Source organism: Coffea eugenioides, chromosome 1 (assembly GCF_003713205.1).
Source record: "Coffea eugenioides isolate CCC68of chromosome 1, Ceug_1.0, whole genome shotgun sequence".
Taxonomy (NCBI): Eukaryota; Viridiplantae; Streptophyta; class Magnoliopsida; order Gentianales; family Rubiaceae; genus Coffea; species Coffea eugenioides.
The window spans coordinates 4,871,134-4,943,222 of record NC_040035.1 but is presented as its reverse complement, the minus strand read 5'-3'; the positions used below and the strand labels follow the sequence as shown (position 1 = coordinate 4,943,222).

The 72,089-nt window shown below is 36.1% G+C and overlaps 4 protein-coding genes and 2 pseudogenes across 4 annotated transcripts; all 6 read left to right on the top strand.

Annotated features, from left to right (window-relative positions):
• The first annotated feature begins 3,102 nt into the window (after positions 1-3,102).
• On the top strand, positions 3,103-5,649 carry LOC113757996 (annotated as a pseudogene).
• Positions 5,650-17,523: 11,874 nt separating this feature from the next.
• LOC113766139 (serine carboxypeptidase-like 2) lies at positions 17,524-21,805 on the top strand. The gene is made up of 14 exons (XM_027310361.1): positions 17,524-17,678; positions 17,778-17,923; positions 18,124-18,200; positions 18,371-18,493; positions 19,100-19,202; positions 19,692-19,729; positions 19,900-20,001; positions 20,126-20,212; positions 20,395-20,556; positions 20,789-20,863; positions 21,162-21,280; positions 21,382-21,495; positions 21,574-21,619; positions 21,722-21,805. Exons 1-14 carry the CDS (start codon positions 17,524-17,526, stop codon positions 21,803-21,805), a joined length of 1,431 nt encoding a protein of 476 aa, XP_027166162.1.
• A 15,748-nt stretch (positions 21,806-37,553) lies between these two features.
• On the top strand, positions 37,554-38,824 carry LOC113766131. The gene is made up of 2 exons (XM_027310353.1): positions 37,554-38,671; positions 38,728-38,824. The coding sequence occupies exons 1-2, from the start codon at positions 37,554-37,556 to the stop codon at positions 38,822-38,824; spliced, it is 1,215 nt and encodes a 404-aa protein (XP_027166154.1).
• A 6,561-nt stretch (positions 38,825-45,385) lies between these two features.
• On the top strand, positions 45,386-47,973 carry LOC113766123 (feruloyl CoA ortho-hydroxylase 1-like). Its single transcript, XM_027310349.1, has 3 exons — positions 45,386-45,894; positions 46,198-46,543; positions 47,722-47,973. Exons 1-3 carry the CDS (start codon positions 45,386-45,388, stop codon positions 47,971-47,973), a joined length of 1,107 nt encoding a protein of 368 aa, XP_027166150.1.
• Positions 47,974-58,354: 10,381 nt separating this feature from the next.
• Positions 58,355-60,076, top strand: LOC113766112 (feruloyl CoA ortho-hydroxylase 1-like). Its single transcript, XM_027310340.1, has 3 exons — positions 58,355-58,863; positions 59,088-59,433; positions 59,825-60,076. The coding sequence occupies exons 1-3, from the start codon at positions 58,355-58,357 to the stop codon at positions 60,074-60,076; spliced, it is 1,107 nt and encodes a 368-aa protein (XP_027166141.1).
• A 432-nt stretch (positions 60,077-60,508) lies between these two features.
• Positions 60,509-67,323, top strand: LOC113766101 (annotated as a pseudogene).
• The last annotated feature ends 4,766 nt before the right edge of the window (positions 67,324-72,089 follow it).

Here is a 72,089-nt window from a genome sequence, read left to right as displayed (position 1 = left end):
TCAAGAGACATACCTGACACGGAGGATGATTATTGAGACTCTTGTTGTTGAAAATCCATTGGCCCGGTCGCATAATCAAAATTGGAATTATCCCACCATCCTTGATCATACCCGTTTGAATAAGGGTCATACTGCGTTTGATAGTGGGGTGGAAAATCTCCAAAAGTATCAATTGGAGCGCTTAGATTATCTTGAAATGCGGGGCATGTGTCAGTTGAATAACCTGAATCAAAATAAGTTCCACAATTTGCAACAGCCCATTGATCATTAGGGAAAACATGAGTCTCATAACCCCATTCAGGAACAAAGTCCAGTCTATCATCAAAATATGGAATGTTAGCAGCCATAAAAAATAATAAAAAAAAAGAAAAAATAAGAGAAAAATAAATCAAAAAAAATGAAAACAAGATAAACTCAAAAAGAAACAAATTAATCAGGCACCAGTCCCCGGCAACGGCGCCAAAAATTGACAGGTGCCGAACCTGTGCAATAATAAATACCTATTCGAGAAAAATACAGATTTTTGTATATAGCGGTGAGTAGGGTCGAATCCACAGGGACTGGGGATAATTCGTTTCTTCTAGAGTCCAAAGTATGGGGGGTTTTTGGATTAAATACTAACTAAATAAATTAACTGCAGGAAATAATTGATTAAGAGAAATAATTAAGAGAAAACTCTAGCCAAGGGTACACTTCAGAAATGGTTCATGCACTGATCATTGATGCAGAAATAATTCCAACATTTAGTAATAGATTAGTTATAGTTGTCATGCACGCGATAAACAACCAACCCTTCCTTAATTTCTCGATAGCTAAGGTACGACCGTTAGCTATTTCTCTAACCCAAAAATAACCCTAGGTACGACCGTAGGATTTAATTTCTAGATTGCATTAATAATTAGAAAGGCCCAATCCTAACCAACAAACACGCTACGAGGGTTTGTTTAAACTAGATCATATGCTCCCCTGACATAAACCCAATTACGCCAGTTGCTACTAAGATAGAGATAACGAACAATTACGGATTCAATTACCTCTATTTAGCAAAATAGCCTATATGAATAATTAATTATTGCGCACTAATCAATCATACATAAGGACTATAACAATTAAAAACAGGAAACACATAAATACCAATAAATGAGGAAGCGATTAAAATAATTTCGATCTCACAGTAATTGTTGAACCAAGTCTTCAGTTGTCCCCTTGACTAGAATTAAGAAGTTAGTCCTCTATTAATGGAGAACAACCATGCGAAAGAGCTAAGAGAAGAAAACTAAAAACTATGCTAAAAGCCTAAACTAAAACTATTGATTGATTGATAAGAGTTCTTTGTACGTTTGTCTCCCTTTTAAAGCCAACAATGACTAAAACTTCTTATCCCTGTGGTCCCCTGCTGAAATTGAGAATCAAACCAAAAGTGGGGCTCTACTGAATTCCTTGCTTTTAGTTTCCTATTGCCCGTAGGACTCCAATCTCCTAATCAGCAAAGGAAATGCAATCTCTTTGTAGCACCATGTGGGCCCGGTTGTTTGAAATCCCAATTATCTCCAAAAAGTCCCTCATTTTTGTAGTTTTCTGTTTCACTTCCTGAAATTGAGTCCAATACCAAATATAAGTAAATATTAATAATTAAAACAATATTTGGCAAGGATAAAGGGGAAAATTAACAATAAAATAATCAACAATTAACACCCTATCACCCAAATCCAATCCTTCATGCTTTTGATAATTCTTTTGCTTACAATAGTGTTTCATAGTGTTACCAATTGATTGCTCATCTTTACGCGACTGGCAATAAATACGCAGCTGTAATTCATAATTCCAGCAGAAATGGTTCATTTCATAGCACTTTGTCATTACCATTTTTTTTATCCTCACGCCTGTCCTGCTAGCCTTCTCAGCTCTAACTGTCAAGACCAAGATTTGAATCATGAACCTAGTAGTGGTTTATAAATTGGTGAAGAATAATTTAAATACATGTACCTATGCATATTTTTTTTAGTTGAAAATTTTTTTCATGCCTCATACAGGTTCGTAGCTAGTTATTTGTGAATTTAGACCAGTCGCCACTTTGCTTCAACTTGTACATGTGAAGGACGAAAATAGACGATTTTCATTTACCAAAGAAGTAAAAAAAAAAAGCAACTATTGCCACTTTCCTCTTTTGATTCCACATCTTTTTCTAGATTGTTGACAGGGTGTCGAAGCCTGTACAATAATAAAATTAAACCTAATTGCCGGTTAAAATGACCAAAACCCAATTCCAAGTACTGGAGCAGGGACTCTAGGTGTGCAATGGGTTACTTGATTCACCATGTTCCCGAATAGTTTGCTTGATCCGATATACCCGAATGGAATGGTTATTTCTTTTCACAAATAATTGTGAATTTATAGACAGGAGAACTTAACACGGACGTCATTTATAGCACATACTTGCTTGAGATGACAAAGCATGCTCGATCGGTTTTAGACTTTGCATGAGACGGCAGCATTTTTTAATAGATTTTGGACTTTTCCCGAGATGGCATACTTGCGGAATTGTATCCGTTTTGCCGCAGTGCCGGCAGGTTACACCTTTGACCTTTAGACGCCTGTTAAGAGGGGCTTCGATAGTTACTTTTGTTATTCCTTTTTCTGGACAAATGAAGTTAAATTGGGAAACAAGATTCTGTACATTTAAATATGGTAAATCAGGTAGCAAATTTGGTATAATATTGAGTGTCTAGTGGGCACCCATTAAAGAAATTTCCAACTCAATTAGGTTTAACGTAGCTTAAAGGAAATAATCAGGTGTATATATTACTTTAGGTTTTGCTAACAAGTGCTCGTTATAGAGATTTCAAGTGTAAATTTTTTGCACAAATGACATTAATTTGGCACAGTGTCTAAATGTAATGGGAATTAGGTGCATGCACTTGTTAGAAAAAACTTTACTCAATACATGCTCAGAGTTATGAAAGGAAAATCTGAGTAAATAGATTCACTGGTGTCAAAGGTCTCCATCATATGGATCTTTGCTTATTTAAGGAGTCCACCAGGGACCTCTTTCAATAAAACTAACCAGTTCTTCAGCAATTAGCAAACAGCCTTCATAAGAATATGGCACCAAGTTTCGATGATGGCAACACTTAGTTTGATTTTGTTGTGAAAGAAGGAAATGGTGTCAAAGGTCTGGTGGATTCAGGAATTGCAAAAGTACCAGAAAAATACATCCAACCACCATATGAGCGAATAGGGAAACTCGTTGAAAACTCGAAAGATCACTTCTCATCAATCCCAATTGATTTATCAAAGCTTGATGGTCCCGAGCATGATCAAGTGGTGGAGGCCATTATTAGAGCTGCTGAAACACTAGGATTCTTTCAGGTAATTAACCATGGCATGTCTTTGGACTTGTTGGAGTCCCTCAAAGACGCTGCACACCGATTTTTCAGGCAACCAGCAGATGCAAAAGCTGTTTATCTGAAGGGCATTAGTCCTAGTCCGTTTGTGAAGTACGGTACAAGCTTTGCACCCGAGCAAGAAAAGGCTCTGGAGTGGAAAGATTATCTTAGCATGGTTTATACCAATGACAGTGATGCACGAAAACATTGGCCTAAAGAGTGCAAGTAAGTTTTCTTGATTACCTCAATAGAGTAGCTAATATGTCACAAAGTGGCTAGATCTTAGTTAGAAAAGATTATTTGATTCAGGAAGAAAATCGGACTTGAGATATTCTTACTGGTGAAGTCCTCAATCATGGATCCACCTTGGATTGATTTTATACTTCTTGTACATATCAATCATCCAACGCTGCATATTACATGTTACTCGATTTACTAGAAGCGATTTAATTTTAATTTCTAAAAATAATTTCAAAAAAATAAATATTCCTATAACCAAATATGTCCATGTTTGGATTATTTCCTCAGGGAAGTGGCACTTGACTACTTGAAATCATCCACTAACATGGTAAAAAGGCTGTTGGGAATATTGATTGGAAATCTTGGAGTGACCGTTGATGACTCAAAACTTGAATCACTCATTGGCACGAAGTTGGTGAACATGAACTTCTATCCAACATGCCCAAATCCAGAACTAACAGTTGGTGTAGGGCGCCACTCTGATATGGGCACTTTAACTGTGCTTTTGCAAGATGGTATTGGAGGTTTATATGTAAAGCTGGAAGAAGATGCACTTGTTGGCAGAAAAGAAGAATGGCTAGAGATTCCACCAATTCCTGGTGCTGTAGTTATTAATGTTGGCGATTCATTACAGGTTAGTTCATTTTCCATCACCATCTTCATAAGTGCAGTTGAACAAGTCAACCTTTATAATTCGTTATGGGTTCACAAGCATTATAGATCTGTCCCCCATGATATTCTATTTTGCGAACTATTGTTTTCAGTCACACGCCAAGGAAAGATTTTCTGTTTTAGATTACTTGTGAGATCCAAAATTATAATTTATATTGACAATTGATCCATAGCCGTCAGTCTGCAGGCAATGAAGGCATGTTGGATACAAGTTTGAATCGTGCCAAAACCTCTTCTCCAATAAAAGGGGGAAAAACGAAATGGGTATTTTTTACTTCAAAAGAAATTGTGACGGACATTTTCAAGATCTAGTTTAGTTGGTAGTCTTTTTCACTTTTCCCTTATAATGATAATAATATTATTATTGTTGCAAACCTATGAATGTTTCCGCACAGGGGTTGGCGCAACAGTATGTTGAATGTTGACCATTGTCAATCCTAGTGTTGTAACAAATAAAGATCTCGTTTGGTAAATGAATTTTTTGGATGTTTGTCTAAAATTTTACTATAACTTACTGTAAAAGTTGTAGGAAAAATTTTTGAAGTGTGTAAATTTTTGAATATTTTGAAGTGTATAGTTTAAAAATTTTGAGAAGTTTTTTAAGATTACTGTAGCTAAAAATGTTAAAAAACTTGTAGCACATAAACTTGGCCAAAAGCTTGTTTGTCAAACAGGCCCAAAGTTCGGTTGCTCGTTGCATTAAAAAAAAGTTTTGTTGGTCAATTAACTAATTTTGGCACTTTGTCTAGAGTTTGCACACTTAATTTGAAGTTAATTAGATAAATCAGAATGAATTGTAGTTATGATCTAGAATTTCAATAAAATGATATGTTAAGTTAGGATTCAAAATCAGAAGCACTGAAATGCTAAGATATAGCTATGCATGTCATAAAATCTCAATTGGTAGTAATTTGCTTACCTAAATATTCGATCCGGTGTACAAAGTTTTCCAACTAAATGACTTTTACAGGAGTTGAATATCTGATTGAGATTTTTTTTTGTTTTATTAACCGGCTTTAGAACAACAATTCAAACAAAAAAAAAATTATTTTTGGCTATCATGATTAGGAACTAAAACATTTTTTTTTCTGCCTCCTAGATCCTAAGCAATGGGAGGTACACCAGTGCTGAACATAGAGTTCGTACCACAAGCAAACAATCAAGAGTTTCCATTCCTGTTTTCACTGCTCCGAGACCAACTGAGAAGATAGGTCCGCTGCCTGTTCTTGCAGAGCTTGATGGTGGAGCTCTTTACCGTGATGTTATATTTCATGAGTACATGAGCAATTTTTTTGGACATTCTCATGAAGGAAAGAAATCCCTTGACTTTGCCAAAATAAATGCAAACTGAAATGAAGCATGGAGCTTCTTCACAGGATTCTCAATTCAGAATTCAGCGAGAAATAAAGAAAAAAATAGTTCATCCTGAAAGACTTTGGAATAGCTTATTTGATGTTGTATTTACAATTCTTCATGCTGTCCGAAATATTGTGGAGCATGCTATGAAACCAATATTCATGTCAATCTCGAATAGGTTTGCTTGATGCAAGCAATTCTTCCAATAATTTTCAACATAACGTATAAGTAAGGTCTTTTGTACTTTTTTGTTTTGTGAAGTATATTTTAAGTTTTAACAAGGAAAAGTAGAAACCCACCTAACTTGGAGGAGAGAGTGATTAAATACGGGTGGACATGGTCCCTGGCTAGATAAACTTCATTTGACCGACAAGGAAATGAATAACATCAAAGACATTATCAAATGCCAAAATTCAATAGCTTAAATTTGATGGAGTTATTGCTTCATCTTTAATTTCCCTTCTTGAACTGGATTTTAATATTCTACGACTTTGAAAGAGAGAGATGATAAACTTAGGACTTGCAAATCAGATTTTCCATCAAGTAAATAACCACAAAATGAAGGGTTACAATGGTCCATAAGTCCATCTTCATGATCTAGTTAATTAATTGTATGTAAAGACTAAGGAGGAATTTTCCATGTATACCATCACTAGAAGATAAAGTATTAGGGGTCTCACAAGTTGGGGTCTCACAAGTTGAATTTTGTCCAATTCAAGCCATTTCATGTAATTGTTTCTACATTTAATATAAATTTGTTCAGTTTTAGTGTAATTGTCAATTTAGTTTTGTAAGTTGACAAATTTATATTTACACCCAAACTGTACGAGTTTACACCAAAATTCTTAAGAATTACATGAATCAATTTAAATAGGATAAAACTCAATTTATAAGGCACCTGATTTGAATCTATCATTCTAGGATTAAGGATAAGCTAAATATTTTTCACATTTGTCATGAATTTAAAGACGTTTAAATAAAAAGAATTTCTACACTGAGTGTGTTAAAAACTTAAACCCATTAGAAACTTGAACCAACATGGAGACGTTCTGCTGTTTGCGAGGACACTTGATTGTTGTTCGATTTCCATTTTCCTGGAGCTCGTCGGGTCTTGGAAGAGGAGGCCGAAGTATGCCTGGTGGAGCTACGTAGCCTTTTTCATGTTTTCTGCTTTGGGCATGCTATTTGAAGTGGGACTTTTCTCGTAATAATTGCAGAGGAAAGTATCCAAATCAATTTTCGAAATTCAGCCCGGATCGTCCGTCCGGTCAAATTGATTAAACCAATGATCGGGTAATTTCTCTGGGCTAGGCTGAGGTTGCAACCGAATAGAGTTAAAAAAACGACATTGTCTTATAGGAACTAGTTGAATCATTTGGTTGAACCAGTGAATCAATGAACCAGACAGTTTCCACTCAACTATTACTAAACAAAGCTGGCCCTACTCATCTGATACACACGGTGCAAGTGCTGACTACTCTTCCAATATTTTTCAATTAATCCTTATATTTCATTTTAGATTGCAAAGTAATCCCTAATTCATGCAAAATCTATTTTTGTATCATTTCACTTTTTACAAATTATAATTTAGCTCTAAATTGTTTAAAACTTCAAAATTTATTACTAAATTTTATATTTCTAACTAAAAACCATTATGCAATTCTACTATTTCAAAAATTCATAGGCTTTTTTTAATATTATTTTAATTTCATGTTTTATCAAAGTTACTTCTTTAAAGTTTTTAATGATCTACATAATAATGAAAATAATTTATTAATTAATTATGACATATTTATGATGTTAAGGGTCAATAACGGATTGATTATAGTTGGCCTAACGGTTGAACCAGTGACCATTAACCTAATAAGATTTCCAATTCGCTGACTATCATCAAATAAGTATGCTATTATGTGAGAAATATTGAACCTTTTGATTGGATTGAAACATTTGGCCTGGGTTAGATTATACTTCAATTTCTCAGAAGATGCATATGTAAATAAATGCCCTCCACTTGCTTGTGAAAATGCCAGAAAGCAAAATTGATAACGAGTGAGCTTATCAACTATTTTAGTTTTTTCCGCCATCACATCCGCAAAGACTAACAACTGAGTGGGTTGTAAGGAAAATATAGCTATCTTCCATCCAAATTTTTTTGGTTTTAAATGGCACTTATATATGTATATTTTTACTGCGTGCTTGGATGCGAGAGAATGGGGAAATTCTGGCCAGTCCATCGTCGGAAGAAGAAATATGGCACCAATCAGACAGATCACAGATGCAGCGAAAACTGATTTTGTGAAAAATTGCTATTGAAGGTTGGCATTCTCAAAAAAACAAATGAACAAACCTGCAGATAAAGGTCGGCATTCCACAGCTTCTGCTTGAGGCTTGAGAAATCGAAATCGAAAGTCTCTGTTGAATCGTCTGCTTGAGGCTTGCAGGCTTGAGTTCAACTTGACAAAATTGAAGAGATGGAGAAAGGAGTTGTCGAGAAGGAGAAGGAGAAAGTGAAGTGAAGAGTGTCTGTCGGCTAAACTCTGAAGTCTGAATGGATGAGTAGGATGACCATTGACCGATGGATTCATTTAGGTTAGGGTTAATAACTCAAAATATTATACAATTGCCCCTATATTTTTAATATTTTTATATTATACCTCCGGGTCGGGTATCCGCGGGTTTTTATTTTTATGATATGTATCCGTATCCGAATGTTTAGGGTACCCGACCCTATCTGATCCATTGATAGAAATCGGATCGGATATCCTATTTTTGGGGTCGGATCGGTTCGGGTCGGTCGGGTTTCGGATTTTTTTCCCACCCGTAATTAATCCTCCTCCAGTGACAACTCCAGCAGTCGGACATCCTCCTCAACGTCCTTGACCCTGTCTGTAACATTCCCAAAGATTTCCTTGTTCCAGGTGTACAATGCAGACTTGACATTCTTCATCTTCAATAGCAGTCGCCGGATAGGCCGGCCCTCTACTGGCTGTGACCAAGCTTGCTCAACAATCTCTAAGAACTGGTGATGTGAGCACCAAAAATTTAGAAAACGAAAGCTTCGAATAGGCCGAAAACCCACATTCTTTGCCCATATTAAAAGCGGGGCATGATCCGACATTGACCTTGTCAGATGTAGAACCGAGGTAGCGACATGCAAGCGCTCCCACCCTGAGTTTACCATAAGCCGATCCAGCCTTTTCCATGCTCGGGCCCTTCCACTGTTATTGTTACACCAAGTATATTTGGAACTCGAGAACCCCACATCACACAGGTCAGCATTTTCAATAAACCTTTGGAAATCCTCCGCCTCCGAGGGAACAAACGGTCTTCCATCCTTTTTCTCATCAGTTGTGACAATTACGTTGAAATCTCCAACCAGCATCATAGGAAGACCGATAGAGCACAGCAAAACCAAATCCCCTCACAGGTGAGTCCTGGCATCCTTATCACAGGACGCGTGAATGAAAATAACTAAAAAATCTTGCCCAACAAAAGAGGTAGAAAACCGCAACGCAATAAATTGTGTTGCTTAAGCAACAACCACAGCCGATAACGTGTGATCAAACATCACCCAAATCCGTCCTTTGGCATTAGCTAAAGCATTCGGGAACTTCAACTTAGTGCGCACATAGTCCAAATGAGACGTGTCAATTAGTGGTTCGCACAATGCCACCAATGATAAGGAATGCTGATGAACTAGTTTACGTAATCGTGCTAAGGAAGGCTTATTGCCCACCCCCCTAATATTCCAAAAAAGGAATCTAATCATTTAAACGTTAGGTTTTAAAGCTTGAGAAGGAGAGGAACCTCTCTTCCTGTGACGCCGATTTACTAGTTGCCATTCTTCCTGAGGTTTGAGCCCATCCAACCTCTGCTGAAGTTCTTCTATCAACTGCCCTACCGTCAAAACCCTTCTAGAGGACAAGTTCATCTCCTCTACCAATGCATTCTGGCACCGTGTAACTTCCTGCAAAACCATGTCTCCCTCCCTATCCCCAGCACCAAACCCCGCATCATCTTCCTTCGCCACCGCATCAGCTAACTTCTCTATTATCTTCTCAGCCACATCATGCATTGCCGCGTCAACCACTCGCCCAACCAAAGCACGAGTTTGGACAGCCTCTTCTCCACTGCCCCCATCATCACCCATCCTAAGCGCACGTACGCATGTCTTGAAATCAGGGAATTCCAAGGCTGCAGTAGACTCCTTCTTGTCTGCAACCTCCGCCCCCAACATTCCATTATAGACAGTAGCTGCGTTCTGCCCCAGTAATGGCTCCGCATTCCCCACCTGGTCCCCCGCTCGCTCCTCTCCATGTGGTGCAACCTGTCCCGTTGACCTGACCTCCGCCGTTGCATCAACACCTTGGCCCTGAGACCCATACTCTCCCCCCTCTGTGTCGGCACCAACCCCAGTCGTGGGCTCGGTCTTCTGCTTGTAGCGCTGCTACTGCTTCATCCTCTCTACCAGCTTTTGTGTGTGTGGAACACGGTTCTTCATTCGGCACTCTTCCTCATTGTGGCCCTGATGTAGACAGTAACTGCAGTATTTCGGCAGATTTTCGGGCTCCAATGATTGCCAAAAACCCAACCTATCCCCAACTGAAATCCACACCCTACCTGGCATCTCCTTCAGTAGATCCACTTCAACACAAACCCTTGCTACGCTTGGCCTCGAACCCAAGGCTGTGGCAGAATCCATGCACAACGGATGGCCTAGGCATGTAACAATAGAGAACAGGCATTCTTTGTGGAACAAATGTATCGGCAACTTGGGCAAAGCGAACCAGATTGGTACGAGTGAGGACTCTCTGTCCACATGAAACTCAATTGACCACTTAAAAACTCTCATTGGAGCATCATTAATATACTAGATATTTCTAGACCAGATCCGGTAGTAATCTGCTTCGTTAGATAACCGAATCAAGATATGTTGACGGTCCAGCAATCCCAGCGAGAACTCATCCTTTAGATCCAATGCACGAAAGAATTTCCGTAGGTCTTCCATCGTCGAGAGACCCATAGAAAACTTGCCTACCAGGGCAAACTGGAATGGGGCAGCCACACATTCAATGTCTTCCACAGTGAAGCTAACTGTCAGCTCACCTCTATGGGTGGAAGAAACGGCCTGGACCCCTGTTCCCCCATCAACAAGCAAGGCAAGGGATTTAGACTGGAACCCTAGTGACTATTTGGCCGCCACCTCCGCAAAGGAGCGGTGGGCAGTCGTAGTTTCAGCAACCCCCTCTCCTAGCGTGGAGGAGGGATGAGCGGCCATAAAGGCACGTAGAAACCCTAGACTCTACTGCAAGCAAACAAAAACCCTAGAATGCAAGAAGCTGCTGTATCTAACGAGTGTCTTGTTCATTTTCATTGTGAATTGTTTCTCGCTCCTGTTTTGTAGCTGTCCCTTCTCTATTCTTTTGTTGAGTACTGGTCCCTGCTGCTCCTGTTAGTCTGTCGCTTTTGTCGTTTAGGCAAATTTTGTGAGCAATTATAGCTGTGTACATTAAGTTGTTAGAATTGTGATACATGGAAGGAAATATATTAAGTCTTTGAACACTTTTGTAAAGTTCTCTCGAGCCGTTGCTCGCACTTGTAAATTTTTTCCTTACTATAATGAAAGTATCCTATCGTTTCGACAAAAAAAAAAAAGAAGGAAATATATTCAAATTGATATATGACTACCATGATTCATTCTAATAATGGTGTAGGATAAACATAATTAAATGTTGTGACCACTTTACTTTATTTATTTGATTCTATATGGTTATTATTTATGTGGTCATTTGTCCAAGTGGGAGAATGTTAGAATATTTATGTGGCCTAAATAACCACATATAATATTATTAAGACAACTCCCGTTAATTAGAAGGATAAATAACTGTATGAATAAATATGAATAACTAATTACTAAATTCTAATGAGAATAGATGATTAGAGGAAGTAGGTAGTCCCATATTCATTGTATGTGGATGTATTATATGATGTTTATTGTGATACTTTATCTAATAATTACAGTAATTATTAAACTGTATCTTATCATTATGGTTAACAAATAAAGTACGATAAGAATATTAGAATCTATCATTATCCCATGATGGGAGGGATTATGACTCTATAAATGCTCTAGGGCTCCTGATTCCTCTCACCACTCTGACATACATTATTTTTATCCATCACTAAATAACATAATACTCCCTCCGTCCCGAAATAATTGTCGCACTTCAGGTCTTGAGCTTATTTTCAACAGCGCCAAGATTTTAAATGATTTTGGTCTAAGTTCCAACAATACCCTTTCTATGCATTACTCCATTGAGTGGCAGAAAGATAATGGAGTGGTGACAAGATGTGTGGGACTCGTGCCTCAAGAATGTTTCTAGCCGTTTTTTGGGAAAGTATCTTGCACAACCATTGTTGGCATTTGCTGTGGGACTCACGCGTATCAGTGCAATTCTTGTAGTTTTTTTGGTGCCCACCAAAAGCTTAAAAGAATCTGGTATATTTAAGGGCATGAAATGGAAATGGGGGAAGTTTTCATTGCCAATTGTGGTAAGTGACATTAATTCTGGGACAGACCAAAAAGGAAAGCTTGACACTTTCAATGGGACGAATGGAGTAAAAAAGTATGTGAGGGAAGGCTAGATAGGAAAGGTACCTTGTAATTAGAAGCTGCATGGTTCTTCCACAAGGATGTCGGACCTAGAAGCCATATCAATAATGGGCACTTGACATCAGTTAATTGTGGAGTCGCGACGGTCATAAGGTATGCCTCAAATTGCTGAGTTATGATTTACAAGTCTAAACTACGATCCTGCTTTTATGTCTAACAAAATGAACATGAAATACTCCAAGAAAATCGTGCTGGTTCTTGAAACGAAACCAAGAGACTTTTGTCTCAAAAATTTCAGCACTGACGAGCTCACTATTTTGGGCTGCAATTTGAAAGGGTTGGGGATGTTGTTTCCTAATGTTTTCAAAACAAGAGTTGCTCTACTACTACCAGGGATAGTGCAGAAACAAAGAAATCATTCAAAAGGTTAGAATCAAGGTCAGAATTTGATTGGAAATGAGTCTGGTCCACCGGCCTGGCAGGAGAGTTTTTGCAGAAATTTTTTCTTGTTCTTCCTCTTTTCATTTTCTCCCTTTTTTTGCTGTTTTTTCTTTTTCTGCCGCCTTACCTCTTGTCTGAGCCATTTGATCCTCCCTCTTCTAGAATTTTCTTGATGATTCTAGTTGGGGTCGGGTGGCTCAAAAAAAGAAAAACAACAAAAAATGCTCCATATGACAGCTGCAAATTTCGGATGGCCTCGTCCATAGCCATCTACAAAGGGCAGGAAGATGATGCGCGCGTGGCTTCTCTTTTTTTTTTTTTCAAAAACTGATTTGACTTTTTTCCTTTTCTTTTCTTTCTTTTTCTTTCTGGTTTTTCTCAAAATGATTTGAAATGATTTTCCTTTTAGAAAAAGTAATAAATAGACATAAAATAAACTAAAATAAACTAAAATAAAATAAATATACCTAAACAAAATAAAACAAAAATAAACTAAAAATGAGCAAAAAATAGGAATAAAATGATAAAATTTTTGGTGTCTACAGTTTCAAATCGTGGTTCAAATCACTTTTATTTAGACTTTATTTGTCTGGTATTTTCGTGCAATAAAATTTGGACAAATATTTTAGGATAATTTGAAGTTTGTTTATCTTTAATTCTTGAACTAAGTAAGACAAACCCTACTTATATTATGGAGCATTTTTTGCAGAGTATTTTAGAGTGTAGGAAAGTGAATTTCTGTAACAAATCACTCTCTACATGATCTTTTATAAAATGAGATTGTTTTGTGTCAAGAGCTGTAACTTGATTTCATGTCTTTTTCTTGATTTGTGTTAGCCGATAGGTTCCTCTATACTAACACAAGTAATCAGTAGTTTTCAAGATGTTTTAGATACTACTGGAAAGATATTAACTGTCAAAATATGTAAAAGGTGCCAAAATAGAAAAGTTAAACTTTTTGACCATTACTAAGGATCCATCCACGAATCCTAATGGATTTGCCCGCTGATCCAATTTGACAGAACTTCGCAATTCTCTCGATGGAATTCGGTCCACAAATTTCAACTAATTCCGAGCCAGATTATGGATACATGGACCAATCCAACAAGATTCCATTCGCAGATCCTTTATAAATTTTGAAATTTCTAACAAATATAGTACAGTAAGATTTTGTTTAGGCGAAAGGTAGGAAAATATTAGGATGCTTGGGCCCTTACTTGGGAAAATATAAGAAAGATTACTATTTATAAACATGTAGTGATGCAAAATAATTTCATATCCTAAAACAATACAATTATTTAAAGCAGCCAGTTCCACAGGACCTAGTCCATATGGTGAGGGCTGCATGCATGAGAGACCGAATTCTTGATCCTTAGTGTTCTTTTATTACAAGGAGTATTGATATCACTTTTTTTTTTCTGGGCACAAAATGTAAAGCTAGTCTGGACTACTTTGTGGTTTTTGGATCATTCAGATAAACACAATAATTCGTGAAAGAACAGTAAAACGGGCAGTATCCTATAGTTTATAGTAAATTAATACACGATCAATACAAGAGACAACTATTTGGATCACACACTTACCTTTCACTCTAATTTGTCGAATGTGTTCATGAGGACACAATCTGCTCCTTCAAGATTGGAGAATTGACTGGTCATGAAGGCTTCAAGGACGCTTGGGTATCTGTCGAAACCATGAATAAATGAAGGTAAATCTGTAGGTTCAAGAATTGGTAATCCTGGAGTAGCAATACTATTGCCGCAATCATTTGTGAGAGGATGGTTCAATTTTCCCTCATACACACATTTATGTATGTTGGTAACTCCACATAATTGAGTGAAGAAAACAGCCCCAAATAACTCTTACATCTTGACAACATGAAGAACCTGAGGCATGAATGGATCATAAACAATCCCATTGACTGGAAAATCCGAGCTGTGACATTTTTCAACCAAAATTTTCAGGGTTCTTTCTGCCTTGACACTTTGAACCATGTGATGTAGTTTTGGTGGTCATGCTTCTCTTTGCCATTTGACATGGTGTCAATTGCAATAGTGGAAGTGATTGAATCAAGTCTAGAGGATTTCTTGAGTGCAGGCTGAAGCTTGAATTCGTAACACAAAGGCTGATAAATATCCTAACTTTCACAAATTTATATTTGAATCCGAGAAAGTGTAACTCACAATCAACTAGATACTCAAGTATTGCATTGAAATAAAACGATTAAAAAAGCTTGGTATGTGATCTTAATTAAAATAAAACATTTGAATCATGAAATCGTGAGGCAGTATGAAAAGTAAATCAAGGTTTAGATGCATAATTCGGGATGAATATAAGTTAATTATGTGGTATTCTTTAGTAGGGTTCATTGAGTATTTATAAGTTTAATTTATGACTTTTGAAAGACCTTTCTAAATTATTAAGAACATTTAGATGTAACCCTAGACAACTAACACCAAGATCTAAAATCTTCTGTCTTTGGTGATTTTGTCACATTTGTCATATCATCTTATCAAATGGAAGTAAGTGTTGAATTTGCAGATTTTTTTAAAAAAAAATTATTTACACTAAAAATATGTGTTGATACACACACATACACAGAGTCACATCCAAGTGAATAAATCTGACAACATCTCAGTCCAACCCTAAACACATTGAAAGTTGGCTGGCGGTGGCCATTATGAGGTGGTCAGTCAACCATATTTTGATCTTGATTTCGTATAATCTAGAAACTCTGAAAACAGCTCTTCCCAGTCTTTAAGACTCAATCCATAAATGGAACTTTTTGCTAGTTGACGAAGTATTATCTTAATCTTTATTTGTCTTTATTCTCTAAATCTGGAGTTGCAAAATCCCACCAAATCAGTCATCCGTGAACATTTGTTGTACCAATTATCTTCAAGAAAGTCTTGTGCTATGGGACTTTGACCAGTTTATATCATAAAAAGAAAATTTTTCTCACTTGCAGTCATCTAACAAGTAATCAAAGCCTAATTTGTCTGTATTGAGTACATCTCAGTCCATTCTATGGAGGCATTACCGTTTTGATGATAGCTCAACTTTTATCAAATGGTAAGACTTTTAGGTTATAATTGAAAAAGAAGAGACAAAGGATTTTTCTTCCTAACAGATTTTAGAGAAACTTGAATCCTTGAAATTATTTCTTCTTTTTACCTCATTTCCTGTTGAGTTATATTAGCAACTTCTTCTTCAAGTTAATTCAATTTATCCTTAAAATTGGGGTACGGTTTGATACTAGGGACACTTGAAGTATTCTTCAGTCGTCTTCTGCCTGTTCTCTTCTTCCTCCGTTGTCTAAATAATATTAAAGTATACTCAAACCTTGCTCGTGAGTGCTCACAACCAAGGTTAGCTGTTGTAATATTTGAGAGTAATTACCTACAAATCCATCCCCGACTGTAAACACATTCTTTGTGTGGGGGGAGAAATTACCTTCAAGAGCAATAGGACTTCCTATGCCTTGACTTTTTATTCAGTTATTGATTTAGCTTCCTTCGGTTTCCTACATCATTATACCTTCTCCAACGTATTCCTGTTAGGAAATCTCATATTGACGTAAGCGCTACAAATTTAGACTTTAGAGTTTAAAAAATTATTTAGACTAAAATGCACCAACAATACATACAGAGTTACACGCAATTATACAAATGTGGCAAGATCTTTTTTGGTTTATCTTTTGTTTTAGTAGGAGCAAAACTTTACGAGAATAGTACCAAAAATATTTTCCACTAAAAAAAAGAAAAGAACAGTACAAGTTTAATAATGGCTTGGAGGGAGCACAAATTTAACTCTCTTAATACAGTGTGAAATTTTAAACATCCACAATTAATTCAAGCTCTAAATATGGGGTTTATGATTGGTTGTGCTCGATGAAGTAAAGCAAAGTGAAGCTAGTTTAATAAATGATACCAATTATTAATTGTAACATAAGAAATGAATGAGAATAAAAAAAAAAGAGAAGAAAACAAAACTTTTGGCCGCTTGTTAATGCCCGGAAAGAGAGCGCAACTGCAGCTGTCTGCTAATCCTTATCCCACTTCTGATATTTAATTCCTACTCTACCTTTAACCACTTAGGGGATCGATCGATATAAGGTAAAAAACACAAAACACTACAAACTCTGTTTTGCCTCTGGGGATATCGAAGGGAGGGTCGGCATATCGGAGACCTTTGGAGGCTTTCCATAAGGTATTATATTCATGATCCCTCCGCATCGTTTCACATTACAACCTTTGGAGGCCATGCATGTCACATGGTTGCAGACAGCATTTTCCTTATTTTACGAAAAGTATTGCGCTCCTGAGATGCAGCTTATATGCAGATGGATTTCAAGTGAAACCTCTAAATTCTCCATCGAGAATGGGCGTGCTTCTCACGCGCCTAATTTCTACCCATCTTAACAGCAAGGGTTAATGAAATGGTCAAGATAAAGCACTTTTAAGAGTTTAACAGGCTAACAACCGATTTGGCACAAAAAAGATAGTTTAGTGGCAAAATGAGAATTTTGAAAAGTTTATTACCCAATAGGAAAACTTCGCTGCGTGATTTGATGGTAGATTATTTGGAATAATTTTTTTATATAAAAAAATAATGTTACTTTTTTAATGTAATATGTTGAGATAAAAAGATGGTTAAAAAAGATATATTGTAATTATGTAAATAAATAAATTTTTTGCAAATAATCCATTATACAAACAATACATTGGCAAATCCGATGAGGCACGATAATAATTGTCAAAGCGGACGCAAATCACCCAAACAACCAATTAGGTGCTTTGATTATTTGCCAAGACAATGGAGAAGGTGCGTGGGGTCTTCAGTTCTTTCTGCGGCAACCTTTTCTTGCTGCTTGTTCTTGTTTCAGTACGTCCAAACCTTGCTGTGGCTGGTTCCGTGGTTAAGTTTCTTCCAGGATTTGAAGGCCCTCTCCCGTTTGAGCTCGAAACAGGGTGAGTCGCTAAGGATAACATGATATGCAGCTCACTGATACCGAACTAATGTTGATCAAATTTACAAGAAACAGTTGATTCATTCTCTGACATTTCCAGGTACATTGGAGTTGGTGAATCAGAGGATGTGCAACTCTTCTACCACTTTTTCAAGTCAGAGTCAAATCCTCAAACAGATCCCCTTTTGATTTGGTTGACTGGAGGCCCTGGCTGCTCTTCATTTCGTGGGATCTCTTCTGGGATAGGTTGGCTTTTATGCCTCAGCCTTTGCATTTACGTGTCAACTCCCTTCCCCCAAGTTCACCTCCTTTGCATTTTGATCTTGATTTTCTATAGTTTTGACGAAGTTTTATGCTAACCTTGTTCGTCTCAAATCTTCAAGTGATGAATAGATGATGAACTGGAGGGGGATTCAACCAAATCACTGATTTGTGAGTTTTTGCAGGACCATTGAAAGTCCAGCCAGTACTGGATGATGGGACATTGCCCAAGTTGGTGACAAATCCCTATTCTTGGACCAAGGTACACAATAATTGAGTTTTTTTTTTCTTTAAATTATTTTTGTAAGGCAAACAGAGGTTTAAATTGACAGGGTATATCATAGCTCACAGAAGTGTTTCATTTGTGTAATTTTCAAGATTTAAGAACCTAATTGAGTGCAAGATTCAGAATAATTTGTTATCATTTGTTAGGTTGCAAGCATCATCTTCCTGGATTCGCCGGTGGGAGCTGGCTTTTCTTATGCCAGGACTGCTAAAGCTTCTCAGTCTACAGATATGCAAGCTTCTGAGCACAACTATGAATTTCTTAGGAAGGTACACATGTACCAGTACTCAGCCAATTAATGAATCAGAAGGCTTTGTGTTCATATATGCTAGCAAATTTGTATGGATGTCACAGATACAATACATCCAAACCTGGTAGTTTTGTAGAAAAATTGATCCTTAAAACGAACTAGAAAACTGCTATATTTGTTGACAAACCCTTTTTAGCAAACTGATCATTGGTTTATAGTCTCACTAATTCTTTTCCTTTTGTATCTAGGATTCTGCATAACTCTAACCCAACAAATCTGCCTCCATTATGGAGTGTGCAGAATAGAAAATTTTATATCGGTCCGAAACAACTACTAGGCATGTCTAGTAGTTGTTTCTAGACCAATGAAAATGTTGCACATGAATATATAAGGGTCTCACTTGATTTAATTTAGCATGTTAAGTGGATTTTTCTAGTAGATGTAAAAATCAAAGAAAGATAGAAGTGAACAGGGATGGGTTTTCTTCCTCTTTTGCTCTCCCAAAATTTCCTACCCAGAGTTTATTTGGAAAGGACCTGGGACTTTCAACTTTAAATAGAAAAAAAATCATAAAAGAGATTATTACCTTTTATAAGATTCCTTTTAATTGTTGATTGTGTTGCAGTGGCTACATGATAACCCCGAGTACATATCCAATTCATTCTACATTGGAGGAGACTCCTATTCAGGCATTACTGTTCCAATTTTAGCTCAACTCGTCTCAAATGGTATGAAGTTGTTCTTTATTTAGGCAAGTTTCCTGCGAATGCTATAATCTGATAGTGGAGATTGCCAACGCCTTTGTAAGCAAATTGTACATATTACAATTGCCTTCCATAATCTTGCAACTGAAACCCCTTTAGCTAGGGGTCTTGCCCGCTTACTCCAAATAGGTTGAGCATTAAGAGGAACAAATACAAAGATTCCTTCAAGTTTTGCAGGCTTTTTATTCTTTTCTGTGAGTATATTAACTCCAAGATGCTTGGGGAATAAAGAAAGAAACTGTTGCTTTGGAATTCTAGGTTATATTAATTCTAAGAGAAATATATTCCTTTTTCCATTTCCTTGTTATATTTGATGAACAAGTGCTCATGATGGCATTACTCTCTCAAGTTGGACCTTATTCAGAGCGTTCTGCGACAAGGTAAAAACTACAGGAAAGATTAATTTCCAAGAATTCTTGACCCTAAAACTTCCATAATCTGGTGTCCTTGTAGGAAATGATGCTGGGATTGAGCCGCATATTCATCTCAAGGTCCTGTAACTTTCATAATCTTCTCTCTTTGTAGTCTACCTAGCTAGATCATTACATACTTGGACAAAATATCATTTTTAATCCTGGTCTGATAATCACTTTTTAGACTGTTCATATTTATGCTTCACTGATAACATGTCACTCACGGCTCTCAAGATCAATGGCTTCAGGGATACATACTTGGAAACCCAGCACCGACCACTCAAGGCGATGGAAACCATGCAATCCCATTTGCTCATAGGACAGCGCTAATCTCTGATGAACTCTATGAGGTTGAATATTCTTTAATTACACGCTGCTGAGCTGAATGACGATCTTTTAAAACATTCTGTCACACATTTTTTTACTGTACAATTACCCTTGATTTGCTAACTAACCTATATTATAATTTTACAGTCCTTGAAAGTTACCTGTAAAGGAGAATATGTAAATATAGACCCCAGCAATGCGCCCTGCTTGAAGAATATCCAGGCATACAATAAGGTCAGCAATCCTTTTCTCCTCTGTGTTTCTGTAAAATATTATCCTACTTTATAAATTAAAGCGCCTATGCCTCCTACAAAGGTTGAAAAAAAAATTTTAAAAAGAACGATTAATCTTCTATATATTGACGATATATACACTTATATTGTTAAAATAATTTGGTAAAATATGTGCTTCTGCAGCTGATTGATAACATCAACATTGAGCATGTGCTGGAGCCCACTTGTCCTGATGTTTCACCAAAACCAAATAACTTATTCAGTGGCAGGAGATCAACTGTTGAAACGTTCTATAAGAAGTTTGAGGAGCTTGACGTTCTGGAATTTAATCCAGTTCAATGTCGTGTAAGATACTGCCATTATCTTTCCGAAATCGCGTGTAAAGCAATAAATTTGGATAGGAGATTATTTGAAATAAATTTTTTAAAAATATATTATAACACTTTTTGATATCATATATATAAAATAAAACAATGATTGAAAAATGTGTTTAAAAGTTCAGTAGATAAATTTATGTAAATGATTTTCTATCCAAACACAACATTGTGATTAATTGTTGCCCACACGGTTATCGTAGGCGACGATAGGAGAAAAGCTTATGTACAACTGGGCTAATGACATGAGTGTCCAAGAGGCCCTCCATGTGCGAAAGGCATGTCCAAATTTGATTTTCCATTTGAAGCCAGCTTCCCTAAACTCGGCACGAACAGGTACAGTTATGATTTGGTGCAATTGTATCTGATTATTGTAGTTTTTACAATAATTGAAGTACAGTTACATAAAGCAAAATATATATGTTTAACAAAGTAATGTAAGTGTGCATCAAAACTTGTAACAAATTCAATATCAAGAAATAATTGCACCTAACACAACTGTACCTACCATAATTCTCTAAATATTCTTGTTGTCTTCATGTGATTCTGTATATATTATGTTTGATTACATGACAGGGGACTATTAAAGTGTGGGTTGGATGCAACCATAGCATACCATACACAAGAAATGCAGGGAGCGTTGTACCATATCACGCAAACCTCAGCACTAAAGGTTACAGATCCCTGATATACAGGTTTGGTAACAAAATATTGGTATTGTAGAGCTTATATCATCACACTTGCGGATTAATAGTGGTTATATATGTTGAAAGCACAATATTTGTATTGATTTCAGTGGTGACTATGATATGATCTCACCATATTTGGGAACTGAAGAATGGATAAGATCTCTAAATTACCCAATTATTGATGATTGGAGACAATGGATTCATCAAGGCCAAGTTGCAGGGTTGGTTGAAAATTGAAGATTTCTCCTAGTTACCTTTAACATGAAGTTAAACAAGTTTGTTCTCTTTTCTACATGCAGTTATACAAGGACTTATGCAAATAAGATGACATTTGCAACTGTAAAGGCAAGAAATCCCTCTTTCTCTTGCTTTAGTGTAGGTTTTCAGGTTGTATTAAGTTAAGAACACTTTTAGATTTAACTGTATATCTTGCTTCATTTTTATCAGGGAGCAGGCCATATTGCTCCATATAATAAGCCAGCGGAATGTAGATCCATGTTTGGAAGGTGGATATCCTATCAGCCTCTCTAGTTAATTGGGAGTTGGGTATGAAAGTATTAGATCATTTAAGAATTCAAAAATTTCGACTGTTAAGTGTTATTGCAAACGCCATCTGATTTCAGTTAATAAGCATTTACTTCAAGAGAATGCTTTCTTGATGAAAGATGAATAAGATGTAGTCATTGAAGAATGTGTCTTTTCAAGAAATGGATGTATCGAATTTTTATTGGATAAAATTTGTTTTGACCATGGTCGATTGTGAATTTGCGAGTATACAGTAATATGTTCTAAAAGAACTCCAAAAATACAATACAAATAATAAAAAATAATAAAATAAATCTACCACCTCTTTTCCACTAACCACCACCCACCGCTATCTCTCCCTTCCTCCACTGCCGGCAACCGTTCCTTCCTTCTTTCTCTTCCCTTTTCCTTCTTCTTGCTATTCCTTCCCCTCCACCATTTTCCTTTTCCTCCCATTCTATGCTTCACGCAATTCCTCTTTACTTCCGCCACACCTATGGCTCGCTTAACCAAAGAGAGAGATGGAGGGGAGGTGTGTTGCGGGGGAATAGGAAGGGAAGAGAAAGGAGGAGGGAAAAGGAGACGAGAGAGGAAAGGGAAAAAAGATGGTGACGGTGGAGGAGGAGAGGGGCAGTGGTAGGTAGTTGTGGTGAAAATTTAATAAATTTTTAAAAATATCCCAATAAAATTTTAAAAATATTTCAAAATATATCTTTAAAAACACCTAATTTAAATGGACTATCAACACAAAAATGTGATTAACATACACCATTATAGTAAATTGTTTTGCAAAATATTTTCAAAAATATCTAATCCATACAAATCCATTCAATTTATAGCCTGCATATGGGCAAATTTCTTGAAAATATTGTCTAAAAATTAAAAACTCCAAAAAATGTAGCTGAGAAAAAGTTTGTTTCTCTGTCTACATCCGTCGTGTCTCTGACACACACCGGACTATTTTATTAGTTGGATTTTTTTGTTAAAAGAAGGAAACTCGCGGTGTTTGAGGAACATATTGGACTCTAATTACAAATTGGTCCCCGCCAATAAAAAGAGGCCGCTAACAAATTAATAAAACTCGCCGTGTTTGAGGCCGCTGGCAGGGACCAATTAATGAAAAGAGCCGGCTGACAAATTAATAAAAAGAAGCACGCAATGGGTGCCCGTTTGAATTTTTTTGTCTGCCGTACAAACACGGCAGCTTAATATATTCCTTTTTTTTTTATCCTTTTGACGACCAATTGGAACTAATGATTTAACAAATATAAAGTATCCAAAATTGTAATAAATATGAAATTTAAATTATGCAAGAATTTTGTTATTTTTTTTTAGTATTTAATTTTAAATTATTTTTATTATGGAACTTTAATTATATTAATCTTAAATCATTTTAATTATGCCAAGCCAAACATTGGGATCAAAACTTCAATTCCCCTTAAGTAATTAGATGAGATGTACCGGTGCATTATGGTATCAAATCCCCATATGGGATTCTTGGTGTCACTTTTCAGTGGCAACTCTGTGATATTTCTATATTTATGCAAAACGTCCTGTTTATTTGACTTGTCATATGCAATTTATTTAAATTTTTTCTACCTTCACGTGATAAGTGAGATTGATACTAGACCGGATAGTGGTACAGAGGATCCCAAAGCAGCAATACAGATCCTATGCACACATTTACTCCTTGAAACTACATTATATAATGGTATTGGTGCTAATCCTGGACCCTGCATTCATCACGTGGCATCGAATTTAATTCTCCACTCTCAAAGTTGCCTTGTTTTCCCCTTCATTCCCAAGATCAATACCTCAAATCACTAGTTCATGAGGTTGTAATAATACTGGCGATCTCTAAGGAAGACATGATGAAATATTGTAAAGAACTGATTTAAACTAAGCAGACGTTGAGACTTTGATGCGTGAAAAAAAAAACACTTTCCTTAAAGTGTTATTGGCTTCTATAGTAGACAAATTACTTCTAGGATACAACAAAGTCTAAGAACTATCAATAAAGGTAGTTTAATTCTGTCAAAGTTCTACAATTTTAAAGAATTGAAACACCTATTCAAGACACCATTAAGGATGCAACTCTTAATGAAGAGTTGTATAGGTAGTTAACGATGTATCTGTTAAATGTAATTGTCATTAACTACCTCTAATTAATTACCTAAAATAAATATTTCAGACAATCAATTAGCACCCCTCCCTAATCAGAAAGCCCCAAGTGCCCTTGTCAAGACGTTTTATATACCCTTCAATTTATATTCAAATGAATGAAATATAAATTGAAATAACTTTTCCACCAAACTTTTCCTCCAAACTAATATTTGAAACAAATTTGTTATGGAAAGAAGACAAAGACATATTTAAACAATGAGCACTCTATCCTCTTTCAATGTGGAACAATGAACTTCAACTTTCTCATTACAAACTATTACCAACAATCCCTGATAGGGTGTTAATTGTTGGTTATTTTATTATTAATTTCCCATTTGTCCCTGCCAAATATTGTTTTAATTGTTAATATCTACTTATATTTGGTATCGGGACTTAATTTCAGGGAATAGAGTAGAAAACTACAAAAAAAAGGAGGGACTTTCTGGAGACAATTGAGACTTCAAACAACCGGGCCCACATGGTGCTACAAACGGATTGCATTTCCTTTGCTGATTAGGAGATTGGAGTCCTACTAGTAATAGGAAACAAAATAAGACGGAAGGCCTGGGTTGGTGCAGGAAGTTTTCTTCTTTTGGTTATGCTTGTTCCTAATTCGTGGGGACCACTAGAGATAGCATTAGTCATCTTTCTTTTGGCTGTGGAAAGGGGATAAGCGTACAGAAGGCTAGGACGGCTTGGGAGCTTAGTCTTTAGCAATAGTTTTAGTCTTTTCTTTCTTTCTTTGTCAGGCGCACGCCTACTGTTCGAAAATATTCCCTAACGGGAAAAACATCTTTTATTTCTCGCTTCTTAGTGAAAAACTTGATGCCTTTGCAATCAATTGATTTGCGTAGAGATTTATTTATGCGGCGTGGCTAAACCTTTCATCTAGTCAAGGATCAACTCGACGGTGCAGTTCCAAAAATCTGTGAGATCTAATTAGTTTTCACGCGTTTCTCAGTTTATTAATATTTGCACGTTGTCTACTTGAATTTTCATGGGATTATTTTATTAATTGGATGTCAAGGACTTGATGTTCAATGTGATTTATTAATCTTCTGCCAAGTTAGTCAATTAAATCCGTAATTGTTTGATTGATTAATATTAGTGGTAATTGGCGTGTTTACACAGTAGAGGAACGTGCAATCTAATTTAAATAACCCTCGTAGCGTGTTATTGATTGGAGTTAGGTTTTTCTAGTTATTAATGCAATTGAAAAATGAATTCCTACGGTTGTACCTAGGAGTATTTCCTAGTTAGGGGTAATCAACGGTCGTACCTTGGTTATCAATAAATTAAAGAAAAATTGGTCGTCAGAGAATATCGGCGACGATAACTAGCCTATTAATAAACTAAGTGAACCTCCCTTGCATCAATGATCGGGTAAGTGGACTGTGTCTGAATAGTTGTATTCTTGGTTAGAATTTATCTATTCTTGATTTAATTCCTGCTATATTCGTGCTAGTTAATTATTTATTTTTAGTTGAATTGCTTAATTGTTGTTAGTTTCATTCCGATAAAAATTCCCCTTCACCAATTGAAATTTCAAAGAGACAAATATCCCTAATTCCTGAGGAGACGACCCTACTTGCCACTGTCTACTATTTAGTAATTTTTTGTCAACTAATTAATTCTGGTATATCGGATTAAGCAAACTCTTTGGGAATAGGGTGAATCAAGTAACTCATTGCACACCTAGAGTCTCTGCTCCAGTACCTAAGATTAATTATTGACTGTTTTTAGTGGTAGTTAGGTTCTATTTTTATTATTGCACAGGCTCGACACCTGTCAATTTTTGGCGCCGCTGCCGGGGACTGACGTTAATTATTTGTTTCTTTGTAAGTTCAATTTTGTTCTAATTTTTCGGTTTTTTTTTTTAATTTATGCCTCATTCTTCTCGTACAGACGAATTAATTTTCAACCCTGAAATAGAGAAGACCGCACGTAAAACGAGAAAAGAAACCAGACAACTCAGAGAAGAGCACTCAAGTGCTACATCTCAGAGACCTGAGCCAGAAGTTGAACCAACATATTCATTTGGTGACACTTCGAGTGACTCGGATCGAGAGGAAGTCACCATGGCAAATGCACAAAACACTAAGGGTGTTGGCTGCTCCTAATTTAAATCAGCAACCTTTATGCATTACTTTTCCAAATTTGAATGATAACACTCTCTTTGAACTAAAATCTGGTCTAATTCATCTTTTGTCATAATTCCATGGTCTACCAGATGAGGAGCCCTACAAGCACTTGCAAGAGTTCGACGTCATTTGCAACAGTATGAAACCCCTAGGAAACACAGAAAAGCAGATAAAAATGAGAGCCTTCCCTTTCTCTTTGAATGACTCCGCGAAAGACTGGCTGTACTACCTACCACCAGGTAGTATTGCCACGTGGGACCAATTGAAGAAAAAATTCTTAGACAAATATTTTCCTGCGTCTCGGGCTGCCAGCTTAAGGAAAGAAATATGCGGCATCAAGCAACACCCAGGCGAGCCTCTCTCTGAGTACTGGGAGAGGTTTAAGAAGCTGTGCATCAAATGCCCTCAGCATCAGATAAGTGAGCAACTGCTTATCCAATATTTCTATGAGGGGCTACTCTTCAGGGACAGGAGTATAATCGATGCTGCAAGTAGAAGGGCGTTAATGAACAAAACTCCTCGGGCAGCATAGGAGTTGATTGAGGGGATGGTTGAAATTCACAACAGTTTGGTTTAAGAGAAGATATCCCAACCCGTAAGGTGAATGAGGTAAAAACGTCCTCTATCCAACAACAACTCTCCAAATTGACGTCTTTCGTGCGACAACTAGTTGTGGGGAGTACCTCACAAGCCAAAGTATGTGGGGTATGCACTGCAGTGGGTCATTCTACGGAGATGTGTCCACTGGTTCAAGAAGAAATTGCAGAACAGGTGAACATGGCTGGCCACGCGCCCGCGCCAAGAAAACAGTACGACCCTTACTTAAGCACCTACAATCCTGGTTGGAGAAATCATCCCAACCTCAGCTATGGAGGGAACAGGCAGTCCAACTTCGTACCAAATAGGCAGCAAGGGTACCAGCAACAGTACCAACCTCGCCAACCACCACCCTCTTCGAACTCAAGTCCGTCCATGGAAGAGATGATGAAGCAATTACTTGCGAATCAACAAAAGACGGATTCAGACCTCCAAAGCATGAGGAATCAACTGGGACAAGTGCAATCATTGCAAACTCAAGTAAATCAAATGGCTATCGCGATCAACTATTTGGAGTCCCAGATTCAAGGGAAGTTGCCATCTCAACCTGAATTGAACCCGAAAAATGTGAGTGCAATGACCTTGAGAAGTGGCAAGAAAGTCCAAGGACCCGAACCGGTAATCCCTAAGGACAAGGACAAGGAACGAATCGAGAAAGAGTTGGAAGAGGAGGGCAGAGACAACAAAGATAAAAAGGTACTCCCGGATTTGATTACTAGAGTTAAGACTAATCCACCTCCCTTTTCTAACAGGCTAGAGAAACCAAAGAAGCAGGACAAGGAGAAAGAGGTCTTAGAGATCTTCCGCAAGTTGGAGATCAACATCCCCCTACTGGACGCGATTAAACACAAGTGCCTAGATAAGCAAAATTTTTGAGGGACTTGTGTGTCAATCGAAAGCGGTTGAAAGGAGATGAACGAGTTATAGTGGGGGAGAACGTGTCAGCAATTTTACAAAGGAAACTTTCACCGAAATGCGGGGATCCAGGTATGTTCATCATTCCCTGTAAGATAGGTAATACCTTGATTGGGAAGGTCATGTTAGATCTAAGAGTTTCGATTAATGTGATGCCCAAGTCCATATATGCTTCTTTGAATTTAGACCCTTTAAAAGAGATTGGAATAATAATCCAACTGGCTGACCGAACCAATGCATACCCTGACGGGTTGATTGAAGATGTTTTAGTGAAAATTAATGAATTGATTTTTCCTGCTGATTTTTATGTGCTTGATATGGATGATGAACACTCTCATAACCCATCACCGTGATTATTAGGCAGATCCTTCTTGAGCACAGCTCGAACCAAAATTGATATAAATAAGGGTACTTTGTCTATGGAATTTGATGGCGAGATTGTTCATTTTAACATTTTTGAAACCATGAAATATCCTTCAAATTCAAATGTTGGCTCTGTTTTCTCTGTAAATGTTACTGACCCTGCGGTACAGGAGGTTTTTGAAATTGAAGGCAGGGATGAGCTGAAAGTTGTCTTGACCAGGCACTTCGAGTCAGAGATGACCTCTGGGGTAGAGTTGAGTGAAGAGCTCAAATGTGTGATTGGAGCGTTGCAGACATTGCCAACCACAAAAATAAGGTATGATCTCGCATCCATTTTTACACTCGAACCTCACCAACGGTTACTTCCATCTATGGTACAGACACCTGACTTGGAACTAAAACCACTGCTGAAACACCTAATGTATGCATACTTGGGTGAGGGGGAGACACTCCCAATGATCATCTCCGCGAGTTTATCAAAAGTTCAAGAAGACAAATTGATTCGAGTTTTGAGGGACCATAAGCAGGCGATAGGATGGACCATCGCTGATATTAAGGGAATTTGCCCCGCGGTATGTATGCATCGGATTTGACCTAAGGAGGGTGCTAAACCTATTCGACAGGCTCAAAGGAGACTGAATCCCCTCATGATGGAGGTAGTAAAGAAAGAGATCCTGAAACTACTGGATGTGGGAATAATCTTTGCAATATCAGATAGCTCCTGGGTGAATCCAGTACAGGTGGTCTCGAAGAAGGCAGGGGTGACGGTGGAGTCAAATCAAGAAGGTGAGCTCGTACCAGTTCGAAAGCCCACCGGGTGGCGATAGTGTATCGGTTATAGGAAGTTGAACGCCATCACGAAAAAAGATCATTTTCCCCTTTCTTTCATTGATCAGATGGTGGAGCGATTCGCAGGTCGAGTTTACTATTATTTTTTGGATGAATTTTCAGGTTATTTCCAGATTGCTATTGCACCTGAGAACCAGGAGAAGACAATCTTCACGTGCCCGTTTGGAACATTTGCATATCAAAGGATGCCATTTGGATTGTGCAATGCACCTGCTATCTTCCAAAGATACATGGTAAGCATTTTTTCAGAGTATGTTGAAAAGATTATTGAGGTTTTCATGGATGATTTCAGTGTATATGGTGAGAGTTTTGACAACTGTCTAGATAATCTGAAATTAATCTTAACAAGGTGTATAGAATCTAATCTCGTGCTTAATTGGAAATAATGCCACTTTATGGTCGAACACGGGATAGTTTTGGATCATGTAGTGTCGTCTAGGGGTATTGAGGTTGATAAAGTGAAAATAGATGTAATATCTACTTTACTTTACCCCGCGAGTATGCGCGAAGTGCGTTCTTTCTTGGGTCACGTAAGTTTCTATAGAAGATTCATCTAAAACTTCTCGAAAATTGGGGCACCCTTGTTCCAGCTTTTGCAAAAAGAGGTGTCATTCGAGTTCGATGAAGCATGTAAGGGGGCATTTGATAGGTTGAAGTAGTTATTGACCTCCTCGCCTATTATCCAACCTCCTGGTTGGAACCTACCATTCGAGATCATGTGCGATGCTAGCGATTATGACGTGGGCGCGGTGCTGGGTCAAAGAGTAGGGAAGGCAACCCATGCTATATACTACGTATCTCGAGCCCTGAACGGAGCTCAATTAAACTATTCCACCACTGAAAATAAGCTTTTGGCGATAGTTTTTGCTTTAGAGAAATTCAGATCTTATTTACTAGGTGCTAAAGTTATTATTTTTTTTGATTATGCAGCACTGCGGTATCTGTTGACTAAGAAAGAGGCCAAACCGCGACTTATTAGGTGGATACTATTACTACAAGAGTTTGACTTGGAGATCAGAAAAAAGAAAGGGGCGAAAAATCTGGTAGCAGATCACTTGAGTCGAGTACAAGTCGTTGAAGACGACCTCCCGATGAGAGAAACTTTCCCCGATGAGCATTTATTTTTTGTTAATTTATCATTGCCTTGGTATGCGGATATTGTTAATTTTCTAGTCATTGACAAGTTCCCTGCAGGATGGTTTAAGGCAAAGAGGGATAAGTTAAGGAGTGATGCAAAGTCTTACATCTGGGATGATTCTTACCTCTGAAAGTGTGGCGTCGACCAAATCATCCGTAGATGTGTAAGTGAAAATGAATTCCAATCTATTTTAGCTTATTATCACTTTTTTGCGTGTGGAGGTCACTTTGAATCAAAGAGAACGGCTCGTAAGGTGCTAGAGAGTGAATTCTATTGCCGACCCTCTTTAAAGATGCCTACTCATTTTGTAAGTCATGTGATAAGTGTCAACGAGTAGGTAATATTTCTCGTAGGGATCAAATGACCCAAACTCCAATTATTTTTGTTGAAATTTTTTACGTTTGGGATATTGACTTTATGGGTCCTTTTCCTTCATCTTATGGTTTTCTATATATATTGCTTGCCGTAGACTATGTTTCGAAATGGGTAGAAACATAGACCACCCGTACTAATGATTCCAAAGCGGTTGCAGAATTCGTAAGGTCTAATATTTTTGTCCGCTTTGGGATGTCGCCAGCGATTGTAAGTGATCGAGATACCCATTTATGCAACAAGACGATTGCTGCACTTTTTAGGAGGTACGGCGTCTTACATAAGGTATCCACATCGTATCATCATCAAACAAATGGTCAGGCGAAAGCATCGAACCGAGAGATTAAGTCGATTTTAAAGAAGATGGTTTGACCCGATATGAAGGATTGGAGTATGAGACTTGAAGACACCTTATGGGCATATAGAACGGCGTACAAGACGTCCATTGGCATGTCCTCTTATCGTTTGGTATTTGGGAAGCCATGTCACCTCCCCGTCGAGTTTGAGCATGGAGCATTTTAGGCGGTAAAACAGTGCAATATGGACATCGAGGAGGGTAGGATTCAACGAAAGTTACAATTACAAGAGTTGGAGGAGATTTAAAATAAAGCATACGAGAATGCGGTGATTTATAAGGAGAAAAATAAGATTTTTCATGACCAACAGATCTCTAGGAAGACATTTGTCTGTGGGCAACAAATTCTACTGTACCACTCCAAATTGAAGTTATTTCTAGGTAAATTACCTTCTCGTTGGATTGATCCTTTTGTTGTGACTAATGTCTTTCATTATGGTGCAGCGGAGATCCAAAGTTTGAAGACGGAGAAGAAATTTGTAGTGAATGGTCACCGTCTCAAGCCGTATTATGAAGGGTTTCCGGTTGAACAGGTGGAGATGATGCAATTGGAAGATCCGACTTGCTTAGTTTAAGCAAATTTTGGGGCTATGTCTAGCCAAAGACATTAAAAAAAGGCGCTTTTGAGATGCAACCCAAATATTGATTTTGTTGTTTTAGTTGCTCAATTCTTTAATTATGTCGTTTCTCATTTGGGTAGCAGTCGATTTTAATATTTTCCTCCACTTTGACCAGGCCAGGAATCTTGGCGTGCCCACGCGAGGAGGGCACGCGAAAGTGATCCAAGTCAGTGGACGTTTGCTAATCTTGGCGTGCCCGCGCCATGTTGAGAAAACCTAAACACCTCGCGACAATTGGCAGGAAGTGGAATCTGGACGTGCCCGCGCGAGGAAGGCACGCGAAAGTGACTCAAGGTCAGTGAATGTTTTATAATCTTGGCATGCCCACGCGGTGTTTGACGACTCTAAAATGAATCAAAAGAAAAATTAATTAATTAAAGTCAAAAAAACAAAAAAAAAAGAATTTCAAAATTTGGACAATTTATATTCGAATAATTTTGAAAAAAAAAGGAAAAAATAAATAAAATACAAACCCAAAAAAAAACTATTTTATTATTTTTTTCCCTTTTCCCTTTTCTTTTCTTTTCTTTCTTCTTTTCTGTTCTTTCTTTTTTTCTTCTTTTTCTTTTCTTTCTTTCTTTCTTTCTTTCTTTTCTTTTCTTTCTTTCTTCCTTCTTCCCCGCACGTACGACCATCCACCACCGAACGCCACCTCACTCCTCATCCTCGCGTGCTGCCGTTTGCCGTCGAGCGCCACAAGCTACCTCAATGCTATCCGTTTTTCCCTCCACCATGGATCTCCACTAGCAACCAGCTCCTCTCCGCCGCTCGATCTCTCTCCTTCGCGTGCCACCAGCCGTGAGCTACCCAGCGCTGCGAGTCACAGCCACAGCCACAACCGCACCTCCCTCCAGCCAGCTCTCCTACTCCAGCTTGCTGCCAATCCCAGCTCACGTGCACCTCCACCAGCGCGCTGCTTATCCTCCAATCAACCCTCCTCCATCGCGCGATTGCCTCCGCCTCCCACCTCTTCGCAGCCGCATACTCCTAGCGCCAACCCACCCCATCACCCACGGTCCCTGTGTGAGCCACTACGCTGACCACCACCAGCTCACTAGCTGGCCGCCGCCGCCGCTGTCTGCCATCTCCCTGCCGCGCGCCACCACCTGTCCAAATTAACAGGTGGAGGTATTAACTTTCTACCCTTGTTTTAGTATTTTCCCTGAACCTTCCATTGCTGGGTTTTGTCCCTTTTCGTAGGTTTCTTGAGGGATAAAGTAGGAGCTGAATTGGGCATTTTCTGGGTTTAATTTTAAGGGTCAAATTACGTTCCTTTGCTGCTCCATTTGGAGGTATTTTCTGGTATGGATTGCATTGTCGAGCAGTGATTGGGTTTTGCCTACTTGAGGCCTCTATTTTCATCTGTGAAAATCAAATTTGAGTTTGCTCTTTGATTTAATTTTTGTTACTAGTTGGGGTAGTATAACTACATTTGTTAATACTTGGTTCTAATTGGTGGGCTACTTGATTGAAAACTGCCAAACATTTTGACTTAGTTGTAGTCCAAATTTTTAACTACCATTGCTGGTTTTGTCGGTTTCTTGGGTCATTTGCTAATTTTGGTATGTTTAATTGGGTATTTGACTGTTCAATTGAAGACAGTTGTTGAGATTTTGGGTGGACTTGTGTCCAATTGCTGAAATTTGTTCTTTTGATTAGCCAATGGCACCACTCTGAGTTTGTTAGACTTGTTGTTTTGGTGCATTGTTGGGAGCTGTGCTCTGGTATTGTGGGTCCTTTTCTACGCCTGATTGTTGAATTGGGATATAACTGTGACTTTGCATTTGCTTATTAAAGTGGGTTGCCTCTAATTGCCTTGTGTGGAAGTATTTTGTCTTATCATTTCAATTACTTAGTTCATTGAAACACCTGCTGCAATTTTAGGTTGCCTGCTAGTTACCATGGTAAAGCCTCGATTTTCCTCTAGGTCTAGGACACCTAGACACTCACAGCCTTCCCCACCCCAATCCTCCATTCCTGCTTCTGATCCCTCGCACGAACCTTCTTCTTCTGGGAAGAGGGCTCGCCTTGCGAGGCAGAAGGGTGTCCATATTTCTGACCCTGCACATTTTGGGGGTAATTTGGACTTTACCAGCCCCGTCGATAGGCAACAGTATGCTATTTGTTGTGAACGGCGGACTATTCTCTGTCGCTATCGGGGACGCGGCCACCTTGGGTCTTCTAAATATTAGAGTCGATTTTGACCGGTTGATTGGGGCCATTGGGTGGCTTCCCTATTCTCGTATTACTGATCGCCCGGTCTTTGTTGAGTTAGTTAGGGAGTTCTATGCCACATTTGAGTTCGACCTCCCCACTGGTTACATAGTTTCTACCCCTAATGTCATCCGCTTTCGTTTAATGGGTCAGGAATTTCACCATTCCATTACTGATTTCAATCTAGCCCTTGGTTTTATTGATCCGGCCTATGCCGAGAGTGCGTGTGACTATATAAAGCTTTTTTTCTCCCACTGTCGATATATTTGGGAGGATATGTCTGTCGACCGTGCTGAGTATGACCCCCGGTAGTTTAAGAGTTGTTATCTTAAAAACCCGGCATCTCGCTATATCTAGCGTTTCTTGACCTATAGTTTCTCAGGTCGGCGAGATAGCTCAGGCATTTTATCTAAGCTGGAGTTTTTTTTTATTTGGTGCATGCATAATAACATCAAGGTTAACTTGGGGTGCTGACTCGCTTCTCAGTTTAAATCTGTTTTGCCTAAAAGAAGTGCCCCCTGATTCTTGGGTCCTATATTACTCATTTAGCCGTTAATTTGCATCTGCTTGATCTCTCTAACCATGATTTGCATGTAGCATGTCAAATGGAGCCCTTAGACATTCCTTGTCTAGAAAAAATGGGTTTGGTACGAGAGGGTGACAACTGGTGGGAGGTTGTTCCCCCAGGACCGATTCGTGTCCTCCCCCTCCCCCGATCCTTTTCTGCCCGTTCTTCCACTGCTGGTGGTCCACCCCCTGGGGCTGATGACTGGAACGAGCTTCGAGCAAAGATTGATATTTTGGATGTTCGAGTGAAAAACATCGACGCCAATATGGCTAACATGACACAGAATCTGGCGGCTTTTATACAGCAGGCCGGATTTCCTTCTCAGTTTAAGCCTAACCCTCCACTGTTTTGACGACTTCAGGGAAGTGCCGTTGCCCTTCTCTTTACTTTTGTTGTTGATTTATCACATTGAGGGCAATGTGTGATTTAGGTGTAGGGGGGATCAATTGTAGTGCTAGTTTTTTTTGGTTTTTAGTTTCTGGAGGTTTTTCCTTTATTTTTAGTTAGTTTTTGCCTATCTTTCATTTATTTTCTTTTCCTTTTCTTTCTAGTGATCAGTTCTTATATGAATACCAAGTTTTGATGCTGGATTGTTGTCACTAATTCTGCTATTGCCAAGTTTTATTAATAAAAGGGTATCAAGTTAATGTGGTTGAGTTCAGGAACATCTCTTTGATGAATATCAGTAATTGTTTGACTTTTCTAATTTTTGGTTAACATTTCTAAGCATAGGGAATGATTGTTGGCATTTTTCGAGAAAATTGGTCCAGTTATTAATTTTAGTTCTCCATGTTATAAAATTTGAGGCTGGCTGCTGTTATTTTTGCGTTGTTTTTAGATATCGTGCTATATGGTTGTAAATAAGAGTTGACTGTATTCCACTAGTTGTTACTACTGAGTAACCGGGATCTTCACCTAAAGTGTCGATTCTCGCGTCAAAAGGTAGTGATTTCTAAGAGTACGTGATCATATAGCGATAGGAGCTCAGTAATCGGGCTCCTTCATCTGATAAATATTGGAGTTCGCGTCAAAAGCCTCCAATGGCTAGAGACTAAGTCTTTAGTTACTATTGAAAAAAAAAAACAAAAGAGAAAAAAAAAGGAGAAGTAAAGTAAAGAGTGTGTTAGTATATGAAAAAGTCATCTTGCCTATATGTGATCTTAATGTCGAGATTTTGGTTAATAGTTGGACCATTTGCTGATAAATATGAGCAACCATTCCTTTTTCTTGGATTAGTTTACTTTAAATTGGAGGAGTTGGTGGTTTAGAGGCTAACCGGGGTGATTTTTATTGGATCTTGACCTGTAATGCTTGATATTTGCTTTTCTTGGATATCTTGGCAATACGGTAGTTGGAGCAATAGCCCTTGTCGAACTTTTGGTGTTCAATTGCTGTTCCTATACTTGAGGGCAAGCATGATTTAGGTGTGGGGGAAATTGATAGGGTGTTAATTGTTGGTTATTTTATTATTAATTTTCCCTTTGTCCCTGCCAAATATTGCTTTAATTGTTAATATCTACTTATATTTGGTGTCGGGACTTAATTTCAGGGAATGGAGCAGAAAATTACAAAAAAAAAGGGACTTTCTGGAGACAATTGAGACTTCAAACAACCGGGCCCACATGGTGCTACAAACGGATTGCATTTCCTTTGCTGATTAGGAGATTGGAGTCCTACTAGTAATAGGAAACAAAATAAGACGGAAGGCCTGGGTTGGTGCAGGAAGTTTTCTTCTTTTTGTTATGCTTGTTCCTAATTCGTGAGGACCGCTAGAGATAGGATTAGTCATCTTTCTTTTGGCTATGAAAAGGGGATAAGCGTACAGAAGGCTAGGATGGCTCGGGAGCTTAGCCTTTAGCAATAGTTTTAGTCTTTTCTTTCTTTCTTTGTCAGGCGCACGCCTACTGTTCGAAAATATTCCCCAACGGAAAAAACATCTTTTATTTTTCGCTTCTTAGTGAAAAACTTGATGCCTTTACAATCAATTGATTTGCGTAGAGATTTATTTATGCGGCGTGGCTAAGCCTTTCATCTAGTCAAGGATCAACTCGACGGCGCAGTCCCAAAAATCTGTGAAATCTAATTAGTTTTCACGCGTTTCTCAATTTATTAATATTTGCACGTTGTCTACTTGAATTTTCATGGGATTATTTTACTAATTGGATATCAAGGGCCCGATGTTCAATGTGATTTATTAATCTCTTGCCAAGTTAGTTAATTAAATCCGTAATTATTTGATTGATTAATATTAGTGGCAACTGGCATGTTTACACACTAGGGGAACGTGCAATCTAATTTAAATAACCCCCGTAACGTGTTATTGATTGGGGTTAGGTTTTTCTAGTTATTAATGCAATTGAAAAATTAATTCCTACGGTCGTACCTAAGATTATTTCCTGGTTAGGGGTAATCAATAGTCGTATCTTGGTTATCAATAAATTAAGGAAAAATTGGTCGTCAGAGCGTATCGGCGACTATAACTAGCCTATTAATAAATTAAATGAACCTTCCTTGCATCAATGATCGGGTAAGTGGATTGTGTCTGAATAGTTGTATCCTTGGCTAGAATTTATCTATCTTTGATTTAATTCCTGCTATATTCGTGCTAGTTAATTATTTATTTTTAGTTGAATTGTTTAATTGTTTTTAGTTTCATTCCGATAAAAATTCCCCTTCACCAATTGAAATTTCAAAGAGACAAATATCTCCAGTCCCTGAGGAGATAATCCTGCTTGCCACTGTCTACTATTTAGTAATTTTTTGTCAACTAATTAATTCTGCTATATCGGATTAAGCAAACTCTTCGGGAACAGGGTGAATCAAGTAACCCATTACACACCTAGAGTCTCTATTCCAGTACCTAGGATTAATTATTGACTGCTTTTAGTGGTATTTAGGTTTTATTTTTATTATTACACAGACTCGACACCTGTCAATTTTTAGCGCCGCTGCCGGGGACTGACGTTAATTATTTGTTTCTTTTTAAGTTCAATTTTGTTCTAATTTTCTGGTATTTTTTCTAGTTAATGCCCTTGTTCTTCTCGTACAGGTGAATTAATTTTCGACCTTGAACTAAAGAAGATCACGCGTAGAACGAGAAAAGAAACTAAACAACTCAGAAAAGAGCACTCAAGTGCTACATCTCAAAAACCTGAGCCAGAAATTGAACCAGCAAATTCGTTTGGTGACACTTCGAGTAACTCGGATAAAAAGGAAATCACCATGGCAAATGCACAAATACTAAGGGAGTTGACTGCTCCTAATTTAAATCAGCAGTCTTTCTGCATTACTTTCCCAATTTTGAATGATAACACACCCTTTGAACTAAAATCAGGTCTAATTTATCTTTTGCCATCATTCCATGATCTACCAGGTGAGAAGCCCTACAAGCACTTGCAAGAGTTTGACGTCATTTGCAACAGTATGAAACCCCCGGGAATCACAGAAGAGTAGATAAAAATGAGAGTCTTCTCCTTCTCTTTGAAGGACTCCGCGAAAGACTGGTTGTACTACTTACCACCAGGTAGTATCACCATGTGGGACCAGTTGAAGAAAAAATTCCTAGACAAATATTTTCCTGTGTCTCGGGCCGCCAACTTAAGGAAAGAAATATGCGGCATCAAGCAACACCCAAGCGAGTCTCTCTATGAGTACTGGGAGAGATTTAAGAAGCTGTGCATCAAATGCCCTCAGCATCTGATAAGTGAGCAACTGCTCATCCAATATTTCTATGAGGGGTTACTCTTCAGGGACAGGAGCATAATCGATGCTGCAAGTGGAGGGGTGTTAGTGAACAAGACTCCGCGGGCAGCATGGGAGTTGATTGAGAGAATGGCTGAAAATTTACAGCAATTTGATTCAAGAAAGGATATCCCGACCCGTATGGTGAATGAGGTAGAAACGTCCTCTATTCAACAACAACTTTCTGAATTGACGTCTTTCGTACGACAACTAGCTGTGGGGAGTGCCTCACAAGTCAAAGTATGTGGGGTATGCACTGCCGTGGGTCATTCTATGGACATGTGTCCACTGGTTCAGGAAGAAACTGCAGAACAAGTGAACATGGCTGGTCACGCGCCTGCGCCAAGAAAGCTGTACAACCCTTACTCAAGCACCTACAATCCTAGTTGGAGAGATCATCCCAACCTCAGCTATGGAGGGAACAGGCAGTCCAATTTCGTACCAAATAGGCAGCAAGGGTACCAGCAGGAGTACCAGCCTCGCCAACCACCACCCCCTTCGAACTCAAGTCCGTCTATGGAAGAGATGATGAAGCAATTACTTGCAAATCAACAAAAGACGGATTCAGACCTGCAAAGCATGAGGAATCAACTGGGACAAGTGCAGTCATTGCAAACTCAAGTAAATCAAATGGCCATTGTGATCAACCATTTGGAGTTCCAGGTTCAAGGGAAGTTGCCATCTCAACCTAAGTTGAACCCGAAGAATGTGAGTGCAATGATCTTGAGAAGTGGCAGGGAAGTCCAAGGACCCGAACCGGTGATTCCTAAGGACAAGACGAGGAACAAATCAAGAAAGAGTTGGAAGAGGAGGGCAGAGACAACAAAGATAAAAAGGTACTCCCGGATCTGATTACTAGAGTTAAAACTAATCCACATCCCTTTCCTAGCAGGCTAGAGAAACCAAAGAAGCAGGACAAGGAGAAAGAGGTCCTGGAGATCTTTCGCAAGGTGGAGATCGACATCCCCCTACTGGACGAGATTAAATAAGTGCCCAGATACGCAAAATTTTTGAGGGACTTGTGTGTCAACCAAAGGCGGTTGAAAGGAGATGAACGAGTTTTAGTGGGGGAGAACGTGTCAGTAATCTTACAAAGGAAGCTTCTACCGAAATGCGGGGATCCAGGTATGTTCACCATTCCCTGTAGGATAGGTAATATTTTGATTGGGAAGGCCATGTTAGATCTAGGAGCTTCGATTGATGTGATGCCCAAGTCCATATATGCTTGTTTGAATTTAGGCCCTTTAAAAGAGACTGGGATAATAATCCAACTGACTGACCGAACCAATACATACCCTGACGGGTTGATTGAAGATATTTTAGTGAAAATTAATGAATTGTTTTTCCCTACTGATTTTTATGTGCTTGATACGGATGATGAACATTCCCATGACCCATCACCGTTATTATTAGGCAGACCCTTCTTGAGCACTGTTCAAACCAAAATTGATGTAAATAATGGTACTTTGTCTATGGAATTTGATGACAAGATTGTTCATTTTAACATTTTTGAAACTATGAAATATCCTTCAGATTCAAATGTTGGCTCCATTTTCTCTGAAAATGTTACTGACCCTGCGGTAGATGAGGTTTTGAAATTGAAGGCAGGGATGAGTTGGAAGTTGCCTTGACCAGGCACTTCGAGTCAGAGATGACCTCTGGGGTAGAGTTGAGTAAAGAGCTCAAATGTTTGATTGGAGCGTTGCAGACATTACCAACCACAAAAATAAGGTATGATCTCGCACCCATTTTTACACCCGAACCTCACCAACGGTTACTTCCATCTGTGGTACAGGCACCTGACTTGGAACTAAAATCGCTGCCGAAACACCTAAAGTATGCATACTTGGGTGAGGAGGAGACACTCCCAATGATCATCTCCGCGAGTTTATCAAAAGTCCAAGAAGACAAATTGATTCGAGTTTTGAGGGACCATAAGCAGGCGATAGGATGGACCATCGCCGATATTAAGGGAATTAGCCCCGCCGTATGTATGCATCAGATTCGACTCAAGGAGGGTGCTAAACATATTCGGTAGGCTCAAAGGAGACTGAATCCCCTCATGATGGAGGTAGTGAAGAAAGAGATCCTGAAACTACTAGATGTGGGGATAATTTTTGCAATATCAGATAGCCCCTGGGTGAGTCCAGTACAGGTGGTCCCGAAGAAGGCAGGGGTGACGGTGGAGTCAAGCCAATTCAACTTTCTCATTACAAACTATTACCAACAATCCCCAACTTAGTTTGTAATGAAATTAAATCAGGACTGACATTATCTTGCATAGAGAAAGGTGTTTGTGAACTTAAACCCTTTTCTCAGTGCAAATATTTCACTTGTTCTAACAAGTCAAGGTGGCTACATAGCTTAAACCATGACTTTAAAAGTTAAAATAGAAATAGCACACACAAGATTATATCCCTTTTGTAGAATAGTTCACGAAATGATTTAGCACTTTTACTGGCCCTGTGATCCATCTTAGATTCATGATCATTTACAAAAAAAAAATCCCCACTTTTGGTAGGAGCGGCACCATTCCCATGATCATATAGGTGAAGTACTTTTCAAGCCTTTATTATGAAGGCACTATGAAAGTATATTCAACTTCATTAAGAGTATGATACTCATCCTCTTAAGTACCAAATTGCACTAGTACCTTGGAATAGTATAATACAATTTCTAGTGCTCACAATCACTTATTAATAATTTTTTATTACCTTTTAACCTTTTTATCTAGTGTTAGTGCTAGAAGAAAGGTTGGGTTACCATTACTAGTGGTTCTAGACAAAGGGTTTTAATCCCATTCCCAATGACGTTGCTTTCACTACATCTCTTGAGAGAGGTTTAGTGAATGGATCTGCCAAGTTGTTGAATGAACTAACATACACCACTGTGACATTGTCATCATTCAATAGTTGTTTAACATATTCATGTCATAGACTTATATGTCTAGATTTGCCATTATATATTTTATTTAGCGCTTTAGACATAATGGCTTAACTATCACAATACAAAGAAATGGCTGGCACCGATTTTGGCCACAACTTGATATCTAATGGTAGGTTTCTTAGCCATTCGGCCTCACAAATAGACTCACGAATTTAATTAATGCAAGGACATTTTTGAATCAGTTTTGGGCAGATTTCTGAATGCAAAGGGCCCTGTAGTGGTTCCTGGACTTAGTAGTCCTTAAACTCGTTGCCTATGAAGCAAAGCAGAGTTAAAGTTTAGGATGAAAAAGGATGATGGGCTGCCATAGGCTGAATGCTACTCGTACAAGTGTGTGGACAACCAACAATGGACCAGAGTATGGGTTATATAGATTCAGATATTGGATCTATAACGAAATCACTCGGCCCGTAACTGCTTCTATAGTTTCCATTTTCACCAAATTTAAAGTGATAAACGGGGAAAAGAAAGAAATAGGTAAAATCAAAATTTAAGAAGACCTTTGGGGGATACCACCATTCTTTCGTCTTCTTCTTATTAGTGTTTTGAAGACCAAACTGGACCGGTTGGTCTGACTAGCTGAGGTCATGTTTTCGGTTCGGTTAATAATTGATTTAAAAGTTTAATTGAATCGATCAAACCAGTAAAAATCAATAAAAGTTGGGTGGTTCAATCAAATTTACTGACTTTTTTTTTTGTTTAGAATAAATATTTTAGCTTTACTCACATTATTTAACATTAAAATAAATAAAAATTATTAAACCTTTGAATCGAAATTAAACTGGTCGAATTGATCGAACCACGAACTAAACGCTCTTTCGATTCATTTCCCGATCTAGGTTTAAAAACATTTTTGATAGCATTAGAACAATGACGGAAAATACTTTCAATTTTTAATGGAAAGTGAGGAATAATTCATCATACAAACTCTACCTTTGAAGGATTATGTATATCTTTTAAAATCATAGGAAAATTATGAAAAAAACAATAAATCAAAAAGAGGGTAAGTATAATATATCCTAAAACGTTTGCTATCGACTACCTAACCTATAGTTATTTGTTTGTTTTGTTTAGAATGATCCCACATATGAACATTTGTGACAAGCATTAATAATGCTAACACTAATATCACTGTGGAATTACAAACTAATGTTTTTGTGCAGACCCAAATCCAATCCTAATCTTCTTCCCACCGATGGAACAATAATGTGACAATCATTAATGCATAACTAACACCAAGATCGTTGTGGAATTAATTTGTAGTATACTTAGGTAGACAAAAATCCTTTTCTTCATGCGGTTGGAATCAAACTCACTCTCCATCATTTCTACCACAAAGATCAAAGCATAATTGGCTAGCCGCATTATGTACATAAAAAAAAAAAAGAAGACATTAGGTAGACTGATATTTTTTCACCTATTGGTCCAAGTACCAGAATTTCAACAAGACATTTTGAATTGAAAATGCAGAGAAATGGTCTTGGGTGAACAAAGTCTTTTATGTCTAAATAACCCATTTTCTATTACAAGTTGTGCATCAGAAACTGACATTTTTCATGTCATCTTCTTCCCACTGCGATGGAACAATAACGTAAAACAGTTACATGTTGAATGGAAAGGAAGAAAGGGTAGCCCTATTCAATGGACTACCCAACCCCATTACTTTTTTATACTATATTTTTAAAAATAATTCCAGTATAAGGTGCAATCCCACATATATTGTGACAATCATTAATGCATAACTAACACCAACATCGTTGTGGAATTTGTAGTATACTTAGGCAGACAAAAATCCTTTTCTTCATGCGGTTGGAATCGAACTCACTCTCCATCATTTCTAACACAAAGATCAAAGCATGATTGGCTAGCCGCATTATGCACATAATAAAAATAATAAAAAAGAAGACTTGACTGATATTTTGTCACCGATTGGTCCAAGTACCAGAAATTTCAACAAGATATTTTGAATTGAAAATGCAGAGAAAGAAATATTGGACTGGACAAAACGGTGATTTCATAAATTAATTTCTTTATTTATGGACAAAGATAAGAAAGATCAAAAGAGAAGGCCCCGTAGAAGCAGTGAACATGCTTGACAAACGAAATGCACCATTATGGCCGGCCCATGCAATTTGTCATTCAGTTTTCTCTTCTCACCTAAACCAATCACCGGAAAAAAAGAAAAGAAAAGTCTCCATCCATTTTTTTTTTTTTGATAATAAGTCTCCATCCATTTTATGTTGCTACTTTGACCTTTCAATAATTCAATTAATATTCCTGACTTTAGATGCCTATCGGATGTATAATCGTGCGTGCCCCAAATTATGGTCAAATGGGCATACGGCACATTTAACTTTTTAATCATGGATCAATGCCAAAGTCTTACTTTGCGACACAAATACGAACAAAATAGTAAAATAATCTGTTTTTGCAAGTAAACAATATGTTAAGCAAGAAGGAAAAATTATTCAAACCGTCATTCACATTTGGCCACATGAATTTTTTCATCCTTTATTTTTAAAATTTTAACTTTAAATTCCTTATAAATTCAAGTATGAAGACTTAATCCCAACCTAGGTTTTTTACTACATTTTACTCTGAATCAATTACGTGGCTCACATATGATCCTTTGTTTTGGCGGCAAAAGGTTAAACTTTATTATAGTTAAACAAATGATTCAATTTTTAATCATTTTGTTCTTAAATAGGTAAGATCTAACTCAAACTATATTCATTTTCCCCCAAAAAAGTGACATCTGACTTCTATATTCATTTTTACTATTAAAAAATGAAATTTGACCTTTTTGTAAATAAAAAATGGTTGTATTGGATAGCATAGTGATTTTAGAATAAAAAGTGATCGAAAACTTAGATTGGGATTAAATTTTGCTAATTTGAATTTGTAAGGATGTAAAATTAATATTTAAAAGTAAAGAATGAAAAAATTAATTAGCAAAATATATGAGACATTTTGAACGATTTTTCCTAAATAAAATTATTGGCATTGCAATTAGTTTTTAAAGCAACTTTCACGGCCCTAGCGTGGGGGCAATGTAAAACATGGAAACTAGTGAGTCTTTGTTCAGCCATCAGTGATTAAGAAGGGCCTCAGTCAGTATTTTTATAACGTGAAGTTAAATTGGTAAATTATTTAAAGTCACTGATTAAGAGGGGTCTTAATTAGGGTGCATTTGATAAAATTAAAGTCTAAAAATTGAAACATGAAATATGAAATCTGAAGTCTAAATTTGTTAAATTACTTAACTATTAATTACTAAATGTGATATATTTGAGTGTATATCACGTTAAGTGATAAGAGAATAGGTTATCACTTATTTTTTAGATCAAATTTTGTTTAGAAAATTTAGTGTCGCTTCATTATCAAGTTTTGTTTAGATATTCTATTTTTTATTATCAAATGTATTTGTACATGTGAAATTAAATTGGTAAATTATTTAAATTCAAGTGTAATGTAATTAACTTGAATGTTCGCATTTAATATTAACTTGGATATAAATTAAGTGCATTAATAACTCCCCACTAAAGTAAGTTAATTGGTCATGTTGTAAGAATAGATTTTCATCTGACACTGTACCTTTCTAATGCCCCTTAATTCAATTCTTAGAGCCCAGAGTAGAAAAAAAAATCTAGTTTTTTTTTTATTGATTTTGGTATGAAATAGGTGCAAACTTAAGTTCCTTCCAAGCATTCTTGTCAAATATTTCCTTATACAGAGTCGAAAATCTTACGACAATTGTCATTCCAACAAGTTGTGGACATTTATAATCAAACTAGCTAGATGCTAAGCTTCAGCCACATGTTAGGAGAACTTCAATTTGTTGATTCTTTTTAGGAGTAATAGATGATGGAGGGCTACTTAACACGGACGTCATTTATAGCACATACCTGCTTGAGATGACAAAGCATGCTCGATCGATTTTAGACTTTGCATGAGACGGCAGAATTTTTTAATAGATTTTGGACTTTTCCCGAGATGGCATACTTGCGGAATTGTATCCGTTTAGCCGCAGTGCCGGCAGGTTACACCTTTGACCTTTAGACACCTGTTAAGAGGGGCTTCGATAGTTACTTTTGTTATTTCTTTTTCTGGACAAATGAAGTTAAATTGGGAAACAAGATTCTGTACATTTAAATATGGTAAATCAGGCAGCAAATTCGGCATAATATTGAGCGTCTAGTGGCACCCAATTAGGTTTAACATAGCTTAAAGGAAATAATCAGGTGTATATATTACTTTAGGTTTTGCTAACAAGTGCTCGTTATAGAGATTTCAATTGTAAACTTTTTGCACAAATGACATTAATTTGGCACAGTGTCTAAATGTAATGGAACAATAAATATGAATATACGCATTCAGATAGCAATTAGATGCAAATTAGGTGCCTGCACTTCGAAAAATCTTTTCTCAATACATGCTCAGAGTTATGAAAGGAAAATCTCAGTAAATAGATTCACTGGTGTCAGAGGTCTCCATCATATGGATCTTTGCTTATTTAAGGAGTCCACCAGGGACCTCTTTCAATAAAACTAATCAGTTTCTTTGGACCAGTTCTTCAGCAATTAGCAAACAGCCTTCATAAGAATATGGCACCAAGTTTCGATGATGGCAACACTTTGTTTGATTTTGTTGTGAAAGAAGGAAATGGTGTCAAAGGTCTGGTGGATTCAGGAATTGCAAAAGTACCAGAAAAATACATCCAACCACCATATGAACGAATAGGGAAACTCGTTGAAAACTCGAAAGATCACTTCTCATCAATCCCAATTGATTTATCAAAGCTTGATGGTCCCCAGCATGATCAAGTGGTGGAGGCCATTATTAGAGCTGCTGAAACACTAGGATTCTTTCAGGTAATCAACCATGGCATGTCTTTGGACTTGTTGGAGTCCCTCAAAGACGCTGCACACCGATTTTTCAGGCAACCAGCAGATGCAAAAGCTGTTTATCTGAAGGGAGTTAGTCCTAGTCCGTTTGTGAAGTACGGTACAAGCTTTGCACCCGAGCAAGAAAAGGCTCTGGAGTGGAAAGATTATCTTAGCATGGTTTATACCAATGACAGTGATGCACGAAAACATTGGCCTAAAGAGTGCAAGTAAGTTTTCTTGATTACCTCAATAGAGTAGCTAATATGTCACAAAGTGGCTAGATCTTAGTTAGAAAAGATTATTTGATTCAGGAAGAAAACCGGACTTGAGATATTCTTACTGGTGAAGTCCTCAATCATGGATCCACCTTGGATTGATTTTATACTTCTTGTACATATCAATCATCCAACGCTGCATATTACATGTTACTCGATTTACAAGAAGCGATTTAATTTTAATTTCTAAAAATAATTTCAAAAAAAAATATATTCCTATAACCAAATATGTCCATGTTTGGATTATTTCCTCAGGGAAGTGGCACTTGACTACTTGAAATCATCCACTAACATGGTAAAAAGGCTGTTGGGAATATTGATTAAAAATCTTGGAGTGACCGTTGATGGCTCAAAACTTGAATCACTCATTGGCACGAAGTTGGTGAACATGAACTTCTATCCAACATGCCCAAATCCAGAACTAACAGTTGGTGTAGGGCGCCACTCTGATATGGGCACTTTAACTGTGCTTTTGCAAGATGGTATTGGAGGTTTATATGTAAAGCTGGAAGAAGATGCACTTGTTGGCAGAAAAGAAGAATGGCTAGAGATTCCACCAATTCCTGGTGCTCTAGTTATTAATGTTGGCGATTCATTACAGGTTAGTTCATTTTCCATCACCATCTTCATAAGTGCAGTTGAACAAGTCAACCTTTATAATTCGTTATGGGTTCACAAGCATTATAGATCTGTCCCCCATGATATTCTATTTTGCGAACTATTGTTTTCAGTCACACGCCAAGGAAAGATTTTCTGTTTTAGATTACTTGTGAGATCCAAAATTATAATTTATATTGACAATTGATCCATAGCCGTCAGTCTGCAGGCAATGAAGGCATGTTGGATACAAGTTTGAATCGTGCCAAAACCTCTTCTCCAATAAAAGGGGGAAAAACGAAATGGGTATTTTTTACTTCAAAAGAAATTGTGACGGACATTTTCAAGATCTAGTTTAGTTGGTAGTCTTTTTCACTTTTCCCTTATACGACTTTGATTCTCCCCTTGAATCAAACTACTACTACTAATAATGACAATAATATTATTATTGTTGCAAACCTATGAATGTTTCCGCACAGGGGTTGGCGCAACAGTATGTTGAATGTTGACCATTGTCAATCCTAGTGTTGTAACAAATAAAGATCTTGTTTGACAAATGAGTTTTTTGGATGTTTGTCTAAAATTTTACTATAAATTACTGTAAAAGTTGTAGGAAAAATTTTTGAAGTGTGTAAATTTTTTAATATTTTAAAGTGTATAGTTTAAAAATTTTGAGAAGTTTTTTAAGATTACTATAGCTAAAAATGTTAAAAAACTTGTAGCACATAAACTTGGCCAAAAGCTTGTTTGTCAAACAGGCCCAAAGTTCGGTTGCTCGTTGCATTAAAAAAAAGTTTTGTTGGTCAATTAACTAATTTTGGCACTTTGTCTCGAGTTTGCACACTTAATTTGAAGTTAATTAGATAAATCAGAATGAATTGTAGTTATGATCTAGAATTTCAATAAAATGATATGTTAAGTTAGGATTCAAAATTAGAAGCACTGAAATGCTAAGATATAGCTATGCATGTCATAAAATCTCAATTGGTAGTAATTTGTTTACCTAAATATTCGATCCGGTGTACAAAGTTTTCCAACTAAATGACCTTTACAGGAGTTGAATATCTGATTGAGATTTTTTTTCGTTTTATTAACCGGCTTTAGAACAACAATTCAAACAAAAAAAATTATTTTTGGCTATCATGATTAGGAACTAAAACATTTTTTTTTCCTGCCTCCTAGATCCTAAGCAATGGGAGGTACACCAGTGCTGAACATAGAGTTCGTACCACAAGCAAACAATCAAGAGTTTCCATTCCTGTGTTCACTGCTCCGAGACCAACTGAGAAGATAGGTCCGCTGCCTCATCTTGCAAAGCTTGATGGTGGAGCTCTTTACCGTGATGTTATATTTCAAGAGTACATGAACAATTTTTTTGGACATTCTCATGAAGGAAAGAAATCCCTTGACTTTGCCAAAATAAATGCAAACTGAAATGAAGTATGGAGCTTCTTCACAGGATTCTCAATTCAGAATTCAGCGAGAAATAAAGAAAAAAATAGTTCATCTTGAAAGACAGTGGAATAGCTTATTTGATGTTGTATTTACAATTCTTCATGCTGTCCGAAATACGGTGGAGTATGCTATGCAACCAATATTCATGTCAATCTTGAATAGGTTTTTTTTTTTTTATCGCAACGATAATATTTGTATAACATATTCTAGTCTAATCTAGAGGGAGAGGGAGTCTAACCGAAAGGAAATTCCGTCGGAGGAAACCACTTGAAAGTGGTAACCACAATTAAATAGTAAGGTGGGAGGCAAGGGTTGAACCTTTGACCTCCCACCTCCACCAAGACCTTTTGAATAGGTTTGTTTGATGCAAGCAATTCTTCCAATAATTTTCAATATTTTAAGCTGCTAGTCATAACACAAAGTATAAGTAAGGTGTTTTGTACTTTTTTGTTTTGTGAAGTATATTTTAAGTTTTAACAAGGAAAAGTAGAAACCCACCTAGCTTGGAGGAGAGAGTGATTAAATACGGGTGGACATGGTCCTTGGCTAGACAAACTTCATTTGACCGACAAGGAAATGAATAACATCAAAGACATTATCAAATGCCAAAATTCAATAGCTTAAATTTGATGGAGTTATTGGTTCAGGTCTGCACAAGTTGCTTCATCTTTAATTTCCCTTCTTGAACTGTATTTTAATAGTCTACGACTTTGAAAGTAGAGAGATGATAAACTTAGGGCTTGCAAATCAGATTTTCCATCAAATAAATAGCCACAAAATGAAGGGTTACAATGGTCCATAAGTCCATCTTCATGATCTAGTTAATTTAATTGTATGTAAAGACTAAGGAGGATTTTTCCATGTGCACCATCACTAGAAGATAAAGTATTCGGAGTCTCACAAGTTGAATTTTGTCCAATTCAAGCCGTTTCATGTAATTGTTACTACATTTAATATAAATCTATTCAGTTTGACAAATTCATATTTACACCCAAACTGTACGAGTTTACACCAAATTTCTTAAGAATTACACGAATCAATTTAAATTGATAAAACTCAACTTGTGAGGTACCTAATTTGAATCTATCGTCCTAGCATTAAGGGTAAGTTAAATATTTTTCACATATATTATGAATTTAAACACGATTAAATAAAAAGAATTTCTACACTGAGTGTGTAAAAAACTTGAACCCACCAGAAACGTGACCCATGTTAACAATGAGAATCCAATATGCAGAGGTTCTGCTATTTGCGAGGACAGCTTAGAATATTCCAAGCCCTCAATGTCCCCACTGCGTTATCGTGACTGTGCATGAATATCAAACATGCACCCGCTAGAAAAATCAGCTCAAAGATTCAACGAATGGATAAACAATAAATAGTAATATATGAAAGGTATTGTCAGTCTTGATTGATTAAATGTATAAACTAAATTTAGTCTTAGTTTTTGTGATATTCAAGCTACCCTTCACACACTAATTAAATGCTTATTGCATCTCAATAATGATACTTTCCTCGAGGAAACAATAGTAAGGAAAGCAGAAGGATCAGCATTCTCCTCTGTATCTTCATCAAACAATTTATGATTTTTGAAAACAGAACCGGTATCTAATGTCTGGGTTAAAGCTTGATTGTTGTTCCATTTCCATTTTCATGGAGCTCGTCGGGTCTTATAAGAGGAGGTCGAAGTATGCCTGGTGGAGCTACGTAGCCTTTTTCATGTTTTCTGCTTTGGGCATGCTATTTGAAGTGGGACTTTTCTCGTAATAATTGTAGAGGAAAGTATCCAAATCAATTTTTGAAATTCAGCCTGGATCATCCATCCGGTCAAATCGATTAAACCAATGATCGGGTAATTTTCTGGGCTAGGATGAGGTTAAAAACTTAAAACCACATTGTTTTATAGGAACTAGTTGAATCATTTGGTTGAACCAATGAATCAATGAACCAGAACAGTTTCCACTCAACTGTTCGACTCCAGATTTCAATTAAAAAAAGCTGGCCCTACCCATCTGATACACACGGTGCAAGTGCTGACTAGTCTTCCAATATTTTTTCAATTAATCCTTATATTTCATTTTTGATTTCAAAGTAATCCCTAATTCATGCAAAATCTATTTTTGTATCATTTCACTTTTTAAAAATTACAATATAGCTCTAAATTGTTTAAAACTTCAAATTTATTACTAAATTTTATATTTCTAACTAACAACCATTATAGCAATTCTACTATTTCATAAATTCACAGGCTTTTATTTTTAATATTATTTTAATTTCACGTTTTATCAAAGTTAGTTCTTTTTAGTTTGTAATGGTCTATATAATAATAAAAATAATATATTAATTAATTATGACAGATTTATGATGGTATGGGTCAATAATGGATAGATTACAGTTGACTTAACGGTTGAACCGGTGACCATTGACCTAGTAAGATTTCCAATTCATTGAATGATCTGGATTTTAAAACTGTGATTCAAATGCAGGAGGTGTAATAATTGTGATTATATTTATTCATGTAGTATTCATGCTTGATTTAGGTAGGCTCTTATTAAAGAAATCTTTGTTGCTATCTCATATATATATATGTATGTATATAGATGCATGTATGTATGTATGACATTCATAGATTTTCTTTGGAATAGTCATATTTGTAGTTGTGTGTAAAAAATTTTATTTTTATAACTTAAATGTCATGATATCAGGAGTGTATCAATGTTATAATATGTTAGACTTTGACCTATAAATTATTCAAATAGTTCAATAGAAAGTTTGAAAAAATTATATCGATGACTTCAATGCAAATAATATTTTTAGAAAACAAATTGGCAAAATAAAAATTAAAAAACTGATATATTACAATGTTGACAATCAAAACTTGTCAAAGAATTTGAGCACCAAAGAATGCTATACTTTAGAATAATCTGATTGCGTGCTTTTGCACGATAGGTAATACTACTCGGAGCTAATTGCATATACTTACAATAGACAACGAAATTCTGGAGAATGTAAGGTTCATTGATTTAGACAACGGGATCCTTACCATGTCAATGTCAAGCCGTTAAACAGTACACTCACTTTCCTTGTACGTACCTATTCCTTCTAAAACACAATCATGTAATTGTTCAAGCGTACACGCATATAATCGTGTTTTGTAGGCTTTTGCAATAAAAGAAAAACTATATTTTTGATGAAGGGGCGAATAGTAGATTTGATTGGCAAGTAATAGCAATTGAACTTAGGTTCATGTATTGGATAACACAAGTCCAAATTTTAGAATATGAAATTCTAGAGTAAGGCAAACACTAAGATAAATCTGGTCTACAACCCCTACCTTTACACAGAGTGGATCCAAATTTGTCACACCATCTTATCCAGTCAAGCATTAAATGTGCAATGAAAATGTGATAAATTTTGCACCACTACCTCCAGTAAACCAGATTTATCCAAGTTTTCGCCCTGGAGTAAATAGATTCAATGACAGAAGCAAACACAATTTGCTGAATCTTTTTAAAAGTGTCTTTTCGGGCACTCATTAACATATTTATATTCCACCCCACCTATTATCATGTATATACATATATCAACAATTCTAACATTCTATTGCATTTATACACTTGCCCTAATTTGTTCCCTTGGATTTATATACTTTTCCTAATTAATTTTACTTTTCTAAAAATCGAACACCTGAAATGCATCTTATTGGGCACCTCTTAGATAGACCCCTTTTAAAATATATGTCAAATCAATTATTCACATGGCTAAAGATTCACTTCCCTGCCTAAAAAAAAAAGATTCACTTTCCTTGTGAATACCTATTACACAAGTTGTACAATCTTAGAACAACGTGTAAAACACAAGACACTACTCACAGTAAAAAAAAAGTCTAAATTATTTGGGTCTGTTTATCGGACATTCGTTATGATGTAGTCTAAGTGTTAAATTTAAAAATAAAAACCAAGTTAATTAAGGAATTTGTACAAATACACAGGAGGATAATAATTTTTCCTGTGTCCATTTATATGGTAAGTTGATGTGATTTTAATTGTACTAACAATTACTCATTAGATATCTATTGACCAAAGCACCAACTGGTTTAGTGCTATGAACTTTATGAAACATATAATAATAAGGTATCATAATACAATTTTGATCCAAACATACACATATATAACATTCCCTTTTAACATATTTCTTCATATAAATACTTGAAAACCTCAAACCGCACCAGCATCAAGTCATCCTTATGTCCGTTGCCATATCTATCGAACACCTTTGTTTCACACTTCCAACCATAACAAAATTTAATACCCATGACACGCTATTTTACTCCAATTGACCAATTGAATGAACATTCTACCGAATGGTTTGCAAAACGTGCAATCGTTGGAAAAAGCCTACCACGCTGCTCCCAAAACAACAACTCGACCTATCAATGCTATATCTTTGCCGATGATACTGTGACAGCTCTTTTTTTTTTTTTTTAATAATTTTCCAGAATTTTTTTTTAATATTTATAAACACCATGATAAACTATCTTATGAATTTCAGGATAACTGAGTCCAGGTCACTCTATGCAATGGTGATATTTTACTTTTAAATGCCCAGCTTCAGTTGAATTCAACATTCTACATAGCAAAGGCTACTATCCAACCATTAACCACTGGGATGTTCCAAACCACATCAACTCCATTTCAAATAATTCTCACAAGACACACACACATATATATATTCACCAAGAGAACTATTTGTTGTAGATGAATTGCATCAAGTTCTAGGTGAATTTTGGATATTGAGAAAATACTTGGCTGCATCCTGCAAAACAAAGAATATGTTATTTATGTTGTGGAACTATTAAAAAGTATTTTCAGTATGGTTTCTTTGGTGTTTTGATTTCATACTCTCCACATCATTTACTAAAGCAGTGACTTCATTATTGCCTATTTTAGCAAAATCACCCATAAGAGACATCGTTAACCATTGGCTATTAAGGTATATTCTCAAAATACCTATATCTACAGTTGTGGGCATGGTTGGGTTTCACTGATGATGATAATTTCTTGTATCCATATTTCCGGCAAACCAATTGGTATATTATGTGGTGGGAATACGTGTATCACCATACAGAGAATAGCTGTAGGAATAAAAAATCTAATGTCAGATAAAATTATAGCTGTTAAAAAAGTGAATTGAGCTAAAATGAGCATAGATAAATACCAATTGTTCGATTACTTTGTTGTGGTATAAACAGGAGCACCGGAAAATAGGCGAAGCGGTAGGCTGTCAACGGGTCGGGTTTGGACCTGAATTCGACCCGGATTTGATAATTTTTTTTGGGTTTGTGTTGAGAAATAATTCTGATACCCGGACCTGGATCCGTACCCGTTTACTCTAACAAAAAAGCGGGTCGGATACGGAATTTAGGATTTCGACCTGGACGCGAACAATACATTAATAATTGTAAAATATAAATATTTCTAAATACATTCTTTTACTAAATTAACAAAAAAATTTTTTTTATCAAATTAGCCAAATTACCCGTATCCCAAATGAAGAATCTAAGAAATTGGGATTTGGAAGAGGCAAACTTATTTGCCCATAAATGTATTCATCACAAGTTGCATATAAGTGCTTTTGCTAAATATCTTGGGATCATGTTGGGTTTTTTTGTTAACATGGATAAAAGAAAATGAATGATAAATGTTGGGTCTTTTCATTTTGGATAGATTCGAACCTAACTCGGGACCAATCTAACCCGGTTTCAGAATCTTAAGCACAAGACCCATCAAGTATGAGGGTCCAATCCAGGTCTAGTACATTAAAACAGGTCTGGGTTCGAAATTTTTAATTTTAACCTAAACCCGATCCATTGACAGGCCTAAGAGCGTCCAGGGGTTAATGGTTGGATAGTTGCACTTGCTATATAATATGTTCAATTCAGTTGAAGCTGGGCATTTAAAAGTAAAATATCATCATTGTATATCGTAACTTGGACATTATTATCCTGAAATCCATAAGATAGTTTATCCTGGTGTTTGAAAATATTCAAAAAAATTTGGAAAATTATTTAAAAAAAAAGCAGAAGAGTTCCTACAGTATCATCGGTAAAGATATAGCATTGATAGGTCACTCAATCGATCAATTGGAGTAAAATAATGTGTCATGGATATTAAATTTTGTGATGGTTGGAAATGTGAAAATATAAAGATGAGTTAATGAATATGGTGTGGTTTGAGGTTTTCAAGTAGTTATATGAAAAAATATGTTAAAAGGGAATTTTATATACATGTGTTTAGATCAAAATTGTATTATGATACATTATTATTAAATTTTGTAGTGGTTTTCTTTATTTTGACAATGGAATTATGGATCAGTTAGATCAAAGCGGTTGTTGAGATGATGGTTCTTGCGATTTAATATGTGAGTAATTGAAGGATATTTCTTTGGAAGATATTTCGCTAAAACCTTGTGTTTTGGATTTTCTGAATCATTTGATCTCAAGGTACAATAAAAGGATAACGAACCTGGCTTTTCTACAAACAGGTGGGGATCTGGAATTGGGCGTGCTACTGTCATCCGGAATTGAATGGAATGATAGGTAATATTGAGCCACTGCAGTAGCCGCCTAGAAACCAGAAGCCGCCATTTGCGCCGCTTCCAGGAGCTGCTTCAGCCTCCCTATATTCCCTGTTTCCCATGGTTCAAAGACTCAACCGAAATCGAGATGACTTGACCGAGTCATTACCAGAATGGGGTTTTTTGCTTTGATATTAGGATGAGATAACTTCGAAATAATAGATCGCCGAGAACTCAATCGAGACATCTCTGAGACGGATAGAAACGGTCAGATCGTCCCGAATCAACTAGAATTTTTATTATTTTTGCTAATTTTTATTATTTTTGTTTATCATATATTTTTACAATTTTTAGAATATATAATATTTTTAAAATTTATATTTCGTTGAAACTACGATCGATATGTCGAGACCGATGTGGAATGGTCTAGGCGACATCTACTTCTACAGCTTGAACCATGTTCCCCACTACCCATCCATTGGCTGCTTTGAGGACACAATTTTTACGTACTTACCATTGGAGCATTACGTACTTACGTGTTTCCAACAGCTCCAAACTCACCATCTCCATTTTTATTCTTCTCAATGGTTGTCGGAACATAAACGTCTTTATATATATATATAGATTAATCTTTCCTACACTGACAGTGTATGCACTATCAGTGTTAGATAAATAATAACTATGTAAAATTTGAATTTGAAATTTAACTTTTACACACATATCATGAATCAAATAGTAATAGTGTATACACTGTCAGTGCATATAAAATGTGCTTTAAATATATATATATATATATATATATAGATTTTTACATTTTCTTCATAAGATTTCTATTGCACCAATGATTTGTTCCTATTGATTTGAAAATTCACGGATAATGCGGGCGGTGGGAGCGACTCCAACACCAATACGGATGAGCTGCCTGAGTACTACCAAGCTATCTCCGCTGAAGCTGGTGAGGATGAAGAAGAACCGGACTTCTCCGATCAGCAAAACTCCAACTCTAACAATGATGGTGGAGCCATCATCGTCACTTACCTAACGGTTACGTGCATTGTATGAAAAAGTTTCGGGAGTCCAATGGTGGAAAACCATAAATAATAGTAATAGTTGCATAAATGGCAACATGGGTAGAGGCATGAACAATTCATCTTCACACCTTCATAGTTTCCAATGATATCCTTGTTCCACTTACGTAGTGATAGTAATTGTAGTAACGTTAAATTTCAATGAGTTCATCAGTACCAATAGTAATATTCAGTAAGGAGAGAACTCGATAGCTTACGAATTATATAATTTCAGCAACCAAACCTATCAAAATTGACCAAAGTTTTACTCTAATTCCAGAAATGTTTTTGGGCTCCTAAGCATGAAAAATCGAGTTTATTGCCAAAATAACTCTTCTTTTGAAACATATACCCAAAGTAACCTAATTTTAAAATTTATTACCTTTATAATTCTTTTTTTTTCCATATAGGTTGCATATGTGGTAGGATAAAGATAAATACACATTCTATCTCTCTTTCCCAATTAATATCTTCCCTGATTCTCTCTCTGAACCTTCCAATTCACTTTTTTTTCCTTTATTATTTTGTGTCCTTTCGTTATTTTTCCTTGTCAAATGTAATTGTTAAAAGCCAATATTTATATTAACAACATCTAAAACTTCATTATCGTTCCTGATATTGTATCTGTAGATGAAAATATTCTCCTCGAATTGATAATTTCAAAGTAAATGAAGATTATTCTCTTGTCTTTTCTATTGTGTAGTTTTTGGAACATTCCTATGGCCTTCAAAAAATTTTGAATACTAATTGCTTTAACAAATGATTTCTCACACCGTGTGTTTGATAAAATGTCTAAGAGAAAAACTACGTAACAATATAAATTCATACTCAATATAAGCATGTTCATTTGTAGTGCCTCTCTATCACATAATCAAATAATCTCGTATACTTGAAGTATTTTTGCACATTTATTCAACATCAATTAATGGCTTGTGTTACTTTTGAGAAACTTTAGCATTATCTTAATTGCAATAGTTTGATTACTTTTTGTAAAAGTTCTTTTCAAGGAGTAGGAAGCATAACATAAACAAATATGATAGCCTTGAAGTTTTTGTAACTTTTTCTTGTTATTGCTTATAATGTTCATTGCAATTTTTGTATTTTGCAAATTTATTTTTGAAAAAATATATGCAATAAGCTTGATACATTTAAAAAAATTGCAGAGAGCAATAATAGCAAGGTCAATAATGGTAAAATTTATTTTAAATAATTATAACGAAATTATCAAAGTTATGTAATTTTCTTGTGCCTCTATAATAAAACAGTTTAAATTTTTAGTTTTTATTGGAAACTATAAACTAGATTAAAGCTTTCCTTTCTTGTTATCCTACATGGCAACCAGGAGTATTAGGTGGCAACAATAACATCGATTTGGGAATACAATTTGAAAGTGAATCACATTGTGAATCTTTTTTACAAAGAGTGTTATTTTGACAAAAAACTCCATGAAAATCTTTGGGTAGTAAACAAAACACACGGAAATTTAGGAGAAAAGTTTACAGCCTTACATGTCCATTGTCCGAAGGAGTCAGAATTCTTGTGTTCTTTTTGCCAAATCTTTATCCTCACCTGGAACTTTATCCTTCCAGTTGACTCTCTCTCTTGGTATTTATTTATTTATTCCTTTCTGACATGAAAGGTGAAAAGTGATAAGACTTAAGTGATCTGAGAATTTAGTTTTATGTTACTCCCAAATTTTTCTCCTATTTAATCTCCATGACTTGTAATATAACAGCTACAATTTCCCTTCTACTTGCATAACCAGTTCTATTTAATCTCCACCACTACCGTACAATTAAAGCATCATCTAGTCAAAACACTATTATGTGGATAACTACGATATCGTACAATTAAAGCATCATCTAGTCAAAACAGAGTATTTTGGGGATAACAACCAAAGAAATAGGTGATATTTATTTATTTTTTGAAGGCGAAAATTCCGGGGTATCACACATTTTAACCGCCAAAACTGTAGCCTTCGACTGTTGAAGCAAATTGACAAGACCTATTCAGGAAGTACTCAAATTAAAACCCAACCATCCCTAGCTTTCTCGAGCAAAGAACAAACCAAAACGTTTCAAATCATTCAGGTAATTATCCAACCTTTTCTTCAGCTTAAGTCTTGAGTTTTTTCAGCTTTGATTTATTAAATCAATATCACTAATTGCTCCATGATCTTGATTTCGAATCCTTTAACTTTTTATCTATGTAGTGATAGGTTGATGGTAAGTAAAATCTAATTTTTAATCTGAAAAGTATTATTGGTTTAATAGCAGATTCCTCATGGATTTTTATTCGGATGATATTAGATGCGTCTGGAATCAGCCTATGAACTTTTACTAAGTTTGGTTAGAATAATTCGTGTTTTCATGCGTACGATTTTATGACACCATCTCGGTCGCCCGAAACAAAAATTATGTAGGCTTTGAACTGTCGAAAACACTTTTCTGGTTTAGAGATTTGCCTTTTTTATTTTTTATTTTTACTTTTGTTTGGGTAGAGGTTTGCAGTCTCTACCCATTTATGAACAAGATGTGCACCAAAAATCTTGAATATTTGGTTAAGAATAAAAGTATTGACTTTGAAATTCTTTTGAAGATTTTCACATTTAGCTAAAATAAATTCCATAGCTATTATGATCACCTGGGACGTCTTTTCGTACTAATGCGATTCTTTGCACCAGTTCCACAAGAATTGACAAGAACACATCCAAGAAAATGGCACCGAGTTTTGATGATGCCAACGCTTTGATTGATTTTGTTGTGAGAGATGGCAATGGTGTCAAAGGTCTGGTGGATTCAGGAATTTCACAAGTACCAGAAAGATATATCCAACCACCAGATGAGCGAATGGAGAAAGTTGTTGAAAGCTCAAAAGATGGCTTCTCATCAGTCCCAATTGATTTGTCAAAGCTTGATGGTCCTGATCATGATCAAGTTGTGGAGGCCATTGTTAAAGCTGCTGAGACACTAGGTTTCTTTCAGGTAATCAACCATGGAATGCCTTTGGACTTCTTGGTGTCTCTAAAAAATGCCGCACACCGGTTTTTTGCTCTACCGGCAGATGCAAAATCTGTTTATCTGAAGGGTGTCAGTCCTAGTCCCTCTGTGAAGTATGGTACAAGCTTTGCTCCAGAGCAAGAAAAGGCTCTGGAATGGAAAGATTTTGTTAGCATGGTTTATACCAATGATGGTGATGCACAACAGCATTGGCCTAAAGAGTGCAAGTAAGCTTTCTTGATTACCTCGATTGCTTAGCTATAAATTCTTCCAACACATCTTATTTAAACTTAAGTTTCTTATGCTGCGCATCAGATTTCATTACGGTGCACACATTGGTAATTTCAAGTCTAAACTCTCAGAGTAGCTAGATTTTATTCGCTAGATTCATGAAGAAGTTTAATGTTTAAACTTCAGTACCAATATTTCCATGTTCGTATTATTTTCTCAGGGAAGAGGCATTTGATTACCTGAAATCATCAATTGAAATGGTAAGAAGGCTGCTGACAGTGTTAATTGGAAATCTTGGAGTAACCTTTGATGACTCAAGACTCGAATCCCTAATTGGCATGAAGATGGTCAACATGAATTTCTACCCCATTTGCCCAAATCCAGAACTGACAGTTGGTGTGGGACGCCACTCTGATATGGGCACATTAACTGTGCTTTTGCAAGATGGTATTGGAGGTTTATACGTAAAGCTGGAAGAAAGTAAACTTGATGGCAGAAAAGAAGAGTGGATAGAGATTCCACCAATTCCTGGTGCTCTAGTTATTAATGTTGGGGACTCCTTACAGGTTAGTCAGTGCTTAATAACCATATTCATAGCTATTTTGAGCTAAGTTAAATTTTCATAATTCGTCAGTCTGTTTACGGTAATTATAGATAGAAACTTCTTGCCTAGTTTAACTAAATACTAATCCATTGCTATGTATGTAAGAATTCTGAATTGGTTGTAATTTGCTTACCTGAAACTTGATCCAGTGTACAAACTTTCCCAATTGAATGGCTTTTCAAAGATTGATTATCTGAGTTTAGAGATTTTTTTGGTTTGTCAGTAAGCTTCATAACAACAATTGCTTTCTAGAATTGAAACAAATATAATTGATCATTTGCTAGGATTACTAAGGTTATACTAGTATTTGATCATGATTTTCGAACTATAACAATTTTTATTCTGCATCCTAGATCCTGAGCAATGGAAGGTACAAAAGTGCTGAGCATAGGGTCCGTACGACGAGCAAACAATCTCGAGTTTCTGTACCATTTTTCGCTATTCCAAGGCCAACTGCGAAGATAGGTCCGCTGCGTCATCTGGCAGAGCTTGATGGGGGAGCAATCTACCGAGAAGTAGAATTTCAGGAGTATATGAGCAACTTTTTTGGACATGCTCATGATGGAAAGAAATCCCTTGATTTTGTCAAAATAAGTGCAAATTAAAATGAAGCATGGAGCTTCTTTACAAGATGTCAGTTTAAAATTTAGCAAAACAGAGGGGAAAAAAAGGAAATTTGGTTTATCTTGAAAGACACCAAAAGAACTCATTTGGGCTATAACGTTGTGATGTTGTATTGACAATTCTTCATGCTGTGTTAGATAGTGTGGAGTATGCTATAAGACAAATATTGAACCAACATATGTACCCCAATAATTTTTTTTTGTAATTAGACAACCAACTATTGATTTAATTAATAAATAAAGGAAGATTATTAAGAGTATCAAGTAATTTATTTTTATATTTGTGTATCAGAGGTCAGGTTTGGTCCCCCTCTTATATTTTATTTTCTTTTCTCAATTAATAAAATATACATATTTGTTTTAAAAAAGGAAGATTATTAAGAACATATTGAGTACAAAATATTTATAGAGGCCATGAACAGCAAGGTGCTGATTATTGGGGGAACAGGATACTTGGGGAAGAGGCTGGCAAAGGCAAGTTTAGAGAAAGGCCATGAAACCTACATTCTTCATCGTCCAGAGATAGGTGTTGATATTGAGAAAATCCAAATGCTGCTGTCCTTTAAGGCATAAGGTGCCCACCTTGTCCCTGGTTCTTTTAACGATTATCAATGCCTGGTTCATGCTATGAACTTGATGCGTGGACGTTGTTACCTGTAAAAATGACAATCAGACTTAAGGAGATTTTCTTGTATTATGATTTCCATAATCTCTGTACAATGCTTGACAATGAATTTATAATACAAAACTTGCCTAAACTAGAGCTATGAACTAAGCTACAATTCTAGCTAGATACAAAATACAATTGTACAAGGTAAAGAGCAATAATAGACTATGATTAAGCCATAATTTTGGGACAATCAAGTCATAATTTTGGCAATCTTCAACACAATCAAGCCATAATTGTTGGGAATCTTCAACAGCCCCCCTCAAATTGGAGTGTGTAAGGATGAAACACCCAACTTGGATAGTAATCGATGGAACTGATCATCACTCAAGGCTTTAGTAAAGATATCTGCTGGTTGAATCACCGAAGGAATGTAGGCTATCTCAATTGCCTTTGATTCAATGTGTTCTCGGACAAAATGACAATCAATTTCAATATGCTTTGTTCTTTCATGATAAACCGGATTAGAAGCAATATGCATAGGAGCTTGATTATCACAGAACAACTGCATCGGTTGAGAGTGATCAACTGTAAAGTCACGTAACAACATACGTAACCAAATAAGTTCACTGGCAGCGGAAGCCATGGCTCTATACTCTGCTTCTGCCGAAGATCGAGTAACAGTGGGCTGTTTCTTGGTTTTCCAAGAAATAGACGCATCACCAAGTGTCATAAAGTATCCTATTGTTGACCTTCGAGTGATAGGGTAGGCTCCCCAATCTACATCAGAATACCCTTGTAACTGGAAACTATTCTCTCGAGGAAAGAATAACCCTTGGCCTGGGACACCCTTAATGTATCGCAGGATTCGAAAGGCAGCTTTGTTGGTGCTCTGTAGTGGGCGTCTGCATGAATTGACTCAAGAAATTAACTGCGTAGGTGATGTCAGGTCGAGTGATTGTTAGATAGAGCAATCGACCAATTAGACGTCAAAAAGGAGTAGGATCATGAAGTGAGGAACTGGTAGATGTTCCCAAATGGTGCTGCTGTTGCATGGGCGTTGTGCTCGGTTTGACATCTAACAACCTTGCATCAGCAAGAATATCCAGAGCATACTTTCGTTGACTAAGAAAAATGCCCTTTGGACTGTGAGCTACTTCAAGACCAAGAAAATACTTGAGACGTCCAAGATCTTTGAGATGGAATTGGGTTGCTAGAAATGGTTTCAGATGGCTACACTGAGCTGAGTCATTCCCCGCAACAACCATGTCATCAACATACACTAGGACGGCAAGAAACATATTGTTAGACTACCAAGTAAATAAGGATGAATCGGCTCGGGATTGTACAAAGCTGTAGGTCTTAAGGGCTGATGATAATTTAAAAAACCATTCTCTTGAAGCTTGTTTGAGCCCATAGAGAGATTTATTGAGACGACAAACACGAGTATCCCCTAGTTGAAGGTATCCGGGTGGTGGAAACATATAGATCTCCTCATGGAGGTCACCATGGAGAAAGGCATTATGGACATCCAGCTGATGTAATTCCCACTGCTTAGATGCTGCAATAGCAAGTAAACATCGAATAGTGGTTAATTTTGCTACTGGAGAAAAAGTTTCTTTGTAGTCTAACCCCTCAATTTGTGTATAGCCTAGCTTTGTAACGTTCTACTGACCCATCAGATTTATGCTTCATCTTATAGACCCAACGACATCCAATAGGTCGTTTCCTATCTGGTAGAGGTTGAAGGTCCCATGTATGATTTGCCTCTAGAGCAACTAATTCTTCCTTTATAGCAGATACCTATTTTGCATTATTTTGAGCCTCTGAGTAAGATGAAGGCTCCTGATCAGCTAATATTGCTACAAGAAAGGTTTGATGCTGTGGTGAAAAGGCAAGATCAGTAATGTATGAAGAGATAGGATATTGTTTGGTTGAGGAAACAGAGTTGGAGTGAGTTGGCCCACCAGGAAGACTGTAATGATAATCCTTCAAGTAGGCTGGTGGACGGCGATTCCGTGAAGTTCCATGGAGTTGGTCATTTTCTATACTGGGTGTAGAACTAGGCAGTTCAAGAGAATCGTTGGGATTACTAGGAGAATTAAAAGACTCAACAGGTAATTCATGAAAAAACTCATTTAACTCAGGAAATTGAGTTGTTTGAGGCAAAGGTTTTTCCTTAAAAAACTCAGATGAAGGTTTTTGGAAAGGAAAAATATTCTCATAAAAATTCACATCACGGGATACAAAAAACTTTTGAGTTTCCAAGTCATAAACTTTGTACTGACAGGGTGTCAAACCTGTGCAATAATAAATACCTACTCGAGAAAAATACAGATTTTGTATACAGCGGTGAGTAGGGTCGAATCCACAGGGACTGGGGATAATTCGTTTCTTCTAGAGTCCAAAGTATGGGGGGTTTTGGATTAAGTGCTAACTAAATAAATTAACTGCAGAAAATAATTGATTAAGAGGAATAATTAAGGGAAAACTCTAGCCAATGGTACACTTCAGAAATGGTTCATGCACTGATCATTGATGCAGAAATAATTCCAACATTTAGTAATAGATTAGTTATAGTTGTCATGCATGCGATAAACAACCAACCCTTCCTTAATTTCTCGATAGCTAAGGTACGACCGTTAGCTATTTCTCTAACCCAAAAATAACCCTAGGTACGACCGTAGGATTTAATTTCTAGATTGCATTAATAATTAGAAAGGCCCAATCCTAACCAACAAACACGCTACGAGGGTTTGTTTAAGCTAGATCATATGCTCCCCTGACATAAACCCAAATACGCCAGTTGCTACTAAGATAGAGATAACGAACAATTACGGATTCAATTACCTCTATTTAGCAAAATAGCTTATATGAATAATTAATTATTGCGCACTAATCAATCATACATAAGGACTATAACAATTAAAAACAGGAAACACATAAATACCAATAAATGAGGAAGCGATTAAAATAATTTCGATCTCACAGTAATTGTTGAACCAAGTCTTCAGTTGTCCCCTTGACTAGAATTAAGAGGTTAGTCCTCCATTAATGGAGAACAACCATGCGAAAGAGCTAAGAGAAGAAAAACTAAAACTATGCTAAAAGCCTAAACTAAAACTATTGATTGATAAGAGTTCTCTGTACGTTTGTCTCCTTTTTAAAGCCAACAATGACTAAAGCTTCTTATCCCTGTGGTCCCCTGCTGAAATTGAGAATCAAACCAAAAGTGGGGCTCTACCGAATTCCTTGCTTTTAGTTTCCTATTGCCGTAGGACTCCAATCTCCTAATCAGCAAAGGAAATGCAATCTCTTTGTAGCACCATGTGGGCCCGGTTGTTTGAAATCCCAATTATCTCCAAAAAGTCCCTCATTTTTGTAGTTTTCTGTTTCACTTCCTGAAATTGAGTCCAATACCAAATATAAGTAAATATTAATAATTAAAACAATATTTGGCAAGGATAAAGGGGAAAATTAACAATAAAATAACCAACAATTAACACCCTATCATGTACCCCTTTTGTCCTGAAGGATACCCAACAAACACACAAGTACGAGTTTTAGGTTGAAATTTATCCTTTGAATGCATTGGATTGATGGCAAAATAAAGACAACCAAAAACACGCAAGTGATCATAGGATGGTATTTTATTAAACAAAAGCTCATGAGGGGTTTTACCGCCTAAAGCTCTAGTGGGAAGTCGATTAATAAGATATGTTGCAGTAAGAACACATTCTCCCCAAAACTTTAAGGGCAAATAGGCCTGGAAGTGTAGTGCTCGAGTGATATTTAAAATATCTCTATGTTTTCTCTCCACAATGCCATTCTGTTGTGGAGTACTGGCACAAGAAGTTTGATTAAAAATTCCTTTTTCATTGTAAAAGGATTTTAAAGTCTCTTCAACTAATTCATGAGCATTGTCACTTCGAACACCTTTTATTTTAGCACCAAATTGGGTCAAAACAAAATTATAAAAATTCATAAAAATTTGTGAAACATCACTTTTATGTTTCATTAAAAAATTCCACACAGATCTAGAAAAATCATCGACAATGGTAAGAAAGTAATGTGCACCACTTGACGACGGTGTGTGATATGGACCCCAAACATCTATATGCACCAAATAAAAAAAAAATGCAGATCTTTTATTACTAGGACCAAAGGGATGTCTTGAGCCTTTCGCTCTTGGGCAAATAAGACAATTACTCTTAAATTGTAAATGGGATAAACTGGGAATGTTTAAAAAACGATCCTGAGAGGGATGACCAAGACGTTGATGCCACAATTCCATTGAACTCGTAGCTGCATACGTCGCACGTTGATGATTACCCTTTTGAAGATAATACAGTCCACCTTGTTGCCTACCCGCTCCAATCAGCTTCTCCGAGAAAAGGTCTTGCATAAGGCAAAAGCCAGGGAAAAAAAAAATAGAACAATTATGTTCTAGAGTCAGTTTGCTAACAGAAAAGAGGTTACACTGAAAATCTGGAGCAAATAGTACTTTAGAAATCTTAAGTTGATCTGAAAAACTATAGGCTCCTTCTTCATTAATATTTCTTATGGTTCTATCTGCAAGGTAAATAGGTTTATTGGGTATTGGATGGAGATCCTGCAAGGAACTTTTCTGATTGGAAAAATGGTCAGTTGCACCTGAATCTAAAAGCCAGGAGGATGTTTCAACACAATTAAGAGAGGAGTGCTTACTACCTGCAAAATTAGCCAAACCAGGATTCTTTTCATGACTCAAAAGATTCAAAATCTGTTGATACTGCTCTAGGGTGAAAATTGGTGGCTGCGATGGCACTTCGTTGAGTCCTTGCTGCTTATAGTCAAAGGAAGTTTCCTCTCGACAAAGGTTGGCAGTAGTGAGATTAGTCTTAGTCTTCCCTTTTGACTGCCAATTGGTTGGATACCCAATCAGTTCCCAACAATGATCTATTGTGTGTCCATTTTTATGACAATGATCGCATCGGGGCCTTGGTCGACTTCCTTTGCTACGGTTGGCAGGAGTATTGGGTTGAAAACGGCCAGCAATAACATTGGGTTGATTTTGAACAGCCAAGGTACCAGCTGATTCCATCTCTTTGGACTGAGTGATACTCAACTCTTTCTCCTTTGTTACAACCATTGAATAGATTCTATTCAAGATGGGGAGAGGCTCCATAGCCAAGATCTGAGAATGAAGTGTTTTAAAACTGTCGTTCAAACCCATAAGGAATTGATGAACTTTTTCTTTATCTCTCTCAGCCTGCCATGCCATTGCTGCATCACAGGTACACTTCGGAATTGTCATATGAGAATTAAGTTCATCCCATGCACCTTTTAGGCTGGTAAAGAAAGATGACACGCTGGTTGCTCCTTGGGCCATTGTCGCAATCTCACAACGGAGTTCATGAATGCGTGGTTCATTTGAATGTCCAAACCTTTCTTCTAAATCTTTCCACAGATCAAGAGCAGTTTCATGGTAGACAATAGAATCATACAAAATAGGATTGATGGAGTTAGTCAACCAAGAAATTACCAGACCATCGCACTTGCTCCAAGCAAGTGCTTCTTGAGGGTTGTCTTGGTTTCTTCAAAACTCCATTTATGAATCCGAGCATGTTTTTAGCCCGGAGCACGGTCAACATCGCCCTTGTCCATCTCTGATAGTTATCTCCATCAAGCAACACGGCCACAAGGGAAGAATTAGTGTAATCAGCTGATGTGAGAAAATATGGTGATGTTGGATCTTGAAAAAGGTTCATCATCGAGAGAGTTCCCTGACTGGAGCAATTTGCTATTGACATGATGAGGGAAACCTTGGAAAAGATTAGTATCAGACTTGCTCTGATACCATGTAAAAATGACAATCAGACTTAAGGAGATTTTCTTGTATTATGATTTCCATAATCTCTGTACAATGCTTGAGAATGAATTTATAATACAAAACTTGCCTAAACTAGAGCTATGAACTAAGCTACAATTCTAGCTAGATACAAAATACAATTGTACAAGGTAAAAAGCAATAATAGACTATAATTAAGCCATAATTTTGGGACAATCAAGTCATAATTTTGGCAATCTTCAACACAATCAAGCCATAATTGTTGGGAATCTTCAACATTACCTGTGCAATTTCTGGGGTTCATATTTGATCCCACCATATTTTACTTTAGCTCGAGCTTGTCAAGGCCATCAAAGAGGCTGGAAATGTCAAGATACGTAATCTATTGCCAGGCAGAAGTCTAATCCTAGTTTATTTACTTCTTAATATGTGCGAAATTAAATGCAGAGATTCTTGTCATCTGAGTTTGGAACTGATATTGCAAGAATGGGCGATGCTATGGAACCAGGAAGTGCCACGTTTGATGGTAGAATGGTAGTAAGAAAAGCTGTTGAAGAATCTGGGATTCCGTTCACGTATGTGCCCGCCAATTGCTTTGCAAGATACTTTGTTGGAAGTCTTTGTCAACCTGGTATAATTCTTCCATCAAGGGATTCTATACTCCTTGGAGATGGCAACCAAAATGGTATAACACTTAACCAAAAGCTAAATTGGATCTTAGACAACAGTCACAAAAGGGGAAAGAAGAAGAGTTTGAGAATCGAAACAGGAACTTCGCAATCATCTGATTAATGTCCCTGCAAAAAAGACTTGGTAAGTTGTTTGAATAGTGAACTTATCCCAAATAATATTTCGCTTGCATCATAAACACATTTTCCAATCCACCTCTTTATATTCCCAACCACCTTTTTATCTCACATACATCACATCACAAAAAGTGTTGCAGTAATTATTCCAAATAATATTTCAAATAATACCCTATCCAAACAAAAAAATCTTTGTTTAGTTCATTTTTTTCTCATATCAATTTTGCTCCTTAATGTAGGGATCATTATTATTTTATCACCCCAAGAATGAAGAAAAATTTGTAATAGATGGCCATTTCATATATCCTATCAATCTGATCTCTTATTCTTTTTTACTGAGATACCATTTCCTCTGTTCAGTCTAACTCCCTTAATTTATTTGTTCGTTTGGTTGCAGCAATTTATGTAGATGAAGATGAATTAGTACATCTGCTCTTGTATATTTAGTTCGACAAGGATGAAGAAGGAGAGGTTGGAAACTCAAATGACAACAGTTTTTTCTTTTCAACTCTTTATTTTTGCATTTGATTTCTATGTTTAGTTAATACACAAGTTCGGATCTTGTTTGCATTTGCTTTATCAATTGCAAGTTTAATGCCTTGGGTTTTGGATGAATTATCTATTATTATTATGTGATATTTTCTTAGTTATTTGATGCTATTATCTTGAACAGGTTATTGAGTTATATTAATCATGATTAACTGGCCATTAGGGGGGGATGGGTTGGGTGGTACGGGGGGAGGGAATGTAAGTAAGAGGTTTCGGGTTCGAGTCATCCTGCTTATACTTAAAAGCCATTAATTATGATTATCTGAAGGTGTTGGATTATCAATGAATGTTGTGATTTATTGTTAGTTCAAAAAGTACTAAATATAAAAAGTACACTTACAGAAGTAGAGATACACTTTTATGGCTTTTTAATTTATTCCATGTTATTTCCTAGAAATAAAAGAACCTATAGTTAGCTTCATAACTACAAAAGTAGGTATAGTAGTTATAGATAAAACTTAGTCACTAGCAAAAATAGATTTCACATGCCTTAGGAAATTATGCCATAATTTATCCAAGGAAGTAGTAGTCGATAAAAAATATCCTTGGTAATTGGCGGTGTATGAAAAAATAATACAACAAATATCCTAGATTGCCCCAGTATGATTTCTATAAATAATTAGTTGCCAAAAGAAGTCAAATATCATGTTTATCTATTTGGTAAAAAATCTAAAGGTGATTTTTTGCGAAAAAATTTGAGCCATGTTTTGGAGGTGCCTATTTCTAGTTCTTGAGATTTGGTTTTTTCATTTTTCCTTTGCTATGTAATTTTCGAAGAGACTCCTTTTGACAAATGCATTCCTACTTGTTGGTCGGCACTTCGTATAGTGGAGCAAAAGCCACTCAAAATGGAATCTATTATACCTGATAAGATAAGGTTAGAGTTTTTAAAAAACGAGGGGCTAGCGAGAAGGGTTTCCCATTTTTTTTTCTCTTTAAAGGTCCTTTTTTTTTGACTTAGGATTTCTAGTTTATGTGAAGGTTATTATAGTTCATTCTTAATACCAAAGGAGGTTAGCGTATTCTTTTAAACCTTAAAGGAGGAGATCGCAATCGTGAAAAATCTCAAGGGAGGTTCTTGAAATTATCTCAAGTTGATATACATGTGAATGGCACAAATAGTGCAATTCTAATGTAATAGCTACTTGTAGACCTAAAAAAAAACAGCAAATATGATACATGTTTTACACAATGTTTTGAAAACTGAACCGGTCCGGTTCTATGTTAGGGTTGACCATGCTAGAAAATCGGTCAAAAATCGGTCCAATCGTGAAACCGTCGAAACCGAATTGAACCGGTTTTTTCCGGTTTTCAAGTTTTCCTCTTTTTTTTTTTTTCGTTTTGCAAAATATAGCTTTCAAGATTCGAACTCATGACCTTTGTAATAGATGACCAATATAGTAACCGTTGCACTATCACATCTTATTAATTTTTTTATAACTTATTTTTATAAAACAAACACTCATATTTCTTTTTTCCATTTTTCTTACAAAATCTCATCCTCTCATGATTCTTTCTTTTTAATCTTCAACTCTCTCTCTCTCTCTCTCTCTATCCTCTTTTCTTTTGTCACTCCCTTTTTAATCAAACATTTTTATTTTTAATTTATTGATGTTTTCTTACATCTTTTAATTTTATTTTTGTCCGTTAAATTAAAAAAGTTAAAAAAGAATTATTTTTTTAACCCAAATTATTTAATGCCACAACCACTTACTTTTATCTCATTTTTTGTTTCTTATCAAGTTTGCATTTCTATTTTCGATTCTCTTGACTTCTTTCAAACTCCAAACTTTCTTTTTTAAATTGCAATTTCTAAATCCCAAAACGTAAATTAAAATTTAAGTTCACAATGTCTAAATTCTCATAAACGTGAATTTTGTATAATTTCAAAATATTGTGATATTTTTGGGTTGGATTTAAGATTTTTTGGTAGATATAATTGAAATTGAGATGAATTTATTTGTTTTAACTTATAATTCAAAATAAATAATTTATTTTTAAAAATCCAAGTTATTCAAAAATAGTAAACTTTTCATCATGTAAAGTATTAAATTAGTTCATTACATGTCTTATTTTGTGCATATATATTTATATAAATTATTTTTAAAAAAATTCATTGAACCAAGGTTGAACCGGTCCGACCGGTTGAATCTCGGCCCTTTTACTTCACCGGTTCAATTAACGGTCCGGTTTTTAAAACATTGGTTTTACAAGCACTTGCGCAAATAATTTAATGTAGATAGTGTACTCCAAAAGTAGTTTAATAACAATCCGACTGTGAATCAAATGGGGCTAATTGATCAGAATATAGGTTAAAAAAAAAACTGTCGGACAACTACGGATCTGACAAGGTGGGAGTATAAATCTATGGGTGCCGGGCTGACACAGTCCGGCACCTGACACCCCAATTTTTAAAAAAAAAATTTTAAAAATAAATTGGCAGCCCGGCACCTGACAGAATTTTGTGTCATTGAGTTATCAGGTGCCGGGCTCTGTCAGCCCGGCACCTGACAGATTCTCCTTTTTTTTTTTTTTTTTTAAAGCTGTGCACCAGACAGCTTTTTAAAGCCATGCGCCCCTCGTCCATGCAATTTCCTGTCTTCTGATTGTATTGCTAAGACCCGCCAGAGCTTTTGTATTTACGTGCTTCTTAGCTGGTGGAATCTCAGCTTAGCATCCCGTGGTGCCTAGCTACGGAAAAAGAATATGAATACTAGATAATTGTATTTCAAGTCAAGTGATTTGAATATTTTTTTAATCATTTAAGGAAAAGATAGAACTCTACAATTTCTCCTTTTCAATTTCAATTATTAAGATAAACAATTTTTTGAAAAAGAAAAAGATTTAAAGAAACAATATAAAGTGACAAAGAAAATATAGGAGCACAAAAGAGAAAGAAAAAAATGCCAGAGGAAAAAGAGTTAATAATAGTATAGGTGTAATTGTTTCCAATGCAAGACAAAGCGAGACAAAAAACGTTGATTGCGTTTGGATTGAGTGTTTTTGCACCTGTTTTTGAAAAACCGTTTTTCACATTCCAAATGCTACAGTAAATGTGTATTTCAAAAACAACTTCAAAAATACCATATCCAAACAATATATCAAAAACAACTCCAAATATATTTCAATTATGTATATTTAATTTGTATATTTTAATAAGTATATTTCAATTTATATATTTTAATTATGTATATTTCAATTATATTTTAATATATTTTAATATGTATATTTCAATTATGTATATTATATATATTATATAAATATAAATATATTTATTTCAATTATGTATAATATTATATATATTATATCAATTGAAATAACTATTATATATTTATATAAATACATTTATTTATATATAAATTTATAAATATATTTATTCAATTTTGTTTTATAATATATGTTAATATATATTAATATGTATATTTCAATTATGTATATTATACATAAATTATATTAATAAAATTGTATATTATACATATTATAAATTTCTATTATTATATATTTATACATACATATTATAAATATTTTATTTTATTTATAATATATTTTTATATATTTACATAAATATTATATGTTATATAAATTATATATAATATAATATATAATATATTATACATTTATACATAATATATAAATATTTATGTATATTTATAATATACATTTATATTATGTATAATATATAATATAATACATTTATACATTTATATTAATATACATAATAATATTTTTACATTTATACATAATATTAATACATGTATACATTTATATTAATTATACTAATACATTTCTACATAATATTAATATATATTTATAATATATTAATTTATACATTTATATAATATTCATTTATAATTTATACATTTTTAATAATATACACTTATACATTTAAATATACATTTATATTATGTATTATATATAATATAATACATTTATACATTTATATTAATATACATAATATTAATTTTGTATTTATACATAATATCAATACATATATACATTTATATTAATTATATAAATACATTTCTACATAATATTAATATATATTTATAATATATCAATTTATACATTTATAATATTCATTTATAATTTATACATTTATAATAATATACACTTATAATTTATAATATATTTATAATATTCATTTATAATTTATAATTTATAATAATATACACTTATACATTTATAAATATATTTAGATTTTGT

Coding starts and splice junctions, on each gene's coding strand:
- LOC113766112 (XM_027310340.1), top strand. CDS start 58,355: ATGGCACCGAGTTTTGATGATGCCAACGCTTTGATTGATTTTGTTGTG. Junction 58,864..59,087: donor CATTGGCCTAAAGAGTGCAA/GTAAGCTTTCTT, acceptor TTATTTTCTCAG/GGAAGAGGCATTTGATTACC. Junction 59,434..59,824: donor ATGTTGGGGACTCCTTACAG/GTTAGTCAGTGC, acceptor TCTGCATCCTAG/ATCCTGAGCAATGGAAGGTA.
- LOC113766131 (XM_027310353.1), top strand. CDS start 37,554: ATGAGAGTCTTCTCCTTCTCTTTGAAGGACTCCGCGAAAGACTGGTTG. Junction 38,672..38,727: donor GAGACAACAAAGATAAAAAG/GTACTCCCGGAT, acceptor CTTTCCTAGCAG/GCTAGAGAAACCAAAGAAGC.
- LOC113766139 (XM_027310361.1), top strand. CDS start 17,524: ATGGAGAAGGTGCGTGGGGTCTTCAGTTCTTTCTGCGGCAACCTTTTC. Junction 19,203..19,691: donor AGCTCAACTCGTCTCAAATG/GTATGAAGTTGT, acceptor GTGTCCTTGTAG/GAAATGATGCTGGGATTGAG. Junction 20,213..20,394: donor ATATCCAGGCATACAATAAG/GTCAGCAATCCT, acceptor GTGCTTCTGCAG/CTGATTGATAACATCAACAT.
- LOC113766123 (XM_027310349.1), top strand. CDS start 45,386: ATGGCACCAAGTTTCGATGATGGCAACACTTTGTTTGATTTTGTTGTG. Junction 45,895..46,197: donor CATTGGCCTAAAGAGTGCAA/GTAAGTTTTCTT, acceptor TTATTTCCTCAG/GGAAGTGGCACTTGACTACT. Junction 46,544..47,721: donor ATGTTGGCGATTCATTACAG/GTTAGTTCATTT, acceptor CCTGCCTCCTAG/ATCCTAAGCAATGGGAGGTA.